Source organism: Marmota flaviventris, chromosome 11, assembly GCF_047511675.1.
Source record: "Marmota flaviventris isolate mMarFla1 chromosome 11, mMarFla1.hap1, whole genome shotgun sequence".
Classification (NCBI taxonomy): Eukaryota; Metazoa; Chordata; class Mammalia; order Rodentia; family Sciuridae; genus Marmota; species Marmota flaviventris.
Genome location: NC_092508.1, coordinates 17,461,210 through 17,533,298, shown reverse-complemented (window position 1 = coordinate 17,533,298; position 72,089 = coordinate 17,461,210).

The window sequence follows — 72,089 nt, the reverse complement described above, 5'->3', positions numbered from 1 at the left end:
CCTGCTGTTTCTGTAAACTAAATCATCCTTGATATCCTTCCTCCAATTCCTAATTTACACCCATGGTATTCCCATGAGAATGTCCCAATGATAGAAACCTTGGGGGGCCACCATTCAATTTCTCTTCTCTTTACTTCTCCACCCCACCAGCTATTAAACTCCTTCACTGGTTTCTGTGTGATTAACATGAATTCAGCATCTCTCTGTCCATTTTTTTCTAGTCACAATACCCTCCTCTTCAGTCCATTCTTCATTCAGTAAATATCAAGTGCCTGATGTGTGTTGGACTGTGTGACCTGTGTCACATCTGGAATTCCCATGGGCTCAAACACCCGCGCTGGGCATGTAACAGTGCTCTGGAAGTACTTACTGAATTGATCTCACAGTGTCTCTGTCTTCTCCTTCCTGCTGGGGATGTTTTTGTGGGGTTTGGTTAGGTGAGAAAATCTCTCATGAGACCTTGCCCCAATCTGAATCCCTTGAGATTCCTTGAAACTGACCTCCTCCTGGGCTCAGGTGTGGAGATCCACCCCAGCCCTTTCCTGTCCTCTTGAAAAATCCTGAACTGTATGAAAGAAGAGCTGGACAACCATGGAGTTTAATTTGCTGTCTCCAGATGGTCAAATAAATGAAGATATGAACTACAGGCAGCTGAGAGTAGAACTGCTTTGCCACAAGGTCCTTGATTACTCTATCCTCTGATTATTTTTCTGCAATCATTTGGCCTTTCTGATAATCCCTCTCTGCTAGGCAATCAGTCCCTAAATAGAGAAATACCTTGTTGATATAAGTATGGTGCTATATTATGAATAGATATATCTGTTCCTCGCTCATTGAATAAATAAGCAGACAATAATGCTGTAGGCACACATTTGAATTGAGAAAAAAAGTCTCTTAACTTTCCATGATAGAGTTTTCAATAGAATCCAGTCATGATAAATATTTTTTATTCCAGAATAACATACCACAATGTTTACAGAAAGATTTTCTATTCAATAATGAAATGGCTGTTATTTTGATTACATTCTCAATCCTTGGTAATTGTCTCATTTTCCTTTTGCAGAAGGAATTTAGACATCTAACACAGTTGTACCTCACTACCAATTCAGATCATCATGAAGAATTCTGCCAATAGAATTCAGCGGGTCATGAATAACTTTTTTGCCCACAATAGGTTTCCTCAAATCATCTGCTATTCATAAGTAGCACAGATGTTACCAGCTGCTGGAAAATGAAGCTCGAAGTTCCTGCCGATAAGGGAAAAAAATTACCTAATTCAAATTCCAAGAATTATTTGACCTAAATCAGTTTCAACTTGAGAAAATGGGGTCAACTCTCTGTACCCCATAAGAACCACCCTAGTGATTAAAAAGTAAATCTTGAAGAATTAAATTATGCTGCTGTTCAGCTTTCCTGTGCACACTTAGGGAAAAAAAAAAAAAAAACAGAGCATCAAAGGCTGTCAGAATAACTCAATTTAGTGATGGTGGCAAAGCATTGCTGAAGCAGGGCTTTCCGGGCTGCAAGCTTGGCTCGGGGGAACTGCTGCACACTTCAATTGCTATCTGAGAGAAAAGAAGAGGTCTCTCTGATGAATAATTTTATGACTCCCAACCACACACATACTGCTTGAATATCAAATTATTTTAAATGAGAACTTCAAAAAGATCCACCTGTTAAATGAATAAAAAGCCCTAAACAGCTGCCTAACAGAACAAAGAGATTTGGATTGAAATGCCAAATAGGGATGGGAATGGGGTTGGACTCTATCGTGCCAGGAGTCCCAAAATGCATGTACAAGGTCAAGTTCTCTCACTGATGGGAGTTAGGCTCTTTCTCATTCTGTTCTGGTTGCTGTAACAAGATACCTTAGTCTGGGTAACTAATAAAGAAGCCCAAGATCAGGGAAAGAGCAACCTTTTTGTTTACATGTGTATTATGTAATACGATCAAATTGGAGTAATCGGGATCTCTGTTACCTCAGTATTTACCATTGCTTCATGTTGGGAACATTTAAAATTTTCTCTTTTGATTATTTAAAAATATATAATAAATTGTTGCAAACAATTCATCCAACTGTGCTGCAGAACACTAGAACTCATTCCTTCTTTCTACTGTATATTCGTACCTGTTTTCTAACCTCTTTCTCTCCCCACCCGCCTTCCCAGCATCTGGTAACCACTATTCTACTCTCTGCTTCTATGGGAGCAAATTTGTAGCTTCCACCTATGAGAACATGCAATATTGGTCTTTCTGTGCATGGCTTATTCACTTAACATAGTACCTTCTAGGTGAAGCCACCTTTTAAAATGTCACTAATCCCATCCAGAGCTCTCATGACTTAATCACCTCCTAACGAGGCCCCAACCTCTTAATACAATCACATTGGTGATCAAGTTTTAAATTATGAATTTTTTTTTTTTTGGGAGAGGGACGCGTTCATGCCATAGTAGGGGGCATTGGGCCTCAGCATTTTTTTTTTTTTAATAGTTGATCAAATCCATTCCTCCTTGTTTTCAGGTGAAAACACTGAGATCAGAATGCAGGTGACCTGGCAGCCCCCTCTTGCATTCAATGTCTAGTCTAGACACGTCCCAAGTTAGCATAGCAGGGAGAAAAATTAGTGATTGATGAACTGCTTTGGACTGTGGGATTAATGAAAGACAATGATTTATGTGTCAACCTTCCTAGATGATACCAGAATTTTAAAGAAGGGCTTTAATAGCTCAAAGAGATGAGTGAGGGTGGGGATTTTTCAGGCAGCTGGATCAGGATAGGAGTACACTGTCCTTTTCCTCCGGTATCTTCCATGTCAAACAAGCAGATACATATTTATCAAGTTATGTATTGAGTGTTATGGAGGAAAAATTGCCTTGGGTCAGAAAATTTGAATACTTATTCTGCTCTCGTGCAGTGTGTGTGTGTGTGTGGTTGAAAGTCATGAAATTGTTCCTTTGAAAGGATCTGGCCACCCAATGAGCCACCTGTGACCCTGGCAATTGGTTTATTCAAGTTGAACTTCAGAAAAGTGGGCACATGGATATTTTCCCTGTTTTTTTTTTTTTTTTTCTCAGGGAAGTTGGGAGCAAGACATAGATTCATGAAAGTGTGAACTGGGACCTGAGATGGGAGTCTGGTTTTCATTCTACTGGAACGGAGACCTACTTCTGCTTGGTGATGCCTTTGCTGCCCAGGGTTCCTATTTGCTGGGTTGCTCAGTCCCCTGGCTGCCCTTAAATCACCTGCTTGCTCTAGATACGAACTCAGGGGAAAAGAAGAGCCTCAGAAGTGGTTGGTGGTGTTATTGAACCAGGCCTGTTTTGTCCACTGCTCACTATGCCACTTATGGATGCAAGAAGTTTTGCAAAAGAGAAAGAATTTAATTCCCACATGGAGATGGGAGAGGGTCTCAATCTTCATCCCCAAGGATAAGGTTTAGAAATATTTAAGGGATCAAAAAGCAGGGTGGTCTAAGGTGTGGGGAAAGGTGATTGGAGGTAAGAAAAGACGAAGTAGTCAGTGATCTGGACACATGTAATCTAGTTTCATAGGCACTTTGTAAGACAAGTGTTTAGAAAATGGCGGCATTAGCATGCTCCGAGGGTGGAGTTTTTGCCCTTTGACATCAGAAGGTCACCCACTGGACACTTGTATAAGCCCAAGTGAAGGGTCCGTGGTTTCAACCTGTTTGAGCTACCTCCAAGTTCCCGAAAAACAAAGTAGGCAACCATTTTACCATTGCACCTGATATGCCAGAGGTGTTATTTTAGCAGCTAATGGGAGTATATTTGTTTGGTTATGACCTCTAAAATTGATACTAAAAACCACTAGCTAAAAACAAGTGAAGCTAGAAGGTTTATCCAGGTGTTCCTTCCTTTCATTGGACAGCAGATCAGCTCCTCCCACCTGTGCCCAGACCCAGGACCTGGGAAGGCACCTGCAGCCACACTTCACTGTCCTAAGAAGGCAGATGGGCATTGTCTTTCTACCTCCCTCTTGCACACTTCTCTTTTATCTGTTTTCTCTGATCTCTGATCTTGGGGCACCGTGTGCCAGTTCTCCCAATCTGCCTTATTATTAGTCTGGCTTTTAAAAATTTATGTAAGGCCCTTATTAGAATTTAAATATTTTTTTCTTCATAAAGATTCTGTATAGGGGCTGGGGATGTGACTCAAGCGGTAATACACTCTCCTGGCATGCGCGGGGTGCTGGGTTCGATCCTCAGCACCACATAAAAATTAAAAAAATAAAGATGTTGTGTCCACTGAAAACTAAAAAATAAATATTAAAAATTCTCTCTCTCTCTCTCTCTCTCTTAAAAAAAGATTCTGTATATTTTTATTAGTTTTATCCTTACCATTTTTAAAACTTTTTTGGTTGCTGCTATTTAAATAGAATTTTTTTCTTTCATTATATTTTTGAATTAGCTATTTGTTTATAGTAAATTATTGATTTTCATATATCCATTTTTATGGCTAGCCACCTATTGAATTCTATTGATTTTAACAGGCTTTTTTTTTTTTTTTTTTTTTTTTGGTGGGGGAGTTGTTGTTTTAACTCAATTCTCTTTGATTTTCTTGGTGTAGAGTCAAAACCGCTTGTACATAATTATAATGCCTTCTCATTTATGTTCATGGCTTTTATTCTTCGGCAGCATTGGGTTCTAGTGGTGACAGTGCCCTTTGGCTCATTTTCCTGGCTGTTCGATTTGTTTTCTTGTGAGGAATCTGCCTGTCATATTTTGCTTATGACTTGGGATCCTGAAACCTGAATTCTCTTCTGGGCTCTCACTGATTCTTAGGGGGCTCTTCGGATTTGTGACCCACAGTGCTGTTGGACTGCACAGCCCAACTGACTCGGATCTGGGTACCGTCCCAACTCCTCCTCCTTGGAGCCTCCTCCAGCTTGATTTGTATTCTTGGGGGCTTAGTAAGTGATTTTAGGGGAAAAGGAACAACAACAAAAAAGAAATGGTTATGAAACTCTAGCATTATGTCAATGTGCAGATTTTATAATTAGGAAAATACATATAGAGTATTTATAAGTATAATTTTGCTTTTAAAAAAAACCCACTGAAACATTAACAGAAGTCAAACTCAAGCCAGCTTAAATTTTCAAAAGGAGAATTTATCGACTCCTAATACCAAGCTGCAGAAAGACTGGGTTGTTTCTCAACTACTCTCATGGATGATTTCTTTGAGTATGAACTTACTCTCTGTAGGTTGGCAGGTTCCACATGGTCGGTGGGTTCCGCATGGTCGGCATCTCTGGGGCTGCCATCTTTAAAGTAAGAACAACCATCTCTGGGGTTCTCATGTACTATTCTAAGCATGTGGCATGCTTATCTCATTTAATTCTCAGCATGAAGCCCTTCCCACTTTAGAGATGAGGAAATAGAGCCCTGGTGAGGAGCCTTCACAAGTTCACAAAGCCAGTAAAAAGACGTGGGATTTGGAGTCATGCTGACGGAACAACTCAGGCTCTCAGGTCCTGTAGGGTTCTCCTGCCTCTTCTCTCCCCACTAACTCTTGGCTAGGATTGGCGAGTCTTGGACCCGTGCCCATCCCAGGGCTGTAGAGAACCTGGTGGGAGTGCAATGGTTTCTCAAAGAAGGTGGGAGTGGGATTCTGGGCAGATGCATAATAAATGGCCCCAACAATTCCGAATCCCAAAACGGCCCTCCAGGAAGAGCAGCCTTGGTGGGGCTCTGGGATCCAGCCAGCACATTCCCGCCTCCGCATCTTCATGCATGCCATTCCCTCTTTCTGGAATGGCCTCTTCTCCCACATCCTGGGTAACGCGTTGCTTCTTTCTGTGTGCAGTACCTTTCATAAGGTAGCATGGAGCTGCCTCTCTCCTGCTGATTTTGGGGGGTAGCTGAACAGATTTCTTCAACCATTTGATTAACAAGAAAATGGTTTTATTTTCTGGAGGAAGAAAAAAAAAAGGAACAATTTTCTCTGCTCACATTTTCTGATCTTACTCACCCTTTAGAACTTTCCAGCTGATGGAACTTTGCTGGCAAACAAAGCAGCTCAAGGTGCCTGTGCCAAGATATTAGCATATTCTGCCCCAGGCAAAGACACTGCTGGGGCGCTCCATCTGTTTTGCCAAGTTCTCTTATGTAAGTGACAGCTGAGGGTATATTTAAAGAAACGTAGTGTTTGTGAATGAAATGTCTTAATAGAGGAACAATGAGATACAGCAGTGTGCAGAGCTGGCTTTGTGGGAGCAGGTTTGTGCTGGAGGGTAATTTGGAGGTGAAGAGATGTTCAGGCGGAATAGCAGTCAAGGTGGGCTGCTGGGTAAGAGTGACAGGAGAGCTCTTTTCATTTGTCAAACGTTGTCACCTGAGGCTCCTCTGGGATGCTCGTCTTGGGGCAGGGTGGAAACACTCCACAGACAAGCCTGAGTGTTTTTCTGGGGCCACACACTATATCATCTTTTGCTATCCAGATCAGAGACCCCTGTGTTTAGCTCACCAGTGGCTCTAGACATAATCTCCAAGCTTGGAAGTCATTGTGTGTATTTGGTGAGTGCAGGGGTGGCAAAAGTTGGCTCCAAAATTATTTGGTACTCTTTCTATTAAAGGGTGGGGTCAGGACCCTCCCTTTTGATTCCGAGAAGGTTGTGACTGACTTGACCAGAAGAGCACTGTGGAGAGCTGGGTCAGAAAGGGTCATGCAGTTTCTGCTTGGTGCTTTTGTGGAGCTCCCTTTCCAGAACCCTCACCTCACATCAGGGAAGCCTTCTCTCAGAACCTTACTGCTGTGCTGTGCGAATCCCAGTCCCCACAGGCAGAGGTCATCTGTAGGTGCTCTGACCCGTCCTTCAGCCATCCCAGCCCAGGCACCAGCCATGTGAGACAGAAACCACCTGGGAAGCTCTGGACATCATGGTGCTTGGAATCCTGATCCCCAGGATCTGGGAGCCAAATAAAATGGTGGCTGTTTTATGTTCTGCAGTCTCAGGGGGTTTATTCTTCAACAAAGATAATGAAAACAGGTCTCTTGAGATCAACTACAACTGAAGGCCCTAGAACCCTCTTCAGCTCCCCAGGGTCAGGAACTGAGGAATTGTAGGAGTGTCCACGTAAAGTGGGGTTCTTTGCAGATGACTGGGATCCCAGGCTATTTGGCATTATTTCAAAGGCTTCCAGAGTGTACAAACATGATGCCATCTTGTCCAAGAATATTTCCCCGCTTGGAACCGACCACAGTTCCCGTGGCATTTGGGCACTCTGCTCTACCTTATCAGTCTCCATGGAAGATTCCAATGCACCTCTTTTCCCTTCAGCTACCTTTTGTCTTTAAGAACCATACCCAGGGTTTGTCAACCACCCAGAAAATTCAATCTCAATAACTTTCCTCTTCTTGCCATATTGTTTGTCTCTTGGACACTGAATGTGATTCTGGCTTTCGACCATTGATACTTGAAGGATTTCTATCAGCCCATCAATCCACAAATAGTGACTGAGTGACTTCTCTTTTTAAGGGGTCGAGTTCAGACTTCCCAACCAAATAGCTCTGTGATCCTGAGTAAGTGACTTAATCTCTTGGAGCTTCAGTTTCCCCATCTGGAAAATAGGGCAATAATAGTACCAGCCAATAGAGAGGCTGAGAAGATTGAGACAATGTGCAATGCTATGAGGCTCTAGTCGTAGCTGCCCTGATGGTCAAGGTTGTTTCACTGACATGGATGAATGAAGGTGGAAGAGGGCATTTGGGCCAGGATGCTCCCTGTCTTACTCCTTGGCCTGTGTCCTGTGTGGGTCTGGATCCAGCACCCAGCATACATCAACCCTTGTGCCCAGGAGAAGGCAGCTGGGCTGTCCCCAGCCCCTGTCCTCAGCAGGCCACAGAAGCTGGGGATGCTAAGAAGACATTTATTCCCTAGGCAGGGGGTGTCAAAGAGACTTCTGCATTTGAAGCACTTTTACTTTATGAAGAGGCTTTCTCGTGTGAAAAATGCTCACACAGTCACTTTCTACAGTGGCTGCATTACCATTATTTTCAACACTCGGAGGACAAAATGAGATTAGGTGTGGGGAAGGGGCCGCGGTAGGATGAGCATTCAAGTGCTGGATTTAAATCCAATTCTGCAGGTTGATCCTGTGTTAATGCACTATTATAGGATTTGGAGGCAAGGGCCTCTGTGGCTTAATCCAAGGTTTCTCCAACATCTGGGTCGTTGGCAATGTCACTGCTGCTTTTATTCTAACTATATCAAGGGGATCGTCCGGGAGAGAGCTAATTCTTAATTCCCACAATTGCTTGCCTTGAAGGTACCAAATAGACACTCCTGCCAGTGAACCTTTCTTGATCACAGGAGGCCTGAAATAGAAATGGTTTAACCCTTTCTGACGATTAGAGAAGTTACGGGAATACACACGCCTGCTGTCTTTCCACTCCATCCGGATGAATTTCAGACCAAAGAGCTCAGGGATCAAAGCAGGATGCACATTTAATTACCCTGCTGCAGCCACAATCTGCTCAGCCTGTCGGGGCCCCAGGAGCCTTTGTGAGAAGCAGCAGCACATTCACCAAGCGCGTGTTTATCAGAGTTATGTGGCAAGTGGTACCGTGCCTGGGAATTCAGCCCCTTCCCGGAGGGAGACCAGAGTTTAGCATGCAAAAAACTATGACCAGGCCTTAAGAGAGCAGGGTGGACACTGTGCCTAGGCTGACCTCACATTCATTCTTATTTTTCTACTTTGAAGCAGGGAGTTAAGTACTCACTTCTTACTCTCCATTACAATTACTAGTGGTCAATGATGCGGTTTGAAATCATGAATTATAAGTAGAAGTCTGCTAGTGCGTTTCAGGAAAACTTTTGTTCTCCTTATAGAAGAGGAGAAATAGCTGTCCTTACTCCTTCTTTTTTTTCTCTTTGGAAAGCAAATACAACACCTGGATGGGTGGCAACCATCCTGTAACCAGGAGGGTGTGCAGCAGGTTCACCAAAGAAAGCCTCCCGCTGTGTGGATGGCAGAGATCATCATTAAACCAATTACCAGGAATAGGAGTCCAAACACTCCTGCCCTCTGATTCAGAGCTGCAGTTTTATCAAATCTCCTGAGTCATGGGTAACAAAAACAGATTGCAACAAGTTACATGAAGTGGATTTACTGTAGAGATAGGAAGAACCCTTGCTCAGGATCCAACGGCAAGCCAGTTCCCCGAGGCTCAAGAAGGCTGCCCGGAGCAGGTGAGGTCTTGATGGCTCATGCCTTGCATGTACCACAGCCGGGGGAACCTGGAAAGACAGCGATGTACCTTTGGGCCATGTACCTTTGAGACTATGTGACTCACTGGGAAAGATGTGAGGGACATCCTGCTTCCAGGGGAGAGAGGAACAAACCTCAGGCTGTAAGGGGCAGTTCCTCCCTAACTCAAGATGTTACATTCCCTGGGAGGGATGGGAACCCAGCCCAGGTTGTTTCAGGCAGTTCCTCCCTATCTCAGAATATTGCTTTCCCAACACAATCTGCAGTTATTTTGAGAACTACATGCAAGAAGGGGAGGCGGGGAGAGGCTGGGTCAGTCAAGCTATCTGGGGACTGTCTGGCAGAGGCAATGAGCCTGAAACAAAGGCCACTTTAAAGATGCTGTCCCTGCCATTGTCAGGCTTCTAATTTGAGGCCGGGAGCTTCCTTCTTTGAGACTTCTTTATTTTTGGTACTAGGGATTGAACCCAGGGACACTTAATCTCTGAACCACATCCTCCCCCGCCCTTTTTATTTTATTATTATTATTATTTTTGTATTTTATTTAGAGACAGGGTCTCACTGAGTGGCTTAGGCCTCGCTAAGTTGCTGAGGATTTGAACTCGAGATCCCCCTGCCTCAGCCTCCTGATCCCTGGGATTGCACCACTACGCCTGGCTTGAGACTTTTTAGTAGGTGAGAAATAAATCCCTACTTATCTAAGTTGCTGCAAGTCAGCTTTCTAATGCCTGCAGTGAAATGTTATCCCAATAGACACAAAAAAGTGCAGAAAAAGTGTCACAGAATTGGAAAGTAGAGGAGGAGAGATGGCACAGGAGGGAACCTGGAGAGGCTTCCTGGAGGAGGTGGTAGCATTTGAGTTAGGTAGTAGGTAGAGATGGGAGGACAGTGGGCCACAGCATGAGTGAAGGCAGGATTGGGAAGTGAGGTGTGGCTGGGGACAAGTATGAACTAGTGCTTGCTCTTTCAGCAAGTTGTAGGAACCAAATCCTAAGTAGAATGAGCAACTATGACAATTATTTATTTATGAGATTGGGAAGCCCAAGAATGGACTGGCTTCAGGCATGTGGGGCTCAGAAACAGATTGCATCTCCAGGAGTAGACTTTTTAGTTTTTTGTTTTGTTGTTGTTTTTTGTTTTGTTTCTTTCTGATTTTGTTCTTGGGACTCTTGTTGAGTGGCAGACAAGATGACCAGGATCAGTATCTGACCCACATTCTCTCCCCTTAGAAAGAGAACTTTGGATTCTTCATGTCCATGTATCAGGCCCTGCCAAAACCACCACTGGCCTTCATTGGGTCGCTTCTGATCAATTTAGCATAGACAAATATGGTTTCTGAAAGGGAAGCATGAGCAGGGCTGCCGCCTGCCATGTCCCTGCTCTGCTGATAGCCCCAAGAGGCCACATGGAGTGTGGGTAGGGTCCCTAAGGAGTCAGGAGAAGATAGGTGGTGCATCCTGGGTGGACACACAGCAGTGATGTGGACCTTGAGAAGCAGGTAATTCAGGTGCAAGTTGACCAGGGAGAGGAAGGTGCCAGATCTGCCCCTGGATCCTTGGGCTCATTGGATCTGCTGCAGCTGCCCGCTCACCCCCCACTAAGACTAAAAGGACTATGAACCAAGGCAGGGTCCGCTGCACTGTGCGGCTAGCAGCTCTTCCAGGGAATGCTGCAGGTTTTTCATGAAGCCGCTCTCTGGAAATTTCTCTCACATTTATCACTTCTCTGATTTCCTTCATTTGCTTTCCAGTTGGACTCATGACCATTTTTTTTTTTTCTCTCTCTTTTTCTTTCTTTCACTAAAGCAAAGACCAGTGTAGGAGGGTTGGGAAACGCAGCAAGTGCCAGGCTACTGTCATCATTTCTGGACTGCAACGGAACTACATGTGACATGAAGAAACACCACTTCCAGCATTCCATACTGCCCTGCTTCCTGTCACCCAATTGTCACTCATGTCTCTGGGAGCCCTGGAGGGTCCTGGCCTGGGGGACTGGACTCTGGAGTTTTTTTTCTACCAAGGTCTCCACAACAGGCACCAAACTGCTTCTTCTGACCAGCTGGAGATGTCTTCCAGCAGAGGCACTGAAGCTTAAGTAATTAAGCAAAGAATGTTTGTGGCTTTGTGCAGCTCAGGAGAGAAACCTCAGCTCAATGCTTTCAGATTCTTTGTTTCTGTGCAGCTCCTGGAACCACCTATTCCCACTGCAGTCCTTTGCCATTAAACCAGTTGAGAAATCTGCCTTCCTCCTGCATTCATTCCACAACTGTTTACCCAGCTCCCATTATGTGCTGGGCACATTTCTTGTTCTGATCCTTGGCTAAGCAAAGACTCCCTCAGAACTTTCTGGGCACCAAATGCCACGGGTCCCTCTTAGGTTTGCTTTGGGGTGATTCTTTTGAGTTCAGTGCCCATTTCCTCCCTTCCTTCTACCTTCTGAAGCCAATCCTTTGCTTCCTTCTTCTTGTATCCCTCTTCTGTTTGTCCACGTGATCTCTGGCTCCCATTAGCTTTGGAAACAAACCCATTGTTAATGTTTGTTACTTTCTTCTCAATGTACACAAATATTTTGCTCTCATTGAAGCTTGCCTTCTCACACACTCTTGGCTCTTAGGGAGATACTTCTATCCTAATGCAGCAAATGTAGTGGAAAAAACAGGGTATTTCGGAAGGAGAAGAGTTTTTTGTTTCAAGTCCTGGATCATCACCACTGTGACCATGAGCAAGTTACTTATGTTCTCTGTTTTTCTTCGGTACAATGGGTATGATATTAATATCCATCCACTAGGTCTTTTATGAGAAGTAAATGAAGTGATTCAAGGGAGCAATATGCCCGGAAGCATGCTACAGATGTTTCCTGCGCAGAAGACTTGAGCCTGGGCCCTAGGGGATGTGCCCATGTGCACTGGAACTGCCCTGAGCACCAAGACCTGATTCCATCCAGGAGCTTTTCCTTTTCAGCCATTTCCATCCTTGCTCCAGGGCCAGATGCTGGAAACTGACAGAAATGTTTTCTGGATGAATTGCCCCCAACATTCAGGGTTTTATGTTTCAGAATGTCTGGGCAAGCTGGGGTTTTAACTTCCCTTCTGGGCTACTATAGTCTTTATTTGGAAATGAATTTAAAGTCACATTTTTGAGATTCCACGTGTGTGATCCACTGAGCTATTTGAAGTGTGGTCTGAGGCTGTTTATGAGCCTGGGATCTTGACCTGGCTTCGCTTCGGCTCTGAACTCACCCCTAGACTCCAGGCTCTCTTGTGTTGCCTTTCGTGGCCTTTGGCATCCATGGCTCGGATTCCTTGGCTACTGCCCCTGTGTGTCCTGTGATGCACTTCTCCTTCCTCCAGCCAGCAATGACCACTCACTCTTCTAGGTGCTCATTTCTTTTCTTTTTAAAAATATTTTTAGTTGTAGATGGACACAACAATACCTTTATTTTATTTATTCCACTTTTTTGCAGTGCTGATGATCAAACCTAGTGCCTCTCACGTGGTAGGCAAGCTCTCTACCACTGAGCCACAACCCAGCCCTGCGTGGTCATTTCATTCTGCAACTTACTGATGGGAAGGCTCCTGTGTACCTATTGTTTCCTTATCTCTAAGAAGCACTACTTTTGTTTTTTTAATAGGATCAGATGAACTCTAAATTATTTATCTGCATATAGGATACATTCCCTTTTTTTCTGAAATTGTATTGTATCTTAGATATGCAATGTATAATTTAATGTATATAATTGTACATTATATAATGTATAACATTATACATTATATAATATATAATGCTATAATATGTTGTATACTATATATACAACATGTAACATAATATATATACAACATATACATAATGTGTTTTATCATATAATATATAGTTGTTTATTGTATATGCAAGTTTTCCTGCGAATCTTAACACATTGGTATTAGGAATAGTTGGAAGGCTGAAAAGACAGATGAAATAATGGGTCATGCTACCCCCTAGTGGTAGAGCATGGCAACACACATCTCAGCAAAAGGTGAAAGTTTTCTATCCTCTTAGCAAATTATATATATATAAAAAAACCCCACAGACAGCACAGATGAGCATGAATTTGGGTAATTCCACTAATGTTGTATATTTAAATGCATTTCCATTGAATTCTGTACACATAAATGCCAAAATATTTCTTTCTAGCTCTGTGATTTTAGTCTTCTATTGTGGGATGATAGATTATTACAGTATTGTTTTTGGTGGATTGACAATGCTGTGTACTAAATCTACATGAGTTAGTGTTTTCTCTTACAGTTTATGTATTTTTTCCTAAAAATCTTTCTATTGAATTGAGATGCATCTTATAGCTTTGGGTGTTTCACAAGCTGGCAAATAAGATATCGTAGGGGCTCTGGGGCATGAACAGCATGTGCATGCTGGCCTAATGCCTCTGAGGAGTCAAGGGTTCTGGGCAGATGGACTCTAGGTTGTTGGGAAGCCTGTCAGGAATCCAGAAGATGACTGGCAGCCTCCAGTTGGGATCTGCTGCAGTGTATGTTTTTTTTTTAACCAGTGCTTTAGCTTTTTTTGGTCCCTTTACCTGTATTCCCTAGAGTATCTTCACCTGCCAATTGCCAGGGGTCCTGGCTTGGGACCTTGCAAGAAGCTTCATCCCTCTAGCTGCATCCCAAATGCTGGATGTGGGATCAGCAGCAAGCACTCTGGACCGTTCAGGCCCTCGGCCATACTGAAAGTATTTAATACAACGCATTAGAGCAAGGGTGTGCAGACTTTCTCTGTGAAGGATGAGAAAGTAAATATTTTAGATTTGTGGGCCACACAGTGTCTGTCACAACTATGGTACTGGGTTCTGCTGGCATAGTGCAAAGGCAGCCACAGACGCCACAGAAGAACATGAGGACTTCAGTTAGACTTCACTGACATTTGGTCTCCATGACATTCTCAATGTCATGAGACCTCATTCTTTCTTTAATATTTTTTAATCATTTTACAATGGGAGACTCATTCTTAGTTTGTGGACAGTATAAAAACAGGCAACAGACTATAACTGGCCTGGGTCCATAGTTTGCTGGCCCTTGTCTTGGAGTGAATATTCATCCTCCTCACTAGTGACCACATTTTTTTTTTCTAGCCACCATAAATAACTGAATTCAGGACTCTATAGTCTATCCAGTTTTCTAGATAAGACACGATTCATAGATGTTAAAATTTTCTGCAGTTCCAAACAGACACACATGTTTATTTAGGTGTTTGCAACTGCTTGACAGAATCCAGCCTTTTATTTCCTCAAAAGATTTTGTCAATCCTTTGAAAATTCTCTTTCCAAAGCAACCTCATGGGTGTTTTATCAAAGTCTAATTTGGAACCGCTAGGGCCTCACTCTGTCACCTCTGGCAAAGGTTCCTTCTGCGTTTGAGCCTCTGTCCATTTTCTCCTTTCTTCTTTCTAACTAGCTCCTGTATAATTAAACATTACTTCCTGTGGAGGTTTGGAGCCCTCAACAACCCCGCTAATCATGCCGTGGCCCTCCTGTGGCCTCTTCTATTTCCTTTTGAGATGAAGTGCTCAGACCTGAATGGCAGTCAAGGTCAGGCTGCCCGCATTTGAATTACATACCAGCACACCATTACCATGGTGTTGGCCCCTTAATGCAGACTAATAGCTCGTTCTCCTCCCTGACCTCCAGAGAGCCCTGAGCGGCCATCCAAGGGGCTCCTTTGTGGTGATTTCAGGATATTTCTTTAGCAAGTTATAACTAATTCAAGGCCCATCAGTAATCATAAATAGTTTAAATTGCTCTTTGGAGTGGGAACTGCCTCCCATGGGCCATTTAATTTACCAAGTGTCCCCTTGCTGAGCTAGTCCCAGACCCGCCCCCGTCCCTGCCCTTATTAACTGTTTCCATAACTTACTTTGGTCCAGCCGGGAGACATGGAACTTAATGTTGGGGACGGAGCTTGATGCATTAAACAAATGCACTAAAGATGTTTTTGACCCAATCTTGAGTTTTAAGCTGGAGGAGATAATTTCTGGAAGATTTCTGAGAGGCTAAACTGATCCTGGAATTGTGCTGAGAGGTGATTTGCTTCTATTCAGAGCAAACACAGTTTTGCTTTACCTGAAACGCTCTTGGTTTTAGGATTTTATTGAGTTTTAATAATTTGCTGCCTTTTCACCTCTGGAGATCTTCTGAGACCAGTTTCTGCCCAGTAAGACTTTTTTTTTTTTGATATTGAGGATTGAACCTAGAGGCACTTTATCACTGAGCCACATTCCCAGCCCTTTTTATTTATTTACTTTTTTAAAATTTTGAGACAGGGTCTTGCCGAGTTGCCTAGGACCTCACTTAGTTGCTAAGGTTGGCCTTGAACTTGTGATCCTTCTGCTTCTGCCTCTTGTATTGCTGGGATTACAGGCCTTTCCCGTGGTGTGAAATGATTTGCTGTGTGAAGTTGTGACACATAGAGTATCCCCCAAAACCTATAAAATATCACTGAACAAAGGACTGGCACTCACTTCCTGGGACCTCTGTGTTAGAAACGGCTGTGAGTCCAGGCTGGAGCTTGCAATAAAGACTCTTGTGTGCTTGCATGGGATTCGGCTCCTGGAGGTCTATTGGGGTCCCACGAATCTGGCATAACCGAACAATCTGACCAGAGCCTGCCTTTCCCGCTACGGGCCCTTGGTGTGTTTTTTGGATTTAACCACCCACTCTGTGCTGGTGAATGTCCCTGCTCTTCTGGTCCCTGTCCCCACTGGTCTGCCCTGTCTTAGGAAGTCACCAGACATAAACTGACCACTAGTTCTGGGCAGACACTGAGGGGACAGGGGAGGGGAAGGATGAAGATCTGTGGTCCCCATTGTCAAGGAGCAGCAAAGGTCAACAGAAAAGCAACCAAACAGAGAACCACAAAGCCTGGAAAGGAGGGGTGCAGGTTGCAGACGGGCCGGATCCACCCGGGGCTCAGGGAACCCTTCCTGGGAGTGCTTGATCCCAGAGCTGCAGGATCGTGGGGTGATGGTGTGCTGTGAGCCATGGGCCAGGAGCAGGTTGGAGGTGTTGAGAGAAGCCACCTGTCCAGGGCAAAGGGCACAGAGTCCAGAGCAGATGAGATGGGAGAGGCAAATGGAATCTCATAGGCCATGTTAGTAACTTATTGTTCTTTATTCTGAGAGCTATGGAAGGAGTTGTCTATAATGTCATGATTAGACTTGCATTTTTGGATAAAAAAGCCCTCTAGCTGCAATGTAGAAAATGAATTGAAAAAGATGGCAAGGTGGTGGGAGGGAAGTGGGGGGCTGTTGCAGCATCCTGTGAACAGTGATGTTCCCCTGGACCAGATGGTGGCTGTATGGACAGATAGGACCAGATAGACTGCAGGGATATGCAGGAGGGAGGCTCTGAGGGATTTGGGATTAACTGGACTACCCAATCCTGATACCTTTTTATTGAAAATTTTCTATTTCCTTTTGGTTTTTAGATTGTTTGGAAAATATAGGTATTCCCCCCCCCCCCAAAAAAAAAGCATTTTCAAATATACCCATTGACATGGCATTGAATAATCGTCATGCTTGTGTGTGCCTGAGTGAATATTCCTCTTACAAAGAGGGTGGTTTATCTCCTTCAGTAAGATCATGCTAATTGGAAATTAGGAGCTACCCATCTCACACATTCTACCTATCTTACTCTGTGTGAGATGGAAATTAATGTAGCTTTTAAACAATCTATTGCACTTAGGAAGTGGCACATTAGACAATGGGGTTTATATTGGAAGATATGGATTTTGACAGGGAAGGGGTCTGCGCAATGCAATCTCAATACTGACAAATAAATGCCGTTGTACTTTTCCATGCCAAGGATGATTTACAATTATAGTGATACATGGTTCTCTTTGATTGATGGCATCCTGTTAGCCATGGAATTACTTAGCAAAATCAGTTTGGCTTGATGTAAGGTTTTTTCCTTGCCTAGAAAAAATTTTGGCCTGAAGAAAAGATGACATTAATTTAGGAATAGTGGAGTTATCATTGAGTTATCAAAATAAATCTGAGGCCATAAATCAATTCTACTGCGTGGAGAATGCTAAATCGATAAGTCCAGAAAGACTTTATTGATTCTGTGGCTATCACTCAAGCCTTCTTCATTAGATTCCTCGGCCATATGTTTAATTGAAATGATAATGTAGATAACTTTGGGTAGATCTGTGCATCCTGACTTTGAGGCAGGGTAGTTCAAGGTAAGTGAAATGATTTGACTCAGCTGGCTCTCCTGCAGGCTCAGGAGGAATCACCTGGGAGGACTTTATGTCTTTTTCCTGTCTCCTAGAACTTGTGTTCCAGGCAGATACAGGCTCATTGGTTGTAAGTCACTCCTTTTCAATTCAATTTAAAGAACTATATGAACAAATTGATCACAATATTAAGGGAACACTGAAAAAGTCACCCCTATTAACACCACCCTAATATATCAGCAATGATTGTACTGAACTATAGTGTCTATTTCTGTGACTTGTCTCTTTCACTTAAAGGATTGTGAGCAATGGAGGATAAACCTTTTATCTCAGTATCATGTTTCAGTGCATGTGTGACTTTCTATAGCAGTATTAGTTATTATTTGCTACATAACAAAGAACCCCTAAATTTAGTGCTGAACACAACAGCCATGTGATTTTCTCATGATCTCCAGGCTCGTTGGGTGGTTCTGTTCAGGTCAGCCTAGCTGGAAGTGGGGTGTCTAGGGAGGCTCACTGCATGTCTGGCAGCTGATGGGTGACATCTGGGGTGAAGGTTACCTGCCTCTCATTTTCTAGTGGGCAGTACATATAATGGCAGGAATTCCCATCAGCCAGAGGGGAGTAATTACCAAGTACTTGTGCAAGTACTTATCAATCCTGGGCTTGTGTCACAGTGGCCAAAGCCAGTAACATGGCAAGGCTGCATTTGAGAAGTGGTCAAATGGATTTTACCATTTGATGCGAGGAACTGTAAAACACTGTGGCCATTTCCCCGCAGTCTACCACAAAAGCATATGTAAACTTACATTTTCTGTTTTTTCTTTTCCCACCCCAGGCCCTTGCATGTGCTAGGCAAGCACTCTGCCACTGAACTAAATCCCCAACCTCACGGTTTCTTTTATTTTTAAAAACTTAGCTATTGATGCTTTCTCTTGTGTGTGATTTTTAAAGAGCTAACATATTGGACATTTACTGTGTATTAATTGCTTCACATATATGAAACATTTAATCTGCAGACACTCCCAAAATGTAGATAAAATTATTATTCCCACTGTTATGGTTTGGATGTGATGTGTCCCCCAAAAGCTCACTTGTGGGACAATGCAAGAAGGTTCAGAGAAGACACGATTGGGTTAAAAGAGCCTTGACACAGTCAGTGAATTAATCACCTGATGGGATTAATTGAGTGGTTACTGCAGGCAGGTGAGGTGTCGCTGGAGGCGAGGGCGCACTGGGGGCGTGACTTTGGGGTTTATATTTGTATCTGGCATGTGGAGACCTCTCTCTCTCTGCTTCTTGATCGTCATCTGAGCTGCTTCCCTCGGCCACATTTTCTGCCATGATGTTCTGCCTCACCCTGAGCCCTGAGAAATGGAGTCTGCTGTCTATGAATTGAGACCTCTGAAACCGTGAGCTCCCAAATAAACTTTTCTTCCTCTACAGTTGTGCTGGTCAGGTCGTTCAGTCACAGCAGCCAAAAAGCTGACTTTGCACCCACTTTATCAGAGGCTCAGGGATGTAAAGCAACTCATACAAGTTCACACAGCTAATTAATGGGGGAGCACAAATTTTAAAACTGATTTCTCTAGCTCTAGAGTTTTAGTCAAATTTTCATGATGATAAGTGCTTCTTTGTTGTTGGATGTTTAGAAATTGATAATTTTTTGAAGTTGTAGGTATACTGTTTGGAGCATCTCCCCAAATTCTATGTGGACTCTGTACTTCCACACCTTCCTGACCCAAGAGGAGCTGGGGCTTTATGGGAAAGCAATGCCATCGTCCACATAGACCAAACACCTTCTGACTTATAATAATTTTGATGTTTGCATCTCTCCTGAGCCATGGAGGCAAAGGGTGGGTAGCAAGATTCCATCAAACCCTAATGGAGGGTCTGGGTGTGGGTCCGTGTGGCTGGAACCTCCCTTCCCACCTTTCAGGCAGGAGGGGTACTAGAGTGAGTTCAACCTGAGCAGGCAGATGTGACCCAGGAATCTTTGTTTTCTTGCCTCCCAAATGAATATCATGACATTTCCCGGGTCTCCTCTGGCTTCCCCTGCCAGTGGACTTCTGGTGACCATTTCGTCCTGGGGAAGCCACACTGATCAGCCCATGGCTCAGGGTTTGCTTTGGAGAAGGCTGTGCCAAGCTCAGTAACTCCACCCCCAGTAACCCCACTCCACAGTAACCCCACTCCACAGTAACTCCACTCCACCATGGTGGATTCAGAACAAAACAACTGCTTGGATGTGACTGTTGGGCTGGAAAGATGGTCCATGAGGATTAACACTGACATTCCAGAGGAGCTTACAGCGGTGTCCATGGGGGTGGGGCGGGAGAGCACTGCTGTGTCTTTCCACATTCTAACCACCACTTCAAGTATTTGGATTAAAAAGTAGGCAGCTTTCCTAAGACCTAAAACCTTCACCCATGAACTTATTGAGAAACTCCAGTATTTGATTTCTTGAAAAGTTCTAGCTCATGCAGTGTGCTTTTGGATTTCTTTCTTTATTTCTTTTCTTTTTCTTTCTTTCTTTCTTTCTTTTTTTTTTTTTTGGTGGTACCTGGGATTGAACCCAGGGGTTTTGTACCACTGGACCCTTTAAAATTTTTTCTTGTTAAATTGTTGAGCCTTGTCTCAAACTTGTGATTCTCCTTCCTTAGTCTCCTGAGTTGCTGGGATTGCAGGTGTGTGCTGCTGTTCCCAGCTTGAATCTCTTTAAAAAGTATGGTGCAATACCATATCATGGTATGCTACTATGCATTTTTCCCCAAATCTCCCATTTCATGACATCATGTTGATAGCTTGGAATCAACCATGGTAGAAATATTTATACTCTGGAAATCTGCAAATGTTACCAATCAAGGTTTGATGGTTAGTTTTTTTTTTTTTTTTTGGGGGGGGGGCGCGTACTGGGGATTGAACTCAGAGGCACTTAACCACTGAGCCACATCCCCAGCCCTTTTTTGTATTTTTATTTAGAGACAAGGTCTCCGCTTAGTACCTCGCTGGGTTGCTGAGGCTGGCTTTGAACTCGTGATTCTCCTGCCTCAGCCTCCCAAGCCACTGGGATTCAGGTACGTGCCATCATGCCCAGCATGATTTATTGTTTTGTTGACTTCCAAGACTGGAGAAAGATGGATAAAATATGAACAATGCATGCTAAACTTAAAAAAAAGTGTGTTATGTCTCAGTGATTCTAGGCTTTGAAGAACTGAAGCAAAATCTCTCATCAGTCACCACCTCTTTATTATCCTGCTCCTGAATGTTGAGGCCTGCTGACTCTGAAGTGCATTATTAAGGTTTATTTCAAAAAGAAGGAGCCAAACTCAAAGCCTAGACCCCACTGGCTACCGCTATCAAGTGCAAACTCTCCACTTGTTACATATTCCTGCTGGTATCTTTCCCCCACTATCTTTACTCCCCTTTTATCTGGAACTCTGGTTTGGCCTCCTCCTAGACCTTCTTTCTGCTCTAAGATCACTGAATGGTGTGATTTTAGAATCCATTCTCATTGGATCTTCTCTCCTTTCTCTGGTGGTCCAGGATTGGATCATAGGTACAATTCAGCAAGAAAACACCTTGGGCTTGAGTTTCCAACAACCAGATGCTTACAAAAGGGATGGGAAGTAGCTGCTCACCTGTCTGTAGGACCGAGAAGAGGCTGGGTGTGGGAGGACAAATTCTCCCTTCTACACTCTTTCACTGTGAGGAAAAATTCATATGTTTTTGGTAACATAAGTGTTAGACCTAAACTCTTCCTGGTTCCACAGAAAATAGCACTGGCACTGTTTTGTAAAGACAGTACTGAAAAATGAATTATTGTTGTTAAAAAAAAGTGCGTCATTGTACCCATTCATTGTGAATAGTATAAAAATTTGAAGAAATTCTAGTATTTGAAACTATTATCATTACTCATGTCATTCATGAACAAGTGGAAGCTTTCTGACCTACATCTTCATTATTTCACTTCCCTTTTGTGTTAATGTAAAAGAAAATAACCAATATTCATCTAACTGCAGCTTGTTTGTCAATTTGACTGTAGAGTGAGTGCAGGCACAAGAATTTAGCAAAAATTGGCAAAACCTTGGGTGAGAATCTATTTTCTATATGCAGTTCATAATAAAAAGTATTTTACAATTTGTCATTATTTACTAGTTGGGTGTTATACACCCTTTCTATTGGTAAAATTTATATTAAATGTACATACACCATATACATTTTTAATTGATTTTATTTTTTAAATTCATGACAGTGGATACATTATAATTTTTATTACACATATAGAGCACACTTTTTCATATCTCTGTATGTAAAGTGTGTTCACACCAATTCATGTCTTCATGCATGTACTTTGGATAATAATGTCCATCACATTCCACCATCATTGCTAATCCCCTGCCCCCTCCCTTCCCCTCCCACCCCTCTGCCCTATCTAGAGTCGTCTATTCCTCCCATGCTCCCCCCTCCCTACCCCACCATGAGTCAGACTCCTTATATCAGAGAAAACATTCGGCATTTGTTTTTTTGGGATTGGCTAACTTCACTTAGCATTACCGTTTCCAGTTCCATCCATTTACCTGCGAATGCATGATTTTGTTCTCTTTTATTGCTGAGTAATATTCCATTGATGTAGACTATATATGAATGTTCCCCCCAGGAGATCAGCAGATAGACACTGCCCAGCACACCACTGCACATCCCCACCACGCTCTTGCTCCTCACCTGGAAGAAGCTGGGGGTTTTTCTCTGTAATCTGGATCCGTGGGATCAACACTTCTCCTTTTATTCTTGGCTACCTCCAGGCATGGAGAACCTTATAAATGATTACATTCAACCAGCTGGGGATGTCCATAGGACAAAGAAATCACTCTCCTACCATCTGAGATCTGTCATAGGAAGAACTGTCACTTAAGCAGAGAGAGGAAAGTTAGTGGTTCTTGGTTCTCATTTTAGGTCTCCTGTAAGCGTCTTGATCATCACAAAGGATCATTTAAAAATGTTTGCATTTACATTTATCAAGGTAACCAGGTCATGGTATGTTAATATACATTATCATTTACAAAGCACAAACACATCGATGAGCTTACTTCATACTTCTCAAGATTTCTCTGCTTCTAGCAATTCCTATGCAGCTGGAGAGGGCGACTGTTTATTGCAGTCCTTCTGTTAGACACTTGGCCAGCTCCTTCCTCTCCAGGTCACAGTCGCCTCTTGGACATGGTTATTAAAGGCATTTACTTGCAGTGAATTCAGGGCAGGAAACAAAACCCTCTGAGGTATTAATAATGGTTGGAGTGCAAGGAGTAATTCCACTTGCCAAGCGTAAGTATGGCGTGGTTATCTTTGAATCTTATTTCTCTTCCTAGAAAAAATGGGTGGGGAAGGGGAGCCGAGCACACAGAGGGGAGAAAACAGCTGCCTCAAGCTCTTGGGAGAGAGTTCCTGACCATCTCTGAAACGCAGTACCTGTTCTAGCTTTCCTTGTGTAAGAATTTTAAAAAAACCTTTGAGGGCTGGGGAAGTAACTCAGTGCTGGAACACTTGCCTAGGATGCAGGAGGCCCTGGGTTCAATCCCCAGTGTAGACAGACAGACAGACAGATAGATAGATAGATATTACAATAGTGGAAGGCATCACCTGACCCAACTATTATTGTTGTTGTTGTGAGCCACCTTGTAGGATGTAGCATTTGGTCTGGTAAATTCTTCAAGGAGATAACTGTGGATTCAGACAAAAGCATGTGGCGACTCACTGATAATAGTTCATGCTTGGTCACAGTCATTAGGTGAGAGCTCTGAGGTACAAGAGTGGTTGGGAGTTTGGCTGTTACCCAGTTAACTTGATGGATTTTCAGAACCATGTGAGATCTCTCAGACCTGCATTTGGGACTAAAAGAACTGATTTGATATTTGCTGGTGATCAAGCTGAGACTGTCATCAGATCTTATCTTCACTGGATGTTGTGTGAGCTTGGAGTGTCGGCAATAGCATCCTGGCCTGCTTTGGAGTGAAAAAATCCAATTCCAAAAGTAAACAGAAGACAAAAACAGTTCCAAGGCCAGCTTACCCATGGAACAGAGCTGGAGTAATTAGAGCCAGCAAGCAGGGTGAGCAGAACTGAAGTTGTACTTCATGCAGCCAGACATGGCCCAAGAGTTTTTAAACCAAGGTTTGCTTTTTTTTTTCTTCTCTTTAGTTATTGATTACCTTTGCGAAGGAGAGAATATTGACATGTGCAGAAGACCGTAACGAGTTGAAATAGTTTTAGATAGAGTATCTTTGGCAGGTCTTCGTGTTCAGATTTAAGTGGGAGCCACTGTGAGTTCTGAAATAGCTTCTATAACCAGTTTCATCACAGATCTAATCATCCAAAACATCATTCCCTGTAATTTGACTGAAAAGCAGCGAGACAGCAAAAGCTTCGGTTCTTGAGAGGGATTTAGCAGCCAGCCAGCTTCTGCTTATTAAAGACGCGCTTATACCCTCTCCTCCCCTCTCTCTTTACTCCAACCACGACTAAATAAATCCAGAGGCTTCAATCAAGCATAGAGGTGGGAGGGCCAAGACAAAGACCAGAACAGATTCCTGGGGGAAAACAGTTTGGTTAAAAAAAACATTCAACAAAGCTTTATTGTCCTCCACAAGTTCTGATGTCAGGATTGAGAACTTGAAAAGTGAGTTCTTTTTAATTTTTTTTTTTTTCAAGAGGACAGACAAGGTCTCACACTCTGGTCTACTTATAGTGGAAAGAAGCCAGCACTAGGTGGGCAGAGACCTGGCTCTTGGAGTGGCTTCTTCTTCACTGTGTGGCATTGGGGGAAACTCTTCTCTGAGACTTGGTCCCCTGGTTTGAAGCTGTGCTTGCTTCTAGCCCCTTTAGATTTTTTTTTTTCCCTGTGAGAAAGCTTTCCACTTTCAAGATTAAGATTCTTAGCCAGGTGTGGTGGCGCAAGCCTGTAATCCCAGTAGCTCGGGGTGGGGAGGCAGGTGCTGAGGCAGGAGGATCACGAGTTCAAAGCCAGCCTCAGCAAAAGTGAGGTACTCTAAGCAAGTCAGTAAGAGCCTATCTCTAAATAAAATACAAAAAAAAAAAAAAAAAAAAAATAGGGCTGGGGATGTGGATCAGTGGTTGAGTGCCCCTGAGTTCAATCTCCCATACCGCTCCTCCCCCCGCCCCCCCCTCCGGAATAAAACGATTAATATTCTTTGGTACTGGGGATTGAACCTAGGGGCATTAACCAGAGAGCCACATCCCCGACCCCCATATATATACATATATATGTATATTTTTTATTTAGAGATAGGGTCTCTCTATGTTGCTTAAGGCCTCCTAAATTGCTGAGGTTGGTTTTGAAGTCATTATCCTCGTGCCTCAGCCTCCCCAGCCACTGGGATTACAGGCATGTGCCCCCATGCCTGGCTAAGATCAAGATTCTTTGAAGAGCCTGTAATCTCAGCTACTTGGGAGGCTGAGGCAGGAAGATTCCAAGTCTGAGGTCAACCTGAAAAATTTGTAGTCTGGGAAACTCTGTGAGATCCTATCTCAAAATTAAAAAATGGCTGGAGATGAACTTCAGTGGCAGAGGTCCCTGGGTTTAATATCCAGTACTGAAAAAAAAATTAAGAATTTCAAAGACTTTGTTCACATTGAGTTGACTTATTTTTATACATCATTTTTTTTTCAGCAAACATTAAGTTATTTAGAGACTATACTGGGGACATCTGCAAAGGCCAGACATTATTGGGATGTATAAACCAATATGTAAGGAAAGTACCATCCTTCAGGTAGGCCTATATTATCACAAGCCAGCCTTCATTTTAACTATGTACATTATAGCACTGAATTAAAAGAAAAAAAAAACAGATATAAAGCTAGGTGTGCATGTGTTACCCAAGTGTCTGCCTTTGCCCTTTGCAAGGGTGGTCTTCCTCTAGTACATTGTTTTTTTCTCCAATGGCTCTGTTGACCTGCCACATGATCTATGTCTTCATTGTTCTCCTCACTTTCTCAGATGTCCTGAGACTCCCTCTCTTCCCTGCTTTGTCCTATGCTGGAAACCACCGTCTTCCCCTTTAAAGCACCAGTGACAGAGTTCCACCCGAACAGGTCTCAGTAAGCATTTGGAGACATTAGAGGCTGGTTTGGTGCGGGAGAGAAGACAAGTTCAATGCAAACCTCACTGTTGGAAACTTAACAGCAAACCCAAATTGTGGTGGGTTAGTGTTACTGGGAGAGCAGAGGACAACGGAAGAGGACAATTAGCAGCCACTATTCCTCCCTCCCCTCCTTAGGTTCTGGAGTGGGAACCTTAGATCAGAGAAGGGGAGGGCGTTTCAGGACATGCGGAGGGAGGAGGGCAGAGAGCCCATGGCCTTGTTCCCGGCTGCCTGGAAATGAAGCCCTTTAAGACACCTTGGGCTCCCAATGTCGGGTGGGCCAACAGGCAGCAACACAAAGTCTGCTCGATGAGGTTTTCTGTTAGCTCTTTTACAGGTCTGTCTTTGTAAAAGCACTTTGACGGTGTTTAACCACCTAGTGACAGATGTAGAGCTTTAACAATTCTTAGGCCCCTTGATTTTCTTGGTGGGATAAAGAGATTCTTTTCCGTCACTCATTGGCTCCAACCTGTCTTGAGATCATGTTGAAACTCCTTTTGCCACATCCCCCAGATCACAATGAAAAGGCAGATTAACCTGATTATCGAGGCCCATCAACTCAATGCTCTTAGTGAAATGATACCCGCCCCGAACCCTGGAGCAGCACTTTGCGAAGTTGCTGGATGTGTTATTACAATGATTTCATTTAATAAACTTGCTGTCAGCAGGTTAACCCTCAGTGAAGTATGAGTCTGAGAATCCTTATTAGCCATGATTAGGCGACACTGATGGTTAACAAAAATTTCTCATGCCCCAGGATTCATTTTCATTAAAAGTCTACATTGATTAAAAAAATTTCAACTGGAGCACCTGACTGACGGTAACTTTAGGGGCTTTTGCAATGAAGTCTTGTTACAAGGACACCATTTTAATCATTCAGCTTGACTTTTACATTTGGGTTTGCGCTGGGATGTATCTCCTATGCGCTTTCTAATCCTTCAGCCTCCTTTTCTGTCCAATCTGAACTTGGGTCCTCTCAATCAGTTAGGCATCCTGTGCTGGTGTCATCTGATAGGGCGAGCCGAACATTGCCCAGTGGGTGGCGCTGAAAGGAATAAATGATTGTTTAACTTTCTTTCTGTTAAAGTCTGAGGTTCTGAGGCTCTGGGCAGACTGGTGGAGTCTGGCACCTTTTCCCTACCAAGTCCCTCCTGACAGTGCCACCATTGTTTCTCTGACACCAACCCAGTGCCAGGCACACAGTGTGCCCTCCATGGATATTTGAGGAAAGAATAAGAGGGGCAAGAGACTTGGGCTACACACACACACACACACACACAAGATGATTGTCCCTCTTTTCTTGAGCTCTGTGTTCATCTGGGTCCTTGGAGAAGCAGACTTCAAAACAGGATTGAACATGCAAGTATTTTATTAGAGGAAACGCCTCTGTGAGAGAAAATGGGAAAGAGCGTGGGGAGTCTGGGAGCTGTCAGGCTGCAGTGCAAGTCTGACCCCCAGTGCAGGAGGAAGGAAGGCTAGGGTGGGCAGTAGGCTGCTGTGAAGGTCAAGGAAGGCCCAGCGAGGCTGTTGGAAGTTTCCTGCACCAGACTGAATTTATTTGGTGCAAACATACGTTCGATGAATATCAGTGTGTTTTTATGTTCAAATACCCTGAACCCAATGATTATCAGAAATGGCGGCAACCAACCTTTAAAGCAATTCATTTCTTAATTAGTAAATTACTACCAATTTTAAATGAGACATGCATCCATAATCAGTATAAATATAAACCTGATGAAATAAAAAATTACTATTTTCACATTGGCATTTTACAATGGAATTTTTAGTGAAAAAGAAATTGCTTTATGTAGAACCTTTACTTAATTGTATTTGCTCCAGTGGGATTTTATCTGAATTCTCTGGCATGTGAAGGACAGGAATTAGGTTTTAACTTGGGGGAAAAAAAGAATAATGGGAAGTTTTCTACAATAATTTCCAGGGATTGAATGGAGAAGACTTATCAATTTCACTCCATAGGGAATTAAAAAAGTTGAAAATAATTGTACACTATAAAGGTAGCAGTATGCTCTACCAGAGAATAAATCTGTATTTTCTCTCTGTTCTAATAAGAAAGGGTGGACAAGATATTTTGGTTATTTTAAGGAGAATAAATCTTGATTTGCTTTAAGTACTCTCTGCTCCATGGAGATGTTTGGGACTCTTGGAGATGCAGAGAAAGGCAAGGGCTAGTTCAATTTTTTATAAAGTGGGTGTGAACAGACATTTGGGGACCAGGGTCTGGAATGAGAAATTGATAATGTCCTGGGAGTAGGCTTTGGGAATAAAAGGGACCTGGAGCTGCAGGTACTCAGGGCAAGCGACAGCTGAGCCCATTTGGATCCTGCATTCCAGAACCCATAGTCCTGGAGGTAGGGGGTTGGGAGCAGGGAGGGACCACCATAATGATGGCTCTCCTGTTAGTCCTTGCACTGAGACCTGAGGCAGAGGACTCCAGCTGGCTGGAACATGCTTTTGGCTTGTCCATCTCACTTCCCTGGGCTCTGTTCCCAGGGGTTTTGTGGGGTCCCTGCAGATGGTGATACCCACTAACTTGGTCAAGGCCATGTGGGTTGGTGGTGGTGAGGTGGGTCAGAAAAGCTGACCATCTCAGTTATATAAAGCCAAGTGGCAGGGCAGGCTTTTCTGACAACGAGGGTGTTAGTCACTGGGATAAAGATCAAATGAACTTTCCTTAGGGACCTTTGAAACAGAGATCTCATTCAATCGGGGTGCATTTTGGATTTGTGTGGTCTTGCCTGGTGAGCTGTGGGGCCAGGGGAAGGGGGAGAAGGCAGTCATGGATTATAAAATAATGTTGCTTCCCACATGGGGATTATCTTTTTACTCATCTCCTGAAATCCGAATGGGTCCATTATTGTTCTGGCTTCTCCTGGTTTGCCAGAACTCCAAAGCACATTAACAAAATATGGAAGTGGGCTGAATTATCCTTTATGCTTGGTTTCATAAAAATTAATTACAGGAAAAATATATGCTATGACATAGTCTTTCTATCCCACTGAGAGAGGAATCTTTGTAGCACTTTCTCCTGTGAATAGAACTCAATAGTTCTCCTTTGTGTTGTAAAATGGTATTATAGTCATGCTCATGGTGGCATTGCATGTAATTACAAGCCTGTTGAGCTCTGCATTTTAACCCAGTGAGGGGGGACCTGGAGCTCAGCTTTTTTCAATCACACAGGATTAAACTTGGCATTCAAGTTTTTGTGTAAAGCTGGTGTTAGCTGGTTAATGTGCGTTCTGACCACCAGTGTGAAGAAAAATCAATTCCGTTCAGGGTGCACAGCCAACTGGTGCCTGCGGACCAAGTTTGTGGAAAGAGACAGTGTCCTTTCTGCTGTAGAGCTCCTGTCTGATCCATCACTGTTTCATACCTGCTGTCAAAACATTTTGAATATTGCCTCTGACTTACATCTGTACTTTTTTTTTTTTTAAATGTAGGTTGGATTATCAAGCTGTAACCTGAGAAGTTATGTCTAGCCACAAAAATAAGTGCCAACTGACATGTCTAAAATTCATAGGCAACAGATAAAGTGCAATGGATTTACAAGCGGCTACCCTCAGGCATCATCAAATGAGGCAACTGAATACTGTTGAAATAATTGTTTTATTTACAGTCCATTAAAATTCCGACGGGCAGATTGCCAAAGCAGGGTCGATCATACCTGGGACCATACATAGGTCAATAACCTCCTTTACTTGGGACTGTTTCTTTCTGGATTCCTGTCTAGTGCACATGCTCATCTAGTGCACATACACATGCAAAAAGGCTCTGTGATGGGTCACTTTGCTAGATCAACTTTGTGGAGCTGGACACATGCTTTCAAGTAAGATCATGAATGTTGAACTCCTGGTCTCCTTGGACCCATTAATGCTGAAATTTATATTCCACACTGAATGCTGTTTCTTGGATGTACCACTGTCTAGGAGGGCTGAGAATTGGGAAGGAGATGGGAAATGGGTCTTTTGGGATTTACATAGTAGTGATGAAGTTGGAGATTGTGTTTCTCTTGTTCAGTTTTCCTGAATTGTAAACAATTCTTGCCTAAGATCAGCCAGTTGTGTGCAGTAGACCTGCCCTGTCCTACTACTATCCCAAACATACCTTATAATGATAATGATAATCATTGGTAGGATACTAATTGTCATGTACTGGTGCAACAGCATATGCTGAACTCAGGGCTGGTTTCATATGCATTATCTCATTTATTTTCTAGAACAACTATTATGGATCTGGGGCCTTCTGCAAAACTGGGACAGCACAGAGACTCCCTCCTGCCTTCAAACCCCAATTCTTACAATCATGCCACAAAGATTTCAGACATGTTGTTCAGGGTAGCAGGCATGAGTTTGTTTAAAGGATAAGAAAGGGGGAAAGGGAACACTCTTAAGGGAGAGAAAGGATCCTCTCAGAAAGGAGAGGGACAGTGTGACTCTCCTGCCTGACAGTTTTATTGAGGGTCCACCTCTTGACTTTTGTTTGACAGCAGGATGACATCAGACTTTCAAGTCCTCACCGCCATGATAACTCTAGGTCACTTTGGCTCATGTTGACCAGTTCTAATTGAAACCTGTTCTTAAAAGTTTTTGGTTAGGGGGAATTATCCTCACCTTCCTAATATTGGGATCTGGTCTGTCTAAGAGTCACAAAAGTCCCCCACTTCAGAGTAACTTGTTCTCTTCTTATCTGCATTTCACATTTCCCGTCTACAGATAACAGGTAGTTTGCTGAGAAATGTAACTCGTCTTGTCCACTTAAACTAGGCAGGGCTACAGCTAAATTGCTTTAAGAAAAGAAAGCATGTGGGGGTCAGCACAGTGGGCCTGGTTTGTACAGTTATTGCCTTAACCACATTTTCCTACCACTCATGTCTGTCTATTCCCAGCAACAGGCCTGTTCCCACCTTTTATAGATAAATAACCTGAGGTTCTGAGAAACTTAGTAACTTGCCCAAGTTTACTTGTCCCAGCTCTTTGGCACCAAAGCCCGGCACAATGTGACTTCCCAAGGAAATCCTATGGTCCCTCCCACCCAAAGCTTTTTCTAACATCAGGTCTGTTTCATGTGCTTCAACTTTATATGCAAAGTTCATATTTCCCTTAAAATTCCCCTGCTCACTCCTCCAGTCAAGGTTATCTTGGGCATAGAAAATTCTTTAAATATTCTGACCACCTGTCACCCGAGGAATGTTATGAACCCTGACAGTCTCTGAAGTGTACTTCCCTGTGCATGCAGACGGCTCTACCTGCTTTATAATTAGAGGTGAAATAATTTTAAATGGCTTCCACACAGCTTCACTTTCAAAGCAGTTCCAGTTACATCTAGCTTCGTATAAACAGGTAATCAGAGGCCAGAGCTGGAGAGCATAGTTCCTGCCTCTTAATTGGCATGAAGTGGGGACATCTGCTCTGCATGAAGCCTGGGTCAGGCTGCTCCTCCCAGCTGTGACCTCTGGTGGTTGGGAAGGCCTGGCCCTGGATTACATAAAGACTTCACAGAGGTATGGGAAGCTGGGATGGCATCAGCTTGAACAAAAACACCTAATTAATTTGAATCCCTCCTTGACCATCAGTAATTATTTTGGGGTTGATAGTCTGTCTTATAAAATAACAATTTCCCTTCCAAAGGTAAAATTTCTTGCCTTGGTTGCAAGTCCAAACAATTTCATTCAAAAGGCTCTCACAGAGACGAACCCCGGTACAGGCCTAATGATTTTTTTTAACTTAGATGAATTATGCAGATTGGAGAATATGGAAGATCATATTTATTTGAAGAATTTGTTCCAATCCTTCCCTTCATATTTCCAACAACACACACACCTTTGTTGTTGTTATTTAATTCCCAAACTGGATGGAGGTGGAAACATTGTGTGAGCTCTCAGGTCGGGTCTGGGGTTCCCCTTGACATTGTCGTTGGTTTTCTAGCTCCCTGATTATTCCAGATGCAGCTAGAATCTAAGGGTCCTGAGATGCTTTGCCTCAGAAGTACTTGGGTTCCTGAGACAGCTGTGTGGCTGAAAGCTTCCCTGCATGAGCTTAAGTTGTGTTTGTGACAGACAGGGACATTTTCCTGCAGAACATTGCTCTAGGGTTCCATTAAGCCCTGCTTTTACCATTTCTTCAGCAGGTCTAAATCTATCCATTCTTTGATTGATGGTTTTAGACCTTGTCTGCTCCACAGACTCATTCTGCCCAGTCTGGTCTTCACTGATACAATTAATTATAAATCTCAGTCATTTTAACGTGATGTTTGAATGAGTCGTGTGAAGTGTTGGTCTATGTGTGCTCTGTAGGGCTGCAAACATGAACCAAATTTAGATCCTTCCCTGAGGAGTTGACAGTCTACAACAGAGAATCATGGTTGGGGATAGGGAAGTTACAGTATAGTGTGCTACGGTGGAAAGTAACAAAATACAAGGCAAGAAGATGACAGAAGTGCCCCAAAGAACCCTCTCTGTAGGGGCACAGAACCCCTGCAAAGGCTCTTCCCAGTCTGGAGGTTCTTTAAGATATATAAAGCCCACTTGAGTCAGGAGAAATCTGCTTTGGAATTTTGTTTCTATTTCTTTCCTAGTTGCTGGGAAGAGGCCCTCACAGAGGATGTTGAGGGCAGTTTTACAGTGGAGTGGGGAGTGGTTACACCCCCCCACCCCACCCCACCACACCCCCACCCCTGCCCCAGTGATGGCAGAAGGAGGAAGCCCGGATGGTTACAGCTTCCTGCTCAAGAAGATGCCAGAACCATCTGATCAGGGGTCTTGGTCAGAAGAGGCTTGTTTGATGGACATCTTTAAAGGAAATAAAACCTGCACAAAGTCCATGGAAATTGCATTGTATTTCTAAAGGAAAGAGAAAAACTACACAAAAAACTACGGACCTCCTTCTATACCACAGAATACTACGCCAGCAGGCCAAAGGGATGAATTATTCATGAACAGGTTGACTCAGATGAATCTTAAAGGAAATGTGCTGAGTGAAAAAAGTCAATTCCAAAAGTTATATATTGCAATATTCCATTTATACGATCTTCTTGAAATAGCTAACCACAGAGAAGATAGAGAAGAGAATAGGTTAGGGACAGGAGTGTGAGATGGAGCGAAGTAGATACAGTTATAAAAAGGTGATATAAGGGATCCTTGCAGTAATAGAGCTGTTCTGTATCGTGACTATAGAGGTGAAGACACCAATCTACACGTGTGATAAAAGTGCGTAAAACTGGACCCACACATATGTACAAGTATGTGTAAAATGGGGAAAGATGAGTAAACTTGGTGGATTTTATCAATGTCATTTTCCTGGTGGAGATACTGTACTATGGTTTTACAATATGGCACTGTGAGCAAAACAGCAAAGGGCACATGGGCATTTCTTTGTACTTAAATTTTTTTTTTTTTTTAGTTGTAGATGGACACATCTTTGTTTGCTAATTTATTTTTCTGTGGTGCTGAGGATTGAACCCATGCCTCACACATGTGAGGCAAGCACTCTGCCACTGAGAGACAGCCCCAGCCCTTCTTTGCACTTTTGATTAAAACTGCATGTAAATATATAAGTATCCCTTCAGGTCCTTGGCCCATTTATGGATTGGGTTATTTGTTTTTTTGGTGTTTAGCTTTTTGAGTTCTTTATATACCCTAGAGATTAGTGCTCTATCTGATGTGTGAGGGGTAAAGATTTGCTCCCAAGATGTAGGCTCTCTATTTACCTCACAGATTGTTTCTTTTGCTGAGAAGAAGCTTTTTAGTTTGAGTCCATCCCATTTATTTATTCTTGATTTTAATTCTTGTGCCACAGGAATATTACTCAGCAATAAAAGAGAATAACATCATGGCATTTGCAGGTAAATGGATGGAGTTAGAGAAGATAATGCTAAGTGAAGTTAATTAATCTCCAAAAACCAAATGCCAAATGTTTTCTTTGACATAAGGAGGCTGATTCATAGTGGGATAGGGAGCGGGAGCATGGGAGGAATAGACGAACTCCAGATAGGGCAGAGGGGTGGGAGGGGAAGGGAGGGGAGGGGTTAGAAATGATGGTGGAATGTGAAGATCATTATTATCCAAAGTACATGTATGAAAACATGAATTGGTGTGAATATACTGTATATACAACCAGAGATATGAAAAATTGTGCTCTATATATGTAATAAGAATTGTAATGCATCCTGCTGTCATATATAAATAAAAAATTACATAAAAAGATATAAGTATCCCCAAATAAAATTCTAATAAAAAAAATGCTTCTGTGCTTCCTCTAGCCTGTTACTTTTGTTATCCCCCTCGCCATGTTTTCCTTTGAGGAACTGAAGAATTGAAGGCAAAGCCCAAAGCAAATGGGCTCAGTATCCCTACTTCTGGGAGCAGAAGGGAAGCCAGGGTCTGAGAAAATGCGGCTAGGCAGGGGAGCAGGGTGACATAGGAAAAGGACCAGGAAAGAAGTTGTGCAGGTGAGTTCTGGGGCCTCAGCAGGGGGAAAGGGAAGTCTAGCCAGGTGGGTAGGGATATGAGCTGATCCTGGGTGAGTTCCCGGACACACATGGGAGGTGAGGATAGAGAATGACTCCTGGCTTGGGGGATTCAGGTCAGCTGGCTCCATGGAGGTAGTTGAATGTCACTCGAACCCTGAAAGATCCAGAATTGAGTACGTAAAGAGTAAAGACACGAGGTAGGAAAGAATGGGTGAAGATGTGAAGAAATTAGGTTTGGATGGGTAAGAATGAGAGAGATAGGGACAGGAAGAGAAATCAGGAAGCCACTGCTGTGATCTAGAAGAGAGAGAAGTAATGGGGTCTACATTAGGATTAATTAATTTCCTCTGCCTAACCAGTTCCTTGTGCTAGTTAAGTTTATTTCTCTCTCATGGAAAAAAAAAAGTGGTAGTAAGGAGTCCAGAACAGATGTGTGGGCCCCATAAGGTTACCAGGAATATTCCAGCTCTTTGCTCGGCCATTCCTAGGTTGATGCTGTTGTTCTCAAGGTCATTCCAGTAGCAAAACAGGGGAAAGGAGTGGAAAAGCAACTTTTTAAAAAGGGAAACTTCCCAAAGGTCCAACCTAACACTTTTGCTCACTTTCCATTGGCTAGAAAGTTAGTCACCTGGCCACACCTAGTTGGAGGGGAGTCTGGGAAATGGTGTCCTTTAGTTGATGGTTCTATGCCTTGTTCAATGAGGGATCCTGTATTAAGGAGAAAGGGAGAAGGGATGTTGAATTCAAGTAGTGGTAAAGAGAATGGGCAGGAAGGGGAGAATATGTGGGCAATGTGGGGACATAATGACTGTGTTTGACTGATGAGAAATGGGGGTGAAAATAAGAGAGGTTTGCAGCCTGGATAAAGTGGAGTGGAGGAAATCATAGTGTGTTAAGTAGCCAGGCACTGTTCTAAGTGCTTTCAGTATTTCACATTAATTCCTTATAACAATTCTAAAGACAGGTCCTACTATCTCTATTTTGTAGATGAAGAAAATGGAGCACAGGAAGAGTAAGTTGCTCTCTGAACTGGACCTAGACAGTTGGTTCTAGACATTATACCCTTAACCACTGTCCCTGTGTGGCACCAGGACTAGAGAAACAGCAATAACTGGACTTGGGTGCTTATTCCACTCCTTTTCTCTGAATTATTCTCCTTTCCCTTTGATTACATTAAAGTTCTGGAGAACTCAGTGGCAGATGGGAAAGGAAACTTGTTGATGGATGTTTGTATATGGGCTTATAAAGCAATCAAAACACTGACTTGTCCCTTATTTTGATCAATGATGATTTCAAGCCTTGGTCTGGGGTGGGTATTGAGTGTTGGTAATGCCTTTTGGGATCTGGGGGGGTCATTCTGGGGACCACATCCCAGATTTCCCAGTTGGTCAGGAAGCAGATTTCCCAGAACCCATGTTACTAGGTCCCAATGGGCAAGAGAGGAAGGAAAAGCCAGGAGGGAAGCTGGTGGGGCCTGGAGGGGTGGGTAGTTGAGCAGTGGTAACTTCTGTGTTCCCAGGGCTGGGGACATGGCTCTAGACAGGAGAGAAGGGATTTGTTTTGTGGCCAAATGCAACTGGGGAACAATATTCTCTTTCTGCCATCACTGTTTTGCAGAAAGCATGATTAGGGCCAAGTCCGTGTCAGGGCTAAAGACCAAGAATGGAGTAATGTCTGCAGAGAGAAGGGCAATTAGCAAATTCCTTAATTAGAGTTGGGTTCCTGTTTCTCCAGTCAGTTCTAATCACTTGCTAGGCTTTGACTCAGCTTCTTTGGCCTGCAGTGTGCAGCCATAGAGTTCAGAAAACAAGAACCCACTGATCTTGTAAAAAGACTGTTTTATCCTTCTGTAAAAAGACTATTATGAAACTTATTTCCCAATGCGATGAAGATTCAAAGAAATAATATGTGAAAGTGTTGGCAAGCTCTCAAGGTTAGTTATTTATTACATGAGTGATAAGGATGCCTTATTAGTCATTAATGCCTGTTAGTAAATGATTCTGTGCTTAAATTTCAGGCCTCATTGACTTCCAGATCCCCATTCCTCACCCAGCTGCCATTCTGCCCTGACACCTGTAATCAAAGCTTGGAGATTTACTTAGACACCAGAAGATTAATCATGATAAAATTCATGAAATTTCCATCTTTTTTCCAGTTCACTAGGCATTAGCCACCATCCCCAGGATGTGACATCCTTCTCTTACATTTAGAAAATATATGTTTAGAAAAAATATTGCTGTTTAGAACATATGTTTATTTCAACCAAAAATATGTTGAAAATCTATACTAAGTCAATTGAGGGGGAAATGGGCTTTTTTGAACAAAAATTGCACATGGAATAAACCTTGGTGTTTTGATATATGGTACTGAATATTTCTTATGTATCATTTCAAGTCTCCTTTCTTTGTAATGAAGATTTAATTGCTGGAGACCAAACTTATTTATAATTATTCTGTGTTATAGATGCAGACAGGAATAAGATGTAGTTTTATCATCAATAAGCTCACAGTCTGGGAGAGAAGACAAACTTGAAAACAAATAACTTTAATTTAGTGAGACAAATGCCATTGAATACTATACACAGGACCCAGAGGGGGCATCTCAAGAGGAGGGAGGAAATAGCATTATCCCCATCTTAATGTGCAACCCTAAGCTCACCTACTGTTCAGCAAAACTGATCTTTTCTTGCCTCTCCTGTTAGTTTAACAATCCTAATTTCAGAGATTAAGAAGTAATTTGGGGTTTAATTAATTTTAGTCTCTTCCTTCTATCATCTCATTGTACTTCTTAATTCCTAACTCATCTATTTATAATACAAAATGCATTAGGTCATCTTTCTCATCCCCTTTCTCTCCAAAGATCTTTCTCTGTTCTTTTTTTTTTTTTAACTTTTCCCACTATGAATCTTTAATGTGCGTGATTTTATTTTCTTCCTCCCTCCTCCCTTTTTCTCCCTTCTGCCCTCTCTTTCTTTCTTTCATGGTTCTGGGGATACTCGGAGTTACTGTACCACTGAGACACACCCTCAGCCCTTTTAGTTTTTTTTATTTTAAGCCAGGGTCTTGCTAAGTTGTTTAGGGTGGCTTTGAACTTGCAATCCTCCTGCATCAGCCTCCCAGTAGCTGGAATTGCAGGCATTCGTTTCTTTAAAATCCAAATTTGTCACATTGGGTTTGCAAAAAACCAAAAGCTTTGCAATATGTTCAGTGGAAGGCTATAGAGAAATAGGTACTTATATGTTGTTGGTGGGAATGAAAAATGGTGTAATTACTATGGCAGAAATTTGGTAATATTTGATAAAACCATGTGTATTTATCCTTTGGCCCAGTAACTTGGCTTATAGTAATTTATCCAGAATATATACTTCCAATAATATAAAAATACAGTGTACAAAGTTATTTACTATGTATTACTTGTAATAAAAAGGGAAACCATCTCAATGTCTAAGCATAGCAGACCAAGTGACTGAATTATGGTACTCACAGTTGAATACTATGTAGCTATAAACAAGAATGAGGAAGATGTCTATAATTTCTAGGAGATAAATGTTAAATGAAAAAAGCAAAGCACAAAATAATGGATATAGTATGCTATTTTTTCATGCAGGAAAGAAAAGTAAGAGAACTTTTATATTTGCTTATATCTATAAAAGCAACATAGAAAGGATAAATCAGAAAACATTAAAGTTGGTTACCAAGAAAAGGTAGAGGGAATAGGGAAGAAGAATGGAGTGGGTAATATTTCTCTGGATATGTCTTTTGGTATAGTTTTGATCTTCACAAGCATGTTTATGTTCTATATGTTCATATATATTCAAAAGTTAAGTTAATAAGGATGAAAAAGGGAAAGCTCCCTAAAACTGAAACAAATCACGCAATTGTCAAATGAATACCATAGTCACACTAGGGAAAAAAGGCCAATTCGTATTTGACTATATACTCAGAATTTTAAGTTTTTTTTTTTTTATACTAGGGATTGAACCCAGGATCTTGCACATGCTAGATAAGTGCTCTACCACAGCAAAATACTCTCAGCACCAGTTTTAGGCGAAGGACTAGGTATAATTGCACACAAATTCCAAGCCTTTTATTATAGGTATTATATAAATGATTTTGTATGTATTAGAGGACTGAGCAAACCAGTTCTAAATATATTGTTGTTGTTAGCCTGAGTTCTCATTAGGCTGAGGGACGATAATTTGGGATAGGGAGTGTGCATCATATTTCTAAAACATGTATATGCACACATGTATGTATACTAGTATGTACATGTGTGTAAATGTCTATGCACACGTGTATTATCTGGCTTTGTCTGCTGAAAAGACCAAGAAGCAATGGCACCTCAGTAGCAATGAGCACACCTGGTACTCAGATCTTGGTCACTAAGGCCATCCCCCCTAAAAGGAGCCAAGCCTCCTGGGAGAAACAGCTGATCCAGGCTGTGCCAGGGCTGTGCCAGGGCTTTGCCAGGGCTGTGCCAGTCAAGCCTAGAGCAGTTTGTTATGTTAGAGATTAAGAAAGTTTTCAAAAACAAATGGGAGTACAGCACAAGGACCCAGGAGCCATCTTGAAATCTGTGACAATTTAATTATTAAGTATAATAAGGGAGTATAAGTCATTAAAAATAGGATTTCATGATTCCACACTGATAATGAATGGATAAATATTTATTTTATTTATTTGAGGAGAAGACAGGGTCCTTGCAGACAGTAAAATGCTAAGTGCCAACTGGTAAATCGGAAGGGGGAAGAAGAGCATTTCCCAACCATTATGGCACAGATTAAATCAGCAAGAATCAGGGATGGATGCTAAATTCAGGGGGTGGCTGAGATTAAGAGCAGGGTATTTACATGGTTTTAAAGTATTTCCCTACAGACTGAGTTCCAAAGTGGGGAAGAGGGGAAGTATATTGTGAAACTTCAACATCTTGACTGGGTTTCGGCAGGCAATGAGGGCAGATGGATGTCGTGTGCCTTCACATGTGACACCCTGAGAAGGTTACAATGGCATCTATATAGCATTCTGGCCAAGAATGCATAACTGGAATCACGAGGAAACCTTAGACAAATGTTAAACGAGCAGCCTTCTATTAAAACCTGGGCAGGGGACACTCTAGACTGAAAAATGTCACCACGGATGACAAAGGAGGCTTTAGAAAGATGAAGTCATGACAGCCAAGCACAGTCTCTGACCCTACACTGGATTCTATGCTGGAGAGAAAATGCTGCAAGCATGTTATTGGGTCAGTTGACAAAAATGGGATAGGAACAGTGGATTTAGATAAAAATATTGCTTTCATATTAAATTGACCGAGATTGATAACCGTACTCTAGCTGTATAAGAGAATATTCTTGTTCATAGGAAATACAAATAAATACAAACAAATGACCTCTTTAGGGACAGGAGGTTAAAAAATACGATATTTTTAACTTTCCCTAAAATGGTTTAATGGAAAAAATATACATATAACCAGAAGGGAAGGGGTTGGGAGAGGAAATAATAATAAAGCAGAAGGGGAAACCATTGACACTAGTGGATCCTGGTAAAAGAAACATAGCTATTCTTTTTTTTTTTTGCTTCTCATTTTTTATTTTTTTAAATTTTATTAGTTGCTCATGACAATACAATGATCTTGACATATGATACATTTGATTCAAATGGGGTATGAATTCTCATTTTTCCACGTGTACAGGTTGCAGGATCCCATTGGTTATACGGCCAGGCCACGTATATACATACAGCAATACTAGTGTCTATTTTATTCTGCTGCCCTCCCTATCCCCCCTCCCCTCCCCTCCCCTCCCCTCCCATCGCCTCTCTCTACCCAATCTACTGTGACACCTTTCTCTCTCTTTTTTTTTCTTCCTCCTCACATCATCATACATGTATTTTGTATAACGATGAGGGTCTCCTTCCATCTTTCGAGAAACACAGCTATTCTTTAACTAGTTTTGTTCTTGCTCTTTTTCTCAAAGTTGAAAATTATTTCCAAATAAAAAGTTAAAAAAGGGCTGGTATGTGGCTCAGTGGTAGAGTGCTTGCCTGCCATGCACAAGGCTCTGACTCTGATCCCCAGCACCACAGGGAAGAAGAAATTAGATGATTTCAGTCTTGCACATCCTGCTTTGATTCAGGAATACTTGTCTCCCTTCTACTCTGTTGGTTTTGGTTCTAGGGAGCCATATAGATGTCTGACCACTTTTTTAGATTGCACAGCATTTAAAAAAAACTTTTTGTTTGTTAGGAAGCCCTTACCTGGATATCAAACCTCTGTGCTCCACTAACTGGGCGTGGTCCACTGATCTTAGAGTCCTGAGTGTGAATGACTGTTCTGCGACTGGGCAAATTCCTCACAATTAACTCCAGGGCAGTTGACCAGTGCCTTTTGGATCTGGCTTAATGTATCCTTTCAGTGACAAATGACCAGTTTCTTTCCTGCCTCTCCAGGAGGTTCTTCTGTCCTTGGCCTGTGGTTCATACTTCACAGCTATTTAGCAATGAGGCCCTGGATGTCAAGCCCACTGTGTGACCATTTTGAAGGCTCAAATCACTCTGCAGAAGTGTGTATAGATAAAGACTTCTGCAAATAGGATTGTTTTCCCTAGCTCCTTCCTGTTCATTTGGGATTCATTTTTAAACAGTCATGGTTCCTTGCAGCTGATGGAATTTATATTTACCCAACCATCTTCTCCCTTTCCTTTTCTATCAGGTAATTAAGGGGGTTTTAAGCACATTGGATGGAAAGGTGCATGACATTTAAAGAAATTCTTGGCAAACTCTTTTGAAAAGTGACTTAGTTCCCTCCCATGAGTTAACTGCTCTAATAGTTGGAATTTCTATATACATAAAATCTATTTTATAACTCAAACCCGAGTCAAGCTAAACTGTAAAACTATCATTTATTCAATGACCCTTGGAAGACAGTACATAACAAATTCAGTTTGTTTAAGATGATGTAGCTGTCTGCTTAGTGATTTACTTCAAGTTTCCATTAGGCTTTTGGGCAGGGCCCAAGATCCTAATTGCTACCGGCCACATCGTTCTTTTCATAGGAAGACAAGTCTCTCGCACAGGGAACAGCTATAAAGTTGAAGGGAGACAAGGCCCTCGGATCTCATCTCTTGTGGCAATTGCTGTTGCTGGGCAGTGACTTCTGGGAGTCCTGTGTGGAGAAGGACTCTGGGGAAGCAGCTGGGTTTGGTAAGAATGAGCGCCTGGATAGATTTGTGATGTCTTCTTGGGGTCTGGCCTGGGAAAGTCATCCAGGTGTATGCAGCACATGTGATGTTCCTGGTCTAAAAATAACTCTCAGGGGTTCTCTTTGGCTGGAAAGAACATGCTCCCCTGTTGATCATGAGCACTGGCCTATTTTATGTGTTTTCTTAATAAACAAGGAGCCTGGGTTGTGGTTTCCTAGATTAGATATGGGAGGACCGCAGAACCCCTGCTGGGACTTTGGATGTTTTTGCTGCATATTTCTGACCCATGAACAAAGGAACCCCTAGTGCAGGGCAAGGCAGAGTGCAGGGCATATCCTGTGCTCCCACCTGTGCTTTGTTTGAGCTCACCTGGGTGGCACATTCATCTTGACATTTTTAGATCCCAAGTGTTTAAGTGTTCAGCATCCTGACATTTTTTTTTTTTTTTTGTATTTGCACAAGCACTGTGATATTTCCTTGTAATTTAAGTGCCAAGAAAAGGTGGCCCTGGCAAAACCCAGCCTTTCCTCACCAACCCCAGTACTCTCCTCTGTGTGTCTCATATCTCCTGGGTGAATGACGCAGTGCTGTTTGACCTCCCTCCCACTGGGCACCCCCTCACCCATCACTCCATTAGATGCCTTTAACAATCAGTAACATTTTTGAAGGCCAATTGTTATGTTTTACTTTTATTTATTTTTGTCTCATAAATGTTGCAAAGCCCATCTGAAGACCCTAGTATATGTATTTACAAGGTGGATTGTTCCAGAAAGACTTGTTTCTGGAATTGGTTTTCAGGGTAACAGGCTGGCAGAGTGACATGAGTGCGGGCCACTTGAGATGGCACCCTGCCTTCCTCCCTCCTTGCGTTTCCAGCCTTCTCCAGGTGTTGGTATTTTGATTCCAGTTACTTTTGGAAATCCTCAAAGACTGACTTTCTGAGGCGCACTAGTTGGAAGTGTTTTGCCTGGAGCCAGAGTGTTAAAGGCAGCGCTCAGAAGGAGTCTGTACCCGTTTTATTCACAAACAGCCCTGAATAAGGAGGGCTTTGTGTGAGTGTTGTCATATTTCCCATAACACACACTTGAATTAGCCAGTGTGATTAGCCCTTCCCTAAAGCAGAAAGCAGGTCCCCAACTATGGGGCCTTTCAAGTTGCCCTGTTTACATGGACTCTTGCCTGCGTAGGTTCTAACTTTGGGACCAGACACACAGACGTGCAAACACGAGGACAGAGGCAAAAATACCTCTGTGGAAAGAAGTCATGGCTGGCGGTGGGCCCCAGATAGAACAGAAATAGGTGCGGGGTCTGAGAGAAAAGGACTAAGGAGTGCTATTTAGGGTGGAGAGGGAGGGGCTGCATTTCTATTTTGAAAGTGTTTTAAAAATGGCTCTTTCTTGCCTCACATCTTCCTATATCCTTGTATCCTTGCCTCCTCACTAAGGAATCTGTGAAGATCTTGTAATTAAAATGTTGAAAATAGAAAAAACAAACAAAGCCCCCAAACTTAAAATGACATTGATGCTCATGTTTTGTTTCTCTGATTAAAAAACAAAACAAAACTGAAAACACATTGAAATTAGTTTCCAAGAATTTTCATTTGGTTCTCCTTCAACATATTGTGCCAGTTTTACTCTATCCTGGTAGGTTGTCTTGATATGATTACGGTTTGAGATACTTCGAAGAGTGAAGGAGAATAGTTTTATTTTAGAGAGATGTTAAAAAAAAAATCAAACAACATAACCGATGTGATTCTGCAACTTGTATTTGGGGTAAAAATGGGAGTTCATAACCCACTTGAATCAAATGTATGAAAGATGATATGTCATGAGCTATGTAATGTTTTGAACAACCAATTAAAAAACAAACAAACAAACAAAAAAACAACCCAAACTGTAGATATTTAATGGTTTTGGATCTGGGTAACTTATTGGTAATAACCAACCAAACCCTGAATTCTGACATAATTTAAAACTCATGTCCCTAAATATACAAGGTATACTTGTGCCTGTCTCCCCAAACTAATGTCCAGCTTCTATATGGGCTTTAGGCCCCTTCCACCTCAGGGTGCTGTTTTCTGTCCTGTGAGGATATTGTGCCCCCTACACCACTGCAGCCATGTGATGCTACTGATTCAATCTTAGGTCTTCCTGATCCCCTGAATCATGGAAGGTGATCAGTAATAAGAATCTTTCTGTTTTTTATTTCATCTTCATTTTTGCTTCCTTCAAAGCATTCATCAAAACTCATAATTATTTTATTTGCTTATTAGTTTTTGGTCCCCTGTAACATGGCATCATTGAATGCTGTTCCTGTGCCTGTGTGCTTTACCACAGTGTTGCCAGGGACAAAATGGTGAATAAATGAATAGTCTTGTGAATCATGTATAGTTCCTAAGTGGAGCCAGCAGGAACACAACTCACTTGACCATTTGCAGGCAGGGTCACTTAAAAGCCAGGGGTAGGGTTTCTTTCAGCAGCCTTCCTACCCCTGTCCCTCTCCAGAGGTAAGTCAGGAGATGCTGGTGTGGAAAATGGGAAAGCACGATTCTGGGCCTTTCTGATCATCTAGAGATACACGCACTCTCCATAATTCCATGGAGAGGTCACGAGAGCCAGCCTAGGCAAGAACTTAAAGCTGTGACTTTTTCTGGCTTAAGAAGGGGATGTGGGTCATAGTTGCTACTTTGAGTATTAGAAAGGAACACAGCTTGGAGCTTTTCCTGGAAAAACATGGCTTTTTAGTACCAGACATTCAGTAAATCCTGAAGGGGTCTTTTTAGCCAGGGTGGTGCTGGAGGCTGGAGGCTGGAGGCAGAGGGATTAAGGGGACAAGGGACTCGGTGTCTTGCGGTAGACTGACACGTAAACAGTCATAACACAGAGTGGCAGAGGGGAGGCCAGGGGTTCTGGGGGAGGGTGGAGCTCTGGGAGTGGATATGGGAGGAAGGTCACCCAAGACTTCTAGAGGGACAATTTTAGCTTGTCTCCTTGCTTGCTTCTTAAAAGAGGATTTGGTGACCTCTGCTGGGGGATGAGACCTCCAGCCTGAACAAGGCAAGGGGATGCACAGAGAGGGGATTAGCATGGAACCAAGAAGACCTTGGCCCTAGAGAGAACCCTTTGAGATTTGATAACAGGTGGAGGGAGCTGGACCAAGAGCAGCTAGAAATACTCTATGTGGGCTGGAGAGTAGAGAGGCTAGGGGTGGAGGGACAGGGGGAAAGAGACAGAACTGCTCCCTTGGAGAGGAACAGAAACACAGACTCTGCTCAGGGCTTCAGCTGGCTTCTGGGGATCTGGACTGATCACATCCACTTACAAGAAATTATTCTAAGGAACCAACCAGATACATATGGAAGGATGTCTATTCCTTCATTGATGCTGAATACTAAAATAGCTCAACGCGTGGGGGATGGATGAAATAATTCATGGTCGATCCAGAATATGATGGGCCCATTAACAACGAACTACAGTTTTATTTATATTGAGATGGAAGGCATTTGAGAAACGTTGACAAGTAAAAAGCCAGGTTACAAAACACTATTAGAAATATATAAATGTCTAGAAGTCAACCAAAAATGCTCACAGTAAAGGAATGAAGAACGGTTAGTTTTCACTTTACACTATTATGTCATTTTTTTTGCCCCCTACGGTGAGTAGGCATTAAATTTACAACCAGAAAATCAGTAAATCTATTTCCGTGTTAAAGGTAAACCCACAGGGTTTTAAAAGAGATGATTAGGGCCATAATCCCAATTGAGTAACTTTAGGAAATGCTATGTTACTCATTCTGGATCTCTAAGGAGATTCTCCCAGTAGGCTACGCTTCTGGACCTTGTGGTATTGACTCTGGTGGAGAGATGGATTGTCCCTCTGAGTTGCTCCCTGACAATGACCTGGGCGTATGTGTTCCCCTTTAATCTTCTGGGCGAGGCATGGGAAGGGCAGGCATCTTCCCATGTTCCCTGAGCTATGGCTTCTCCTGGTTGGCAGTATGTTAGAATCCATAGGGGAGCTGAAAATCATCACTAAGGGCTTGGGCCCCACCCCTCAGACCAAGTGGGTCTGACTCTCTGGGATGAGCCCAGGTAATGGGCCCAGGTGATGCTATTTTGTAGCCAGGGTTGAGTACCTCCTGGTTAGAAGATAATGAAGAAAAAAAAAAAACCACCATAAATAGCATCATATCTCCAGACCAGTGTTTTTAGGGCATGCCAAATCTTTGATTTCTGAAAAAAGGATTTCTTGGTCAAATACTGCCTCAAGGAAAGTCTCAAATTATATGAGCAAGTAAAGGCTCTGGGAAGTCCTGCAGTAAAGAAACCTGTTTGGTTTGTTTCAGATAGATTTTCCGACAGTTTCTGATCATGGAAACCTGTCATGGTTAACCCTTTATCTTAGGTGAGCAGCATCTGGCCAAGGCCTGGACTCTTCCTTATATATCACGGTTTAGTAGCCAGACCCCCCCTCCCCCTCTCCCTTCCCCCTCCCCCCTCTCCCCCCTCCCCCTCCCCCAAGTCAAAGGCGTCACTTTAGCATTTAAGGATCTTGGAATAAAGGAACGCCATCATGATTAATGAGAAGCTCCTGCCTTCTTATCCCATTTCAGGTCTCCATCTCCATCTGCCAAGAAGACACCCAAACCTCTAAATATCATTTGGTTGTAAGGAATGTTTAGAATTGAAGAGCTGGTTTGACACAATTAAAAGCTTCCAGAAGGCTGTTATGCGCCAATTATTTACTTAGCGATAGCAAGCTATTTAAATTTCATTACAGAGTAGAAAATAGGGAGATAAGAACAAAATATGGTCAGGCAGGCTGTGACCTCAAAACCCCTGCTCCTTTTTGTTCATAAAAAGATAGCAGAATGTCCTGATTTGAGAATCATTTTGTTAAACTGTGCATTTTCTTAAATGGAATTGTTTCTTAATCTTTTTGTGGGCTGCTAATGGGCCATTTATCAGGGTGTCGCAAGGCAAAGTGAATCTGGAGGAAATAGGGCTACCAATCCAGGGTGGCCCCCTGTATTGCAGGTGATTGGACAACAATTCAGTGCCTCTCACTTAGAGCTAAACGAGATTCATGGTTGTAGAGCCATACACATCCCCCCTCCACAAAGGAGGGTCATTTTCTCCATTTTCCAGATTTCCTTTTCTATAAATCACTTTGATTGTTGCAATGCTTCCTCTTCCCCAGTCCCAAAAGTTGTTGCCTATAGTGAGTGATTCTAACCACAACATTTCCAATGACACAACTTCTCAGTTTGTTCTTTGTATAGGAGGTAGGAATGGGCTGTTGGGTATGGCAGATGGGGGAGCTGGTTCATGGGACTGTTAAAGAGGAAACTACCTGGTGTGTGGTGTGTGTGTGTGTGTGTGTGTGTGTGTGTGTGTGTATTTAAGGTGTAATTTATATACAGTATAGTTTACCCTTTTTAGTGTAACTTTGTTTTGAAGAATTAATACAGCTGTACAACTACCAACAAAATCAAGATAAATGTAGAGAATGGTTCCATTACTCTGAAATGTCCCCTCTTTATTGTCAATCGCTTCCTTCCCCCCTCTAGCCTTTGGCAACCACTGATCAGTTTCTTGTTTCTGTAGTTTTGTCTCTTCCAGAAGATCATGGTTAAGGTTTGGGTAAAAGCTCTTGTGTCCATGTAGGAATGACTAGATTTTGAGAACTGTAACCTAGTCAGTCCATCCTAGTTTGAAAGAACTAACTGGGTAGTAACTGTAGATAGGTGGGGCATGGCTGGAGGAGATGGGTCACTGAGGGTGTGCCCTGTGGCCCCTTCTTCTCTCTGCTTCCCAGCCACCATGGGTGGAGAAGCTTTCCTCCACCCCACCCTCCCACCATGATGTTCTGCCTCACCTTGGGCCCAGTGCGATGAAGTTAGCCAACCAGGGTCTAAACCTCTAAAACTGGGATCCAGAATAAACTTTTTTCTCCTTTAAATTGTTCTTCTCAGGCATTTTGGTCACAGTGATGAGAAGCTGACTAACACAGCCATATATGTGGAATCATACTGTGTGTGTAGGCTTTTGAGTCCGGCTTCTTTCACCTAGCTCAATGCACTTGAGGTTCACCCATGTTGTGTAGGTTTGCTCCTTTTCATTGCTGACCAGCGTGTACTGCTGTGTGTTTCTCCTTTGCTAGCTAAAGGATTTAGGGGTTCTCAGCATTTCTTAGCAATTAAGAAAAACCTGCTGTAAACATTCACATGTAGGTTTTTGTGTGGCTGTATATTTTCATTTCTTTTGAGCAAATACCTAGGAGTGCTGTTGTTGGGTCATATGGTAAATTTATGAACAGTTTTTTTTTTAGAAACTTGGTGTTTAGTTTTATAAGAACTTCATAGTTTAATTTTATAAATTATTTTTGCTTTTGGCTTAGTTTTCAACTTTATAAAAGGATATCATGTTGAGGTAAACTTTGAGAGATTATTATTTCCTCACTTTGTAGCATATTGTGAAGATTATACATATTTACCCATGTGGCTGTGAATATAATGTTCTAGAAGGTCAATATATTATGTATTCATACCCTGTCCTACCAATGGGCAGTGGTTGCTTCCAGGATTTTGTTACTATTTTGGTTTCATTGATATTCTCTTATATGTCTCCAGTTTTATAGTTATCTATTGCTGCATAACAGTCGATCCCAAAACTAGTGGTTTAGGATAATACACATGTTATTTCAAGAATCCTATCAGTCAGGAGTCTGGGCATGGCTTAGCTGGCTCATCTGCTTCATGTCCCGATGAGACTTCGGTTCAGATTTGGTTCAGGGTTCAGGTCTAATCAGAAGGCTCAGCTGGGGAAACGTCCACATTCAAGCTCATGTGCTTATTGGCGGGTTCACTTCCTAAGGGTTGCTGGGCTGAGGGCCTTACTTTCTTACTGTTGATTAGAGACCATCCTGTGTTCCTTGCCACATGGGCCTCTCCAGACTGGTCAGTGGCTTCATCAAAGCTGGCGAGGTAGAGAGTCTGCTAGCATGACAAGTGTTAAAATCTTATGTAACATCACCACAGAAGTGACATCCCACCACCTTTGTCATAGTCTGTCCATTAGAAGAAAGTCACAGGTTTTGCCCACTCTCATAGGGAGGAGATTGCACAAGTGTTTGAGTTCCAGAAAGCAGGGACAGTTGGAGGTCATTTTAGTTTGTCTGCCTCACTTCTTGTGTATACATGTGTATAATTTGATCTTGGATTGTATATGGGAGTGGAAATACTATGTCCTAGGGTACTTATTCCTAATAATGCTCTTTACTGAAAGACTCTCTTTTCTTAGGTCAACTTTCTTTTAATAATTACCTAGTACATCTTTTTTCATTCCTTTGCTTTCAGACTTTGCATATCCTTATATGTCTTTTGTAAATAGCATGTATCAGGATTTAAAAAAGAAATCCATCCTGTCAGTCCTTGTCTTTTAAGCGGTGAGCTCAGTTCATTTACCTTTATTATAATAAATAACATACACGGACCTATGTTTATCATTCTCACTTGTTATTTTAGTTTGTGCCACTATTTGAATGTTTTCTTCTAATCATGCTTTTATTTTTAACGATATATCTGCTTCTCCCTAATTTTTCTTAATAAAGTGAAAATTAAAGATTCCCTGTTCCCTTTTCTGCCCCAATATGTTGATGTAACATAGGCTTTTAATTCTGCATTATAGATATAATAGCTCATTTTCTTTGTCCTTAGCTTTCTTTTTTTTTTTTTTTAAGCAATGAGAGTTTATTAAGGTATTTGATCATCTTTGTTCCACAAATCTTTCCCAGAATCTTCTGGGGTTTTCTCTATCATAGTATTTCAACTAAAATAGCTTGTAATGCACACCTGTCTATAGTAAATCTTGTATGCTTGAGAATATTTTCATTTGGATCTGATATTTTAATGATAGTATGGTTGAATATAAAACATTGGAATCTAGATTCTATTTGCTTCAATTCTAGGAAAATAGTATTTCATTATTTTTAATTCATCTAGCATTCTATCAATTTAATACTTGATCTTCTGTATGTGGTCTTTTTTTAATGATAGCTTTTAGAACTTTTAACTTTAAAAAGAATTCTTAAATTTTATTATAATACACTTGTGTGTGTGTGTATCAGAAAAGTTTGTCTCCATAATGTCCTCAAATATTTCTTCCCCTCCATTTCCCCCTTTTCTTTTATTGGAACTCTTCTTGTCCTGATGTTAGTACCTCCATGTCTATCTTCTTTATCTCTCAGTTTTTATTTTATACTATCTTTCTTTGTCCTTTTCTTCTTTCTTTTGGGATATCCTTCAATCTGGTCTCCCAAATCACTAATTTGTTCTTCAGCAGTATCAATTCCGCTCTTCATTTCTACCATTATGTTTTTATTACTAATATTCCTGTTTGATTCTTTTTGTGTTTTCTTACTTCTTATTCTTTCCTCCTTTAAAAATATACTTAAAAGCTTATTAAAAAAGTTAGTTTATTTGTTCTAATATTTTTCCTTCTAATAGAATCTGTAACCAGGATGTTATTTTTATTCAGAAAGAACTGTGCTCCTCAAATATATTGTTTTTCTGTTCTGTGTGCTCATTTTCTCCCCCTGGGGAATTGGCTACTCAGGAAGTAAATATAGGAAAAGGTAGACCCCCCCCCCCCAGTCCTACAGGTTCCAATGAACTCAGTGGGGGAAGTGGATGAGCTCCACAGTGGAGAGCCCTGACACCAGAAGCTTACATTCAATTGCTCCTTATTCCACAAAATAGCCTCTTAGGTCAGGTCTTCATCCTTTGTCCCTCACAGATAAGCAGATTTACAAGAAACACTAGAAATTCAATGTTTTTTGCCTGTACATTCAAATCACCTGGGGAGCTCTAAGAAGTCCTGGCCTTGTCCCAGACCAATTTCATTGGAATCTCTGGAGGAGGAATCCAAGCACCAGGCTTTTAAAGCCCCTACCCCAGTGGATGTTTATGTGCAACCATCAAGACTAGTTTGGAATTCTCCAGTCCCAGGAATGTGAAGGGGGAAGAACATGGAAATAACGTGTGGAGGCCAGATCCACCCCCCCCCCCCCCGAGTTCTTTCTTCTAAGGACATCTGGACCAAATCTGTGTGTCTTGGCAGGTGAGACACAGGCACTGTTTGCCTCCAGGTGATGGAGTGTGGGCTGAGGGAAATACGAGCAGAATTCCACCAATTCATTTATTTTATCCTCCTGCAACTCTGTTGGGCTGCTTCTTACTCCAGGACTGTCCCAACACCACAAACCAGTCCAAAGCAACCCCATTTGGCTTGGGAGCTTCACAATTTTTTCTCCTTTATTTTTCTAGTTCTTGTGGGGTGGGTGAGGTTGGAGGTTGGGGATAGGGATGGGGATCTAGTAGCCATGCTATTTCACCATCTTGGCCTGAACTGGAGCTAATAAGGGTTTGATCAATGGACCATAACTATAGGCATCACCTGGAAGCATATTAGAAATGCAGAATCTCACCCTGGACCCACATAGTCAGAATATGCATTTGAATAAGATCCCCAAGTGATGTCTGAGCACATTAAAGTTTGAGAAGCACTGTTTTATATAGACAGCAAAGATGCTGAACAAATATACATATATTATATCTATTCCTATAACATACATTTATTTATTTATTTTCAATATGTGGGTCTTGTTATGTTACCCAGGCTGATCTGAACTCTTGGATTCAAGAGATCCTCCCAACCCAGCCTCCTGAGTGCTGCAACTGCAGGTATGTGCCACCACACCAGGATTGAACAAAAATATATTTAAGTTGAATCTGGCACCTTTTTGACCAAGTACCCCAGAGTTTGTTTGGTTATGTTATGCCTAAAAAAAAAATGTTGATTTTGATTCTTTGATTTGAGCTTTCTCTGCCACAGGCCAGAACTCAACAATGCTGAATTTGCCTACTATGCAAAGGGGTTTTAAAAACAGAAATCTTAAGTTTAAGAAAAACAGTACTCTAGTAGCACCATCTACCTCTCAGCTTGTAGCATTCATCACTATTGTGGTTTTATATTTACTGATGTGGATAGTTGATTGATGTCTGGTGAGATGTTATAAGCTCTGGAAGGAACAGGAAGAATTTGACTTTATCAGTTATTGTCTCTTTAATGCCCAGCTTAATGTGTAGCATATAGTAGGTACTTAGTAAATCTTAATCGAATGAGAGAAATGACCTGGGCACTTACAGAGAATTACTTAATTGATGGCTGTCTATTGAATGCTAATATGAATGGTTAAACCTGTATTCTTTCACTAAGAAATATATATAGTTTCAGGTATATTTTTCTTTCATCATTAATATTTTTTGTTGTTAATATTAGAAACAACTACTTAAATTTTCTGAGTCATATGTTTATTTTGTAAAAAACTCAAATGTGCATTGGCATTTCAGTACCACATTTATAATTTCTTAATTTCCTAAATTGGTGTCTTTCTTTAATCCTCTTTGTGTTAATACCACAGATGAGGTAGTTTATTAAGAAACGACATTTCTCAAAGTTCTGAGGCTGGAGAGTCCAATGTCAAGGTGCCAGCATCTGGCCAGGGCCTTTGTACTGCCTCCTCTGGTGGAGGGCAGAGTTGGAGAGAGAACCAGAGGGAGGCAGGAGCAAAAGAGGGTCGGACTCGCTTTTATGATAAATTCACTCTTGTGACGAAGTTCACACCTGTGACATTAGTCAACTCCTGAGGGCAGAACCCTTATGACCTAACCACCTCTTAGAGGTCCCACCTCCAATACCAGTTTCACTGGGGATTAAGTTTCTAACACATGAACTTTGGAGGGCACATTCAAAACATGGCAAGGTCTACTTTTTTTCCTTCCCAAAAAACAAAACAAAACAAAATTTTTGCCTTCAAGGAATTTCACATCTCCTTGGGATTCTAAGGAAAGAACAAATACATTTATTAGATGAAAAGCAAGGAAGGCAAAGAGGTCACGGCTAATGCCGGGATGAATCCAATTTGACCTACTTTTGCTTCTCTCTCCCCCTCCTTCTTGTTACCTCCCGTTTAGGCCCAGGAGAACAGCTCAGCCAGCAACTAGGACGTCTGCTTCTTCTCCTGCTCTGTCCTCTCTGCCTGATATCCAAGGAGGTGTTGACCATGAAATAGTCTGGCCTCTTGAATGCACAGAGAAGTGGGAGGGGATGTACTGGCTTCAGAAAAGCATTGGACAAAAATACAATTCTTTTATATTGCAGGACATATAAACAGGCATTTGGGTAAACACTGTATTACTTTGGATATTTCATTGGTGTAGATAGAGCATGAGTTATATTGTATTGGATACTGGTGTCTTTTATGATTATGGTTCCCCAAAGATATTATCCAGCTTCTGTAACTCTGCATGGGGCTCTAAGCCAGCTTTCCTGGTGTCCCCTGTTTTCTTCCCTCCTCCCTATAAGCCTGATGACATAGATCTAATAATTACATGTACAGCAGCATTAGAAATTTAGAAAATATGTATTTAAAAAGATCTTTTCCATGGAAAACTTGAAATAAAGTATTTTGCTTTAAACTTGGCAAAGCCAAAGACCAAAGTGCCATCTGTGATCAGGGCAAGTCTGACTAATGATTGAATGCTCTTTGGAAGCCTGTGGCACAATGTGTGCTTTTTGATTATCAAAAGGTGATGAAAGATGGGGGCCGGCAAAAATCAAGCAATCTAACAAGAATGCTGTGGATATGATTTTGTTTTGAGCATTGCTGTTTTCAAGTAAAGTAACTGATCTCCAGCTTTTCAAAATTAAAACACTGAATTGTAAAATGTAGGGGCTATTTGAAAGTGTTTTAATTTCTTAAAATATGGTTTTATCAAACAAATGTAGACAATGAGCTATTCAGAGACTGTACATTTATTTATTCTAAATAGCTTTCCTATTTCAAAGTTGATTACGAATTCTTCATTTCATCAATAAAGTATCAAAAAGAGAAAAAGAGAAGAGGAATTATTAAGTTCTAAATGATTATTTTTTTCCCAGTGAACAATTATTCAACATCATAAAAACCTAGTTGGATCTCTTTTCTACACATCATGAAAGTGTTCTTGAGGCTAACAAACAAGGACCTTTTGCTGATGAGATTGTAAAAATTGTTAGTGTGGAAAAGATGCTAATTTATTCAGGGAGGACAGTGTCACATTCTCCCTCCACCAGCTCTGATCCCTTTTTTCTTACTGGATTGGGGAAAAAGATCAGAAAAAAAAATCTCATTTCACCAGCAGAGGTCACCCTTTCTCCTTCATCGTTCCCAGTAAACGACTTCTCAGTTGTTGATTCCTTCGTCCAAGGAAATGCAGGAGTTTCCAGCCTGAAGCACAGCCAGAGGCGGCTGGAAATGTGTGCATCATTCACACTGGGATGGATCTTCTCACACAGGCACAGTTTAAATGCATTAGTCTGCTTGGACACTTAAGTGGATAATTCACATTCATATAATAAGAACCATTAGGTTATATATGATAATCCTATTCTTTATTAATCCACTTCATCAAGTACTTGTTTAATGCTTACTGGTGCCAGCTCCAATTCTGCCCAGTTCTCTGACTCATGGACCAAAGAATAGATTTTCACAACTGCCTGGAGGTGACTGGCACGAGCCTTCAGAGAGTATTCCCTGGTGAGTTTCTGCAGGGGAAAGAGGAAGAATTAATTGGGACAAGAATGCATTGAACCTTGGCCAAGCATAAAAACTAATGCCAGGTACTGAAGGGTAAGCTAGAGAGGTATAAACTCCAGTTCTAGCTCCTTATTTCAATTTTGTTTTAGAAACAAAAACATTTATAGTTCATTTGAAGGCTCACCCTGGACTGCAGAATAAAGTTCTGAGGATCCAGAGAATAGGTCAGCCCATAGCATTATCCCCAGAAGGTCAAGGACAGGTAAGTGCTGGAACTGCCTTATTTGTACCAAGGTAAAACACTCAGTTGTGTCTGTCCAAATCTGAAAGGTATTTTGGGAACTCCTTTTCCCTTCTTCCTTTTATGAGGAAACAACAGGTATTTTCTTGGGATCCCTGGGGAAGTTGGGCTCATTGGTTAGTGATCTTTTCTAAGTTGAATTTCCTGCGTTCCCTCCTTCTTTCTTTTCCGGGAAGCCAAATTTGTTGACGCTTTATAGGTTTAAAAATGTGGTGAATTTTTGGGATTCTCTGTGGCTGCTGCTCTCTCCTTGGGCTCCAGATGGCGCAATCACAGTATGTAGGGGACAAAGTAGCGTTTCCTGAAGAACAGTAGGGCACTTCTCTCCCGGGTAGTGGGGTAGCGGAAAGATCATGATGTGGCTTCCTGCAGGGCTTGTGAGGAGATATGTTCCAGAGAGGAAGATCTGCCCACGATCCTGACATCGCCTTCTGAGTCCCTCCCCTTTCTGATCTCTCATTTTGTGTCGGGTCACCCACCTGTCATCTTGCCCACCAAGCGTGCCTTGCAAAAGTGTGATGGAGTTTGCTGGTGCTGCTTGCTAGGGATGACGGTTAAACAGGAATTTTGCAAGCTGATGTTTAGACCGTTGCTAGCTCGAAATCAGGCTTGGTGGGAGGATTTAAAAACTACCAATCATGCCCTGCCCTTACCAGTTTGCCAGTACTTGCCAGCCCTTTTAGTGCCAACAGAAACATACCCACATCACCTTATTTTAAGAGTGAAGAACTCTGAAATATTTGATGCAAAAATTTACAAGAATAAAAAACAAAAAAATAGCCTCATTTCATTCCTCTACCTCAAAAGCTTTGAAACAAAAGGTTCCCCCTGCCCCACTTTTCTTATGGAGTACAGATCTCTGCTCTTAATTTTGACCAAAGTTTGTTCAAAAGACAGGAAGTTGTCCCAGATTTCAGGTTCCATTTGATTCCTTTTACTAAATCCATAGTTGGCCTATATAGTTTGACCCTACATTTCCTCTTAAAATTTCTACCTCTGGCGCCCTGAAGGTAAATGTCCCCTGACATTGTCGCTAGCCTAGGTCACCAGAGTCATTACTGGTCCTTTTTGGCTCAGGAAGCCATTCTAGGTCCACAGACCCACTTGGTCTCTTAATCTCACTCCTGGGGGGCTGTGAGAGGTGAGAGCCATTTCTGCCCACAATATCCTCTTATTCCATGACAGGTCAAGTCATGACTCTGTGGCCTTGCCCCTTGACTACTGCTGAGGCAGACATTCGGGAGGGAGGGGAAGTCATTCATCTACTTCTTTCTATACCCAAAGATGGAGCACTGCCTCCCCCACTCTGAGGGAGGTAGAGCTAAGTAGGGTCAGTGGTACCAGCTTATAAAAAAAGCCACAGATTCTAGAACCCATGTGCAAGCAGGTTTCTGCTGGGAATGGTATCATATTTGCTGCCATAAAACCCAACATCTAGAAAAGGAGTTCTGTCCTACAGACTGCCCAGTTCATCCCCTCCCTCAGACAGGAACACAGCTTTCTGCCCAAGTGGTGCATTTTCCTGCTTAGGCTGCCATAACAAGATCCTCCACACTGGGTGGTTTAAACCACTGTCCTTTATATTCTCGCTGTGGAGGCCAGATGCCTAAGATGAAGGTCCTAGAAATCTGGTGAGGGCCTGTAGACAGCCCTTCTTGCTGTGTTCTCAAGTGGTCTCTTCTCTCCATGTACCTGGAGGGAGGTAGGTTATCTCTGGCATCTCTTCCTCTTCTTATAAGGACACCAGCCCTATTTGGTTAGGGCTTTACCCTTGGAACCTCATTTAACATTAATTATTTTCCTAAAAGCCTTATATCTAAATACAGTCACTTTGGGGATTACAGCTTCAACATACAAACTCTGGGGGTACACAATTCAGTGCATAACAAATGGGAACTGAGGCTGTTTTAAAAATATTTGCAGAAAAAAGAAATAGCCTCACAATCTCCTTTAATCCCCTCTTTCAGATTTAACAACTCTTTTTAGGGAAATCTTCCATATGGTCAAAATCCTGCTCGATGCAGGGTGAGCCATTTTTTCTTCTTCTGGCCTCCGTGCCTGGGGGCAGAGAGCTAATCCTGATCTTGTGTGTCTGCAGTTCCCATACGTGTACCTACAATTTTCCCTTGGAATTTCTCTACTTAAAATGAATTTTAATGCTTTCAAATTTAAACAATAAACATGTGCGGTAACTTAAGTCAAATCTGGTGGAGCATCATAATTTCAAAAAGGGAGCACTTTTATTCCTTAAAAAGCCCTAATTAGAGAGTTTGAAAATCACCTTTGCACTATCCATTATCCTTTTCTTCTTTTCCAGCTTATTCCTTCTCTGATTCCTATCTCTTTTGCTGGTTGTTGAGGACATAACGTAAACCGGAGTGAAAGTTGGATAGCATGCTTATTTTTGGACCCTTTATTCCTAGTCACTTTCTTCTTCATAAATTAGGTTTGCCCCTCCCTCAGTGGAGAAGCCCTCATGGTTGTCAGGGGTCTTTGTTCTGTACTTGGGGAGCTGGGGAGGAGCAATGAGAGGTGGCAGATGTTAGTGGAGGGGTTGGTGTTGGGAAAAGAAATCCAAGTTTGAGTACAGGCTACTCTTCTGTGTATATTTGCATTTAACAGGAAACTTCTGGAAACAAGATGCCTAAATGCAAAGAATCCCAGTGCTTGTGATGAGAATTTCAGGCAGAACTGTGAGGGAGATGTTTTGTGGGTGAATGGGGACTTTCATCAAATCACATCATCTAGACAATTCTCTGCCTCTTCCCCACTTGCTGCAGAGAGCTGGGGCTGGGGAGGAGGCAGGGCTGGGGACTCAGCCATGCAGAAGTGTCAGAGATATGACTCTATTTGTGATATGCACAGATGTGTTCCCTAGTCTTTGTGTGGGTTATATCTGGATTTGGGGTTACTCTGCCCACATGAGGTCCCAGGTGCATAGGCTTGAAAGGAGCAGGACGGGGGCCGTGTCAGGGGTGGGACTGTACCCTCTCTTCCCCCAGTGGAATCCTGGATCTCAGGTCTTCAGAGCTAGGGGCACCTTAGAAGTCCAGTGAGTGTAAGCCTTTCATTTCACAGATGAAGTCACCAAGGCCCCAGAGGGGTCCACCCTCTTTCTGGGCTTGTCAGAGGCACTTAAGAAATACATGTTGACTTGACATGACCCACTGTGAAATAGGCATAACAAAACTCCCCACATGGCAGCTGGATTAGGCTGCCAGCAGCTGGGAATGATTGTCCCTCTGTTGGTATAAGCCTGGATGGAAGGGAGCAGCAGAGAGGCATTGTGGGAAGTGTTTCCAGGCTTTGGATGGTACCAGAGGCACAGAGATTGAAAAATGCCTTTTGCAAATGAATTTGAGTTTAATAGATGTCAGAAGGGACCTTATGAGTCAGTAGGATCACCTCCAACTCAGGTTGCAGATGAATAAACTGAGGCCCAGGCAGGGGAAATCTGGCTGGTGAGTTACTGGTAGAACTGAGTGTTGAACTCACCACACTCCATCCCCCCCCGTGGCCCGTGTCTCTCTAAGCAGGAAGTCGCAAATCTGAGATTGACTATATTGTTTGGATTCAGGCAACATGTGAAATGTAATGAAAAGTAGGAACTGGGAGAAACGCAAAGCTAGGTGTGATGAGGCACAGCCTGGTTTTCTTCTATGCCGCCATTTTGTGAATTAAAGTGGAAGGAGAGTTATTGTCCCACCAGTGAAACAGAGCCATATAAATTAAAACTGCAATGAACTGTCTGCTGAAGGTGTGAACAAGGCAGATAAATCCCTGGGAGCTTAGAAAACATCTGCTCCTTACCTTGAAGGCAGAAACCTCACCACGAAGCAGAGAAAGCCAGGACTGGAATCTTTCACTTTCTCTGATAGGATATATAAAGATTGGGCCCAACTTTCAGATATCTCCCATAACTGAGGGAGATTTTGTGAATAATCAACTGATTTCTCCCTTTCTCTTTATGAGTCTTGCTTTTTCTTACTTCTCTCCTGCCTACCTCAGTTCTTCCGAGTTCTTGTGCTGTCATGTAAACCTGGAGGGTAATCTTGACCTGGTCAAGTTATTTTCTGCTGAGCCCCAGGCATAGATATGAGAATCTGAGTCAGGGGGAGGGATGACAAAAAGGCTGTCAGGCAGGAATCAGGAGTTTTGGACAGGTTACCAGGCCAGGGTTGGATTCTCTGGTCAGGGGTCCGGCTCTGAGAAACTTGGAACAAGAAAGGGATGATAGTAGTCAAGAGCTGAGGTGAATAATCTAGGAGATCTGAACTGCAAATTTGAGATCAGGAATCTTGGACTTGGAGGAGGAGAAGGAAAAGAAGCACCATGATTTAGTCTAAACATGTATTGAGTTCCAGCAAGAGGAAATGGCCTTAAGCACAAGACTGGCAAACAGGTGACATCTTGCTTGCCAGTCCCAAACGAATGGCAATGTCTGCCTGAAGTGTGGTTTATGAGAATCAGATTCCGTGGCTGAGTTGAAGGGTGCTGTGATCCATTGATGATGTCTGCTGTGGACAGGCCAAAGAAGAATCTGTGTTCTAATATAGTCTTGGTTGTGGCTTGTGCCTCTGTACCCTGTTTATCCATGACCTTGCAGTGTTCTGAACAGATGCTACCCTGCCCTGTGCATCAATATCATAGAACTGCCTTAGAGATGAAAATAGAAATAAATAGAAAATGATAGATAGTTTCAAAACCTAGAGGTTCTGTTGAACAGAGGCCATTGTTTTTGTCTCTGTGGCCTTAGGGACAAAATGGGACTCATCTTACATATTTTTTTTTTCAGAGGCAAATAAGCATCATTAGTAAGGAAGCAAGGTGGTCCATGCCAGGCTTCTTGTTCTAACCCAGGATGGTTCTCACTTTTCCAAACTGATAAGGTGTGGAAATTTAATTAATAGTTGCTCAGTGAAATGAACTCTACCAGGAGAGCAGACCTTCTGGAGCGGAGTATGACCCAGTTCCCGCCCTTATGTGGCTTCTACTCCAGGGAGTATGTGAGGAGTTTGGGGTAAGGAAGGAGGGGGGTGACAAGAATTACTTGATTCTTGGACCTCTGAGCCTTAAGTGGCTGGTGAGAAGGACCAGTTCAATGCAATATTTTGTTCTTTTGGTTACAGACATTAGAACATAGTTGTGCTTAATTTGGGAGGAAGGAGGAAAAAATCCATAATTCTTTTCCTTTCATTTCACCTGAACACATGAGAGTTATCAGAAATGTAAATTTGAACTTTTTGATATTTCTCTGGGGGCAGGTGTCAAAATCTACTCATCTGGGAAAAAGTATGTGTGGTTGAAATCACCTGAGGGTTAGAAAGCCCAGGAGGGAACATGGTGTTTCTCTAATTTCTTCATATAGTCACTTTGGGCAGATTACTTACTTGATCTCTTTGGTCTTCATTTTTTTTCATTAAAAAAAAATAGGTGGGCTGGGGATGTGGCTCAAGCGGTGACGTGCTCGCCTGGCATGTGTGGGGCACTGGGTTGGATCCCCAGCACCACATAAAATAAAATAAAGATGTTGTGTCCACCGAAAACTGAAAAATAAATATTAAAAATTCTCTCTCTTTCTCTTTAAAAAAAAATAGGTGAGGTAGGGTTCTGATGTCTGCTTTACCACCTAATAGGATTAAAAAAATATTAACATGTGTGAAAGTATTTTGTAAATTGTGAAGCACTGTACTCACACAAAAGTTTATTATCACAATGTTTGAAGATATTATGAATAATTGTTCAGTACAAAATGTGAACCAATTGCATTAAAATATGAAAAATGGGCCTCTTTTGGGTGGGATCCACTTCATATCTATTCACCAATCTAGAAACTACAGTAGTCTTTTAATTTTTTGATGATGTTCAGTTCCTAGTCGATAATGAAAAACTGAGTTATTTTAGTGGGTTTGTCAACTTTCTTGAGATAACAGCACCTGAGATAATCAAGAGAAAAGTTTTATCCTGACCCTCAGTTTCATAGGTTCTAGTCCATGATCAGTTGGACCTGTTACTTTGGGCCTGTGGCAGCACATTGTGGCAGGAATACATGGTGGAGAGAAACCACTCACCTCATGATGAGAAGTGAGAGAGGAAGAAATTGGGGACCTATGGTCAGTTTCAAGGGCACACTCCAATGACCCAAAGATCTCCTATCAGGCCCTGCCTCTTAACGTTTCCACTACCTCCCCAAGAGTGTCAAGGGAGTCAGCCTTTGAAACATGGATCTTTGGGGAATACTTAAGATCCAAGACCTAACATTTAGCAAAGGTGGGGAAATTGCCCTCTCAACCTCCCTGGGCTGGTCACCTCATGGAGAGAAGAAGCTTCTATCAAGATGATGGACAACCCCAGACTGCAAATTCCAGAGAGCTAACTGGCTACAGATGCCTTGGTCTCTTGGTTAGCTCGTGTTAACCAACTGGGATCACTGGCTAAAGGAAATGTCAAGGGACACCAGGAAAAGGACTGAGGTGATATTTGGAGCTCGCTGTATTCCAGCGCCTGGTTCTCTTTGCCTAGCTCTGTCAGGACTTAGTTTTTGTTGCTAGCAGACACTAGATTGGGAAGTTTTACTGCAAATTCTTTTTAGCTTATTTGGGCAGAAGAAGGTATTGTCCTATTTGAATTCAAGGCTCTGCAATTTGGAGCAAGGACACTTTGAGCTCAGAAGATCAAATGCTGTGCTGACGACTTGTTTTAACTTCCAATTCTTAAAGTTAGGTGGAAAAGAAAAAAAAAATTTCAAATGTCATTTGCTGTAATGATTAGCTCCAGTGAGGGATCCTATCTACAATTATTTGCTTCAAAGCTTTAATTGGCTGAAGCCTGTATATTTGATCATTAACAAAATGGTCTCCTCTCTTTTACAATGTTAATAATCTGGTTTAATAGAAATGCAACTTCGATTCCTTCCTGGGCTAGGTTGCTGTTTTTCTGGCACCGAGAAGTGTTTGTTTAAGATTTTGCCACATATGAGACAAGGTAAAATTCCATTTTGGAAAGCTTTGAGCTTAGGCTGCTTGAAAAGATGAGACTGGAAGGAATACTCTTGGCCCAGCTGTGGGAAACAGTTTGTTTAGATCAAAATGAACCAAAGATATTGGCTCATGTGGAAACTTTATACCTGTCCCACATGTTTTAGACACTTCTGAGAAAACAAACAGTTCCATATTTGCAATTATAAGGTCAAAAAGTCGCATGTTGGCCCCAGTGCCAATTTGGTTAACTGAGTCCTCAAGCAGTCAGAGCTGATGTTGTTAAGTAAGAGTATGTTGTGGCCATTTAACCAGTCTCTGCACCTGGAAAAAATAAAAAAATAAAACAAGAAAGCAAGCAAAGTGAATCTGAAACCAGAGAGCAGGGTCTAGTGACGGTATTCGGATTCTGAGCTCCTAAGCTGTCTGTACATTCCAGAGTTGGAGGAATATTTGAAAAGTATGTATCTTTAAGGGCAGAATCTCCTTAATCCATATCTCAGGGGCAAGATTAATGCTGTGCAACACCCCATATGGACCTGGATTTCTGGAAATATGTTCTCATGCAAAGTGTCCCACTGATGTGTCATTTCTTCTTCTTCTTCTTCTCTCTTAAACCAGCTGGTTCATCTCCTGAAATTCAATATACTCCCCTTCTTCTTCTTTTTTATTTTTTCAGATATGTCAGTGCACAAAAGAGGCTCATGAAAAGAAACAGCTGCACCCATACCAGCAGGAGCTGCTGCAGCTACAGATTTGAGGCATGCACCTGCGTGGAGTTGGGTGACTGGAGATTTGTCAGGGAAGGAAATCTCATGGAACATCAGGACTCAAAAGCCAGAGGGATGGATGGCTCTGGGGTGGCAAATTGGATACCCCACCGCTCACCTGGAGGTCAGGGGATCACACCTGACTTGAATTAGTCGAAGGGATTCCAAGAGGAGGGTAGTTGGTCTTTTATGAATGAAATGATTAGCTGGCTGTAACACTTCCTAATAAACGGATTGCCCGTATCACTGACACCTATTCATGGGGCCGTGAGCAAATGGCATCTCTGGAGCCCTCATGGCAGAAGGGGGCAGGATTGATGAGACCAAGAAGCATCCTGTTGAAGCTGTGTCCCCACATGGCGGTGAGTGAGCTAGAAGCCACCGGGGACGTTGTGCAGAGGAACGACTTGATCTGATGCATGTTCTAATAGGCTCACTCTGATTGCTGTGTTGGGGGTAGACAGTGAGGAGCACGGTAGCATCATCAAGGTAACAATGATGGCTTCAAGTATGGGGCATTGCTGGAAGTGGTGAGAACTTGATGGATTCTGGGTAGATTTTGAAGGTAGAACCCCTTCAAATGTGAAGGAAATGAAGTGAAGGGTGTCTCTGTTATGATTTAGATGTGATGTCCCCAAAAGCTCACATATGAGACAATGTAAGAAGGTTTGGAGGAGAAATGATTGGGTTATAACTTTAGCCTAGTCAGTGAATTAATCCCTGATGGGATGAACTGAGTGGTAACTGGAGGTAGGTAGGGGGTGGCTAGAGAAGTGGTTCATTGGGGGCATGGTTTTGGGGTCTATATTTTGTATCTGGGGAGTAGAGACTCTCTCTGCTTCTTGATCATCATGTGGGCTGCTTCCCTTTGCCACACTATTCCGCCATGATGTCCTGCCTCACCTCGAGCCTCCAGGAATGGAGCCTGATGTCTATGGACTGAGACCTCTGAACCATGAGCTCCCCCAAATAAACATTTCCTCTTCTACAGTTATTCTCGTTGGTCTTTTAGTCGCAGAGGTGAAAAAGCTGACTAAAACGGTCTGAGGTATTTTGCTTGAGTAACTGGAAGGGCTGAGTGTCCAGGAACCAGAATGAGAAAGGCTTTACAGAGAACAGATTTTGGGGGAGGAATATCAGGATATCCGTGTTGGTTATGTCTATCAGAATCAAAATGGAGAGGCAGAGTAGGCATTGGAATCTATGAACTGAGTTCAGTGGGAGGTTCTAGCTGGAGATTTAGGAATTATTGTTGGCTATGGAATGTGAGGGACTGGGTGAGATGACCAGGGGTGCAGCAGAGAAGAGAAGAAGCCCAAAGGTTGAGCCCTAGGCCCTCTAGTATGAGGAGGTTGGAGAGCTCAGGAGGAACATATAAAGGAGAATGCGAAGGAGTGGCCATGAGGTAGGAAAAAACCAAGAGTATGGTAACCTTAAAACCAAGTGAGGAAAGCATTCCAAGGAGAGGAAAGAGAGTAACTGTCCAATCTCATGGAGGATGAACTCTGTGTTCTCACAGTTGGACTTAGCTTCATGGATGTCACTGGTGATTTTGACAGAAACAAATTTGGAGGAATCATGGGGATTTGGTGGAATCCAGTGGAAATCAGATTTCTCTACGAGCAAAGATGGTGCATCCATAGTAAGGTGGGGAAGGTGGAGTTTTGGGAACAGATGCTGGCTGGTGGGTAGAAGTGGAGATGGGAGACTGTGGCAGTTTGTTTTTTGCATACTTCTGTTTTCTCAGTAAGGTAGGAGGCCAGGTGAGCAGCTGAGAGTGAGGATGGTTGAGGAGGTGCTGGAGGCTGAGGAAAAAGGGAGGCCACCTCGGGACCCCATGGATGTCATGGAGATTAATCACAGGAGGACTAGTGGGTGTATTTGTGTGATTTTATGCAACCACATTCAGCTGTGGGGAATGGGCACAGAGGAGTAGGCACTTGGATTTTAGGAGTTTCCTACAAGCAGGAGAGGGGCACTCAAATGTTTCTCTTCTTTTTCATAGATTTTTTTCCCCATTTTTTGAGGAAAAAAATACTGGTTATGGACTTCTTTTACTATTTAACAAAGTCCTAATGAGTTGAGACATAGTTTGAAAACCACTGATGTAAGTGGCACATTCATTGTTTGTCTACTTGGTTTCTTAATATAAGTAGAGCTTCATTGAAGGTTTCCCTGAAAATCCACCAGGCATTTGTTGAGTACCTGACATGTGCCTAGGACAATTTTCAGTGCTTGTGGGGAGACGGATGAGTGGTAAGATGTAGTTCTTGCCTTCAAGATAATGAGTTCGTGAGGACCTGAACCAGGCACAGGTTAATGGACCCTGGAGCTGCCCCATCTCATTAAATACCTGGGCCAGACTTTACACCTAAAGATGACACCACACCATGTGTGCTATTGCCTAGAGTTGAATGGATATTGAGGGGCCAAACACCACAGATGCCCATCTTGATGACAATATTATATACTCGTTCTCTACCTGTGGTCAGGTCATCTGACCCTAAGACCTTCACTTCCTTTAATCCAACTATTAATGCATCCTAAGATGATATCAATCTTTTAGGCAAATTTGTCAAATTCTTGACACACACTAAACTTGTGGTCAAACCCTGCCCTCCAGAATATTTTGAAAAAATTATGTCTTATTAATTCTTATATACCTGAATTTTTTTGGGGTTGGGGGATTAAATCATGGTGTGGGTTCCCTCAAAGTCTGGTATACTTCAAAACATAAGGCCCATCAGGAAGCTGTATGCAAGAGTCTGACACAAGGAGAAACATACTGAGTTTTTGCATCTTCTGTTACTACTCTGGGTCTTTGATTCAAAGGCAAAGCGAGTTCGAACAAAGGTGGCAGGCACAGTCAGCCCCATCTTCTAATCATACTTCAACTCAATATAAAAGGAGTTAATTTCTCTTTGCAACATTCAATGTTTATGGCCCCAGACATGGCATCTTTATTCTGTGTTTATGGTTTGGATGCTTTGTGCTAACATGCTCGCCACAAATGCAGTTGGGTTTGCCTTTCCAGGCAACAGTTAAACCAGCAGGAGACCACTTGTGTGCAATTTGTTGGAATGAAATCTACATTTTGGGATAAGATTACTTAGTAGTGTCATTTTGCGTTGAGTCGACTTTGTGGGTGGTCTCCAATAAACCCTGCACGTACAGCAAGTGTCAGCCCTGATTATCTCCATGCTAGCTCGTAATGACTGCACAGCTTGGTATTTACAAGGAAAGAACAGCTTCCCTTACTTTTAATTCAGGGAGTGCAGTGGCGTGGAGGAACCCCACAGAAGGGGTGGACAAAGGCTCACTTTGGGACCATTCTTGGAGAGGTGCAGCCTAACTTTCTGTCCTCCTGGCAATCAGGGAAACAGTCATGACTGTCACTTGGGGCTCACTAATTAGGACATCTGCCTTTAACAATGCCTGAAGGAGCTATTTCAGCTCAGAATAAAAAGGACTATAGGATTAGTTGAAGAGTCCAGATCTAACATCATGGAGTGAACTATATGATTGGCTTAAGCATGTGTTCAGCAAATATCAGTGTTGCCAGACCACTGCCGTGTCATTTTGGTGGTAGCAAATCTTAGATTAGTTTAGTTTTTCTTTTTGGTACCAAGGGATTGGACCAAGGGGCAATTTACCATTGAGTCATATCACCAGCCCTTTTTATATTTTGTTTAGACACAGGGTTTTGCTGAGTTGCTGAGGTTGGCTTTGAACTCGTGATCCTCCTGCCTCAGCCTCCCAAGCTGCTGGGATTACAGCATGGTGTGTGCCACCATGCCTGGCCTGGTGGAAGCAATTCTTTAGGGCAGTGAGCCTCAACCAGGGGCGATTTGTTCCTCCAGGAGATCTTTGGCAACATCTGGAGACATTTTTGGTTGTCACCGTTAGGGGGCACTACAGCACCCAGTGGTTAAAGGCCAGGGATGCTGCTAACCATCTCATAATGCACAGACTTCTTCCTCTTCCTCCTTCAAAGATGATTGGTTGAACCAAAAACACGAGTAGAGCTGAGGTGGAGAGGCCTTGCTTTAGGGTGCCGAGAATGCTCGACTTGCCCAGTTCTTCTCTTTGTCTCCCTTCACCATGCTCTGCTCCACTTTGATTCCTTCTGCATTCTTTTTTTTTTTTTTATTGGTTGTTCAAAACATTACAGAGCTCTTGACATATCATATTTCATACATTAGATTCAAGTGGGTTATGAATTCCCATTTTACCCCAAATACAGATTGCAGAATCACATCGGTTACACATCCACATTTTTACATAATGCCATATTAGTGACTGTTGTATTCTATTACCTTTCCTATCCTCAACTATCCCCCCTCCCCTCCCCTCCCATCTTCTCTCTCTACCCCATCTACTGTAATTCATTTCTCTCCTTGTTTATTTTCCCATTCCCCTCACAACCTCTTATATGTAATTTTGTATAACAATGAGGTTCTCCTTCCATTTCCATGCAATTTCCCTTTTCTCTCCCTTTCCCTCCCACCTCATGTCTCTGTTTAATGTTAATCTTTTCCTCCTGCTCTTCCTCCCTGCTCTGTTCTTAGTTGCTCTCATTATATCAAAGAAGACATTTGGCATTTGTTTTTTAGGGATTGGCTAGCTTCACTTAGCATAATCTGCTCTAGTGCCATCCATTTCCCTGCAAATTCCATGATTTTGTCATTTTTTAGTGCTGCGTAATACTCCATGGTATATAAATGCCACATTTTTTTTTTTATCCATTCATCTATTGAAGGGCATCTGGGTTGGTTCCACAGTCTAGCTATTGTGAACTGTGCTGCTATGAACATCGATGTGGCAGTATCCCTGTAGTACGCTCTTTTAAGGTCTTCAGGGAATAGTCTGAGAAGGGCAATAGCTGGATCAAATGGTGTTTCCATTCCCAGCTTTCCCAGGAATCTCCATACTGCTTTCCAAATTGGCCGCACCAATTTGCAGTCCCACCAGCAATGTACAAGAGTACCCTTTTCCCCACATCCTCGCCAGCACTTGTTGTTTGACTTCATAATGGCTGCCATTCTTACTGGAGTGAGATGGTATCTTAGGGTGGTTTTGATTTGCATTTCTCTGACTGCTAGAGATGGTGAGCATTTTTTCATGTACTTGTTGATTGATTGTATGTCCTCCTCTGAGAAGTGTCTGTTCAGGTCCTTGGCCCATTTGTTGATTGGGTTATTTGTTATCTTATTGTCTAATTTTTTGAGTTCTTTGTATACTCTGGATATTAGGGCTCTATCTGAAGTGTGAGGAGTAAAAATTTGTTCCCATGATGTAGGCTCCCTATTTACCTCTCTTATTGTTTCTCATGCTGAGAAAAAACTTTTTAGTTTAAGTAAGTCCCTTGCTTGCCGGGAACCCTCATGGTGCTGGGCTAAGGTAATACAGAGTCAGTAGTGGAAAGAGCATCCACTTTGGCAGATCTACGTGAAATCCCAGGCTAAAGACTTCAGTTTCGATGACTTTGGGGCAAATTACTTAATCTCTGCACTTCAACTTTTCAAATTTGAAAAAATAGGGATCAGAATCCTCACCTGGCTGGGGGTAGTAAGGATTAAACTGCGGTGCATTTTTCAGTACTTGGTGTGCAAGGAAGTGGACTCTTCATAAGATTCTTATCATGGCCTGTCCTTGCTTGAAACTGCCAAAGTTGTTTTCCCACCTTTAACCATCTTCCCAGAAACTTTTTGTTGAAATTTAGAAAGAAGGGAAGCAAGCAGGAAAACAAAACCAAAACCAAATTAAATCACTTGCATCTTTACTTTTCAGAGATCATCACTGTTAATGTTTTCTGCATATGTATTATGTATTTCCAAATGCTCTCTCTCTCTCTCTCTCTCTCTGTGTTCCTACCATATGTCCTGTTTAGTGCTTCCTTTTTAGACCTAATGATGTATTGGGAACATCTCCTCATGTCAATAAATATAGATCTACACTGTCTATATGATCATTTAAAAAGGCTGCCTAGTGTATTGATGAGCCATAATTTATTCAGTCAGACCCTTACATTCTTGGGCATTTGGATCATCAGGGTTAGTATAGGTTGCCCAGAGTTCTAGAAAGCCGGCCCTCTCTCTGCCCACTTGCTACTGTACGTATAGGTCCCCTATGTAGTTGATCTAGGAGAGTGGCTCTCTCCATAAGACACTTTTTTTTTTGTTTCCATCTTTATGACTTTCTGCTCCTGCTGTGGGGAGTGAATAGCAGAGTTAGAGCTCTTTTTTTGACACAGAAAAGTAGGTTCTGAGCTAAGCTCTGGAGTCAGGCTGCCCAGGTTCAAATCCCTGCTCCCAACTTGAGCACCTGACTTCACCTACTTGAGCTTCAATTTCCACATCTGTGAAATGGGTATGCCAATTGTTCTTGCCCCAGAGAGTTGTTCTGAGAGTTCAACTAGGAAAGATACATCACAGGCCGCCTGACAGGGGTGCAGCACCCCTGACAAGATATGTGAAGTGGTATTCTTCCTGACTCTTCCTTCTCCCTCCCTCCACACCACCTGGCTTCTGGTCACTCAACACTCCCACTCCTCAGGATTCATTCTCAGCCAAGTTCCTCCAGAAAGTGTGATTATGGGAGTCCTGCACCCTGCATGTGGCCATCTTGTCTTCCCAACCTGAAGCACCCCAGCCTGCCAGCCTTCCCTTCCCTTGTCCAGCCCATGTTCCCCGCCATCCATCTCTGAATGTCCTACATGTTCAGTGTGACCCCGGGAGTCCTGCCATCATCTGGGCTGGAGGGGATGTTCAAGCTCTCTGGGTTGACGGATCCTAAGACCTTGCTGGACCTCTGGAGGTGGGCTCTCCGAGGGCATGTTTTAGTCAGCTTTTGTGTTGCTGGGACCAATATACCTGACAAGAACGTGTACAGAAGGAAAAAGTTTATTTTGGCTCACAGTTTCAGAGGTTCAGTCTGTGGTTGGTGGAGACAGAGGAGAGAGAGAGAGAGAGAGAGAGAGAGAGAGAGAGAGAGAGAAGGAAGGAGGAAGATGAAGAGAGGAGGAGGAGGAGGAGGAAGAGGAGGAGGATGAGGAGGAGGAGGAGCAGCAGCAGAGAGAGAGGGGAAAGAGGGGAAGCAAAACAAAATACAAGCCTCAAAGGCATGCCCCCACTGACTAGGGCACACCCTTCATAATCTAATCATTTCACCTCTGAAAATTCTTGTGCTGTCTCACATACAAGCTTTTGGGGGACTTTTCATATCTAAACCATCATACGGCAAATGTGCATATGAGTGTTTTTCAACTCAAAGGTGGGGTTGTTAGCTGAAGAGGTTTCCTGGGATGTGGATGGTTCCATTCTTCCCTTGGTATCTCTGCTACCAACTCTCCCAGACAGTTTTCTGGGATGCGACCTTAGGTACGTGGGTTCTATTCAGTTTCCATCCTGCCAGTCCTTCTCTGGAATGACTCTCAGTTCTGACCTGTACCCAGTAAAAACCCCTTGTTATCTTCTTGTTTTCCTGTCAAAATGACCCTTATGTTCCAATTAGGGGGGATAGAATTTCCCACATTGGCCTGCAGTGGTCTAAATGTTTCTGTTTCCCCAGATTCACATGTTGAAATCCTAACCCCCAAGGTGACGGTATAGGAGGTGATTGGGTCATGAAGGTGGAGTCTCGTGAATGGGAGTAGTGCCCTGTAGAAGACAGCTCCCTCACCCGTCCGCCCTGTGAAGACACAGCCGGAAGTGACCATGTAGGAACCAGAAAGCAGGTCCTCACCAGACACCAACTCTGAGAATCTGTTCACCAGAACTGGGAGAAACGCTTGTTTATAATCCATCTAGTTCAGCAGGCTGAATGGACCCAAGACAGAACCCCGAACCATTTACCATAAAGCTCGTCTCTCCCTTACTCAGATGCATGATGCTGTCTTTTAAGTAGCAAAAACCAAATTGCATTTTTGACGTAAAAATCAGGTTGATTATTTCTGTTCTTTGATGAAGATCCTACTTTCTCACCTTCTGGCAAATGAGAACGATTGCCTCTCCTCTCCCATTTCCACACATTCTCAAACTTTTTAAAAAATTTCAGCTTTGGAAGATTTGCTTGGTATTATAGAATCATTAGCTGAATATAAAGTGAGAAAAAATTCACCCATGACTCCACTGTCATCCCTGACAAATTAAACTATTTTTATTTTTTCCATGTTCCCTTCCAGTTTTTGTCCCCATGAACATATAATTTAAGGAGTCGTAATCATAGTGTAGCTATCATTTTGTGTTCTGCATTTTTCCACTTAGCATTAATTATATCATAAGCATTTTCTTCGTGTTGCCGCAAAGTCATCGTAATTATCATTTTTAATGAATGTATAAGAATTCATCGAGAGGGAAGTGGATTCCTTAACCCTTGTTCTGTCGTGGGGCCTTTTGAGACTACTTCGGTCAGTTTCTCCTTTGGGGTTGCCCTTGATATCATGTCCCTCTGCTCTGCCCTGAGGGAGATGAAGGAGAAAGACACACACACACACCCACCCACACACACACACACCCACACACACTCACACACCCACACACCATGAGGAGCAGCAAGCAGAGGACTTAAAGCTGTTTGCTGTATGCAGATCCACAGTTAAGACTCCTAGAGGCAAGAGTGGAAGGAAATCCAGCCTTTACCTCATTAAGCCCCTTCACTAATGGCTGTCTTTGAGATGACCTTCGATGTCTGGATGAGAGGTGACCATGGGAAACTGACTGTGAAAGCACGTTTTAACTGGCATTCTGAACTGCCGTTGCCATCAGAATCAATTCCCAAATGCTATTCTGAATTCCAAAAACATACCTACAATTTTTGTTAATCAAATATTTAGTGCTAATTAGAGCTAATGTGATAACTGGAGAGGATTTCAACGATGACAGTGTTTCTTAAAGTTCTACAAATGCCAAGGCCACAAGATGCTCTACAAAATAGTTTCCTTCCATGAGCAGTGTTTGGGAAACAGTGAAGTTCATGCCCCAACACCTTCTTGGACATTCACAATGCCCATTCAGACATTCAATGATCTAAGAGGTTTGGTGGAGAAAAAAGGCCTAATTTTGGTTGGTCCAGTGTTTCCCAGGTTTACAGTGCCCTTCGATCATGCGGTATTTCCTCCATTCAGAGTTCATTCAGGAAAATAAAAACAAGCTAGGTAATCCAGAGGATTGATTGAATATGGAGACCTAGTTTGAAAATCTGATGTGACCCAGAGACTCACAGCTAACAGAAGTAGCTTCAACCCAAAGGGTGGCATGGGATTGGCAGAAACATACCACACTTGTTCCTGAATCCCGGGGGTGATTCCAGGGTGCTGGGACCACCAAAATGAATGAAGATGATACATTTATGACAATATTATAAGACTACCAAAGGGTGTGGTGGAGAAAGCACCCTTGACTGGAGGCCAAGTCTAGCTCTGCCGTGGACTCCCTGGGTGGCCATGAGTTGCTCAGCCTCTACTTCTGCAGCCAGGGACTGACAGAGCAACTTCAAGCTCTAAAGCTCTGCTACTTGGAGAATAATTTTACTTGTTTAAATGATCGTGCATTCTGTTTAAGTGATTGTAGTCATATCTGTGATTGATCTGATGCCGAATTTTTGATTAGCAATAGAACTCACAATCATAAGGCTGTTGTAAGGGAAATTATGGTTCAGTTTGCAGTCATCTTCTTGCCAAGATAGGAAAAACAGTAGATGCAACAGTGATCATCTTTGGCTCCATCCCCATGATGTGGATTGGCTTAAGATTGATTTTCCTTGATGGAGCATCTGGTGGCCAGGCTATGCTGCCTCTGTGCTGTGGGGGAAATTAGAACACTGAATTGTATAATTCCTGGCTTCAGGAGGCTTCTAATCTAGTTAAAGAGACAAAATGAAAAGAAATGATTGGATAATGATATGAATGAATAGAGCCATGTCTTAAATTACATCACAGCTTTATGTCAACTACCGGTTACTGCTGTCACTAAGCTTTTTATAAAGGTCTTCTGCCCTTTGATCTTTCTAGCTCACAGGGAGGTGCAAACCTTTGAGCAGCTGTGATTTGGAGCTGGGTTTTGTGGCCTTTGCATCCCCCCACCCCCTTGCCACACACGCTGTCACTGGGAGCTGCTTGG